Below are 72089 nucleotides of genomic sequence, written 5' to 3'. Positions count from 1 at the left end.
ATGAACACTTGACACAAGGAAAAGCCATTGCAAATATTTTTCGCGACAAATGACAAAAATTTTATTCCAAAATAAGCTTTTTCTTCGTTCGCCCTAGGAATTTATTTTTAAAGCTTTATGTTTAAAAAGGTGTCGACGTCGACACCTTTTTACGTGAACACCTTTTTTTTTAACGCTAACACCTACTTTCTAAACAGTTTGTATTTTTTTGTCTTCAACACCTATTACGTTAACATAAACACCAATATAGGTGTTCGTGTTCGTATTATCAACACCCTTTTACGCTAACACCTTTTTTTTCAGACACGGACACCTTTTTCCGTAACAGTGAGGTGCGCTAGTTCACTATCGTCGTGGGCGAACAGGACTGGTGGAGGACCAACATTTGGGGTGCCAATGGTGTGGCGTGAACCCAAAAATTATTGTTCAGATTGCTATTTCTGTTCTGTTAACATATCAGGTCGCAATTCTAAAGGTAAGAAAGCTATAGTGTACCCAAATCTACCTTCAGCTATTCGTCCTGTTTCTCATTCGGCTGAACTCCCTGTTCCTGAACCTCCATCGGAAATCCCAAACACGGACAGTTCTGATTCAGACGAGGATACTGATGACGATGATAGTTACGAGTTGCCAGAAGACACAGAGAGTAAACCCCACTTCATAACAGGATCTGACCTGAGAGATCTCGTTCGAGATTTGTATTTAACAAAGCAACAGAGTGAATTGCTGGCTTCACGTCTCCAGGAGTGGCATCTGTTGGCTGGTGATGCAAGAATGTCGTCATTTAGAAAGCGATCACGGGAACTGCAGCAATACTTCTCTATGGATGAAGAACTTTGCTTCTGTAATGACATCAGTGGATTGATTGATGATCAATGAATACAATACGAATCATCTATGTGGAATTTGTTTATTGACGCATCACTTTATAGGATTAAGGCAGTATTACTGCATACTGGAAATGTGCTGCCTTCCATTCCCATAGCACATTCGGTAACCCTGAGGGAAAGCTATGTGAATATATCACTTATTCTGGACAGAATTAAATACAGAGATCACAGATGGTCCATATGTGTAAATTTGAAAGTTGTTGCTATACTAAATGGATTGCAGGCTGGTTTTACTAAGTACATGTGTTTCCTCTGCAAATGGGATAGCAGGATGAAATCAGAACATTATATGAGGAAATGTTGGCCACAACGAGAAACATTTGAGGTTGGTTCCCATAACGTCATTCATGAACCTCTTGTGGATAAAGAGAAGATCATTTTGCCTAATCTTCACATCAAGCTTGGAATCATCAAACAGTTTGTAAAGGCGTTAGATCACGACGAACCAGCATTTCAGTATTTGCAGACCAAATTTCCTAAAATCAGTGACGCCAAAATTAAAGAGGGCATTTTGGTGGGGCCCCAAATACGAGAACTGATCCTGGATGAAACGTTTTCGGGAACGATGGATCAATATGAACTGGCAGCATGGGATGCATTTAAACGGGTGTGCCAGGGATTTCTTGGAAAACATATTGCAACAAATTACGCTGATTTGGTAGACAGATTAATTGCATCCTATCAACAACTGAGTTGTAACATGTCGCTGAAGCTCCACTTTCTTCATTCTCATCTTTCCTTCTTCTCTGTTAATGGAGATGTATATGATGAAAATGGCGAGCGCTTTCATCAGAGTAATGGAAACCAGATACAAGGGAAAGTGGAGCCCCGCCATGCTTGCAGATTACTGCTGGAATTTGCACCGCGATGAACCCGATGCAGCATTCAAACGTCAGGCTAAATACAATTAAATACAAGTAAACAATTTGTGTTAAAAGTGATAATAAACATGTTCATACACTTATTCATATGTATAGAAAAATGCATCTTACGTTACTTCTTTAAATCGTTATTTCAAAAAATTGTGACGTGCTACAGCATAACTGATTACATATTTGGAATCAGCACGTCTGAATTAATAAAGATAACCTAATTTGGTTCTTGTTTTTTTCAAAAAGTTAAAAATTGTTGTACAGTGTAATTATACTAGTCTATAACAAAATAACAAAATAAAAAAAATATATATATAGTATAATACAAGACGTATATGTATACATAAATGTATCAAACTAACATAACATTTACCCTCCTCTTAAAAGTGTTCAGGTGTATTTACAAGTTAAGTTTTTCTGGTGCTTTAGAAATTTTAAAGATCTACGATAAGAATGTTAATTTGTTCTATAAGATTCATTTTGTTTTCTAGTTTTTTTTCGGAGATTAAAGGAGTTGCATTGCTACATGAGGGGTTGGGGGATAGTTATCAATGGTTGTTACTTCTAAATTGTTGTTTGATGTTTGTATTATAGGAGTTGTTCCAACGGAAGCCAGCTGTTTAGTAGACACTGCAGTCTCATGACCACTAGGAAATCTCACATAAACATAATGAGGATTTGATTTGATGAGCTGAACCTAATTTACTGAATATTCATATTTGCTTTGCATCACACACAACTTTGTAAATAATGATTTTAACACCATATCCTAGAAACTTGGGCACATCTGCAAAGACTAACAATATCTAAGTAGGAAAAAATCCTTTTAAAAAAACTTTATTGGTATGTATGTTCATGAGTATTTATTCTTATCACATACTAACAGTTATATATAATCAATTCTTTAATCATAATTAATAGAAAATCAAACTTTAAAATTATTTCATTACAAATAATCCAACATTCAAAACCAACAACAGTTGCACCAAAATAGAATTTGCAATTAACTCTTTTTTTACCAACTATATTTGACCACTTTACAGTATTTTTTAAGTGCACATGCTTGACTTTAAAATGCATAATATTTATTATATTTCAATCAAAGATAATGTTATATTTAGATCGAATTGATAGCCTTAAAATAAAATTTACATACACACATATATATTTTTATAAAATAAAAGAATATACATCCTATTTTTTTAATATGAACAAGATAAAATTTTTTTAAGTAAATTAATGAAAGATATTTGCTTAAATTTATGTAGATTGCAAAATCTGTTTGAAATGCCGAAGTCTTGACATAAATATTTTAGATCAATGCTGGCATACCATAATGGTTTGTCAGTACTAATCTTATATTTTATAATAAAATTATATGGCAACCAAATGTTGTTATCAATATCTAAAATAAGTGAAATTTTTAATTTAATGTTTATAGTTCCAAAATTGTGTGGCTTAGATAATACTACATTAAATGATTTCTTAAGTAATGGGAAATTTAAACTAAACATTTACAATTAGAAACTTTTAGAGTTCAAACTATGTTTGGCTATCTTTGTGTGTTTCTATCATTTGTCGTCATTTGTTAAACAATTATCTTTGTTCTATCTTTTGTAAAAGCAGCATAAGTTTTAGCTGGACAGTTATTTTTGGCTGATCTAAAATGACAACAACAGAAAAAATTTATTCAAAAACGCTCAAATGCTCTTGAATCTTCTAATTAATTCTTCTAACAATTACAGAATCTTCTAATAATTCCATGATCAAATAAAATTCAATGACATTTCCATGAATTCTATTACAAGTGACCACCTTGTTTTTACAAGAACATTGTAAAGTATTTTTTCATTGAAATATATTTAAAATATACGTAAGTTATAGTTAAGACTCCAACCATTTATGTAAGTGTAATATACCCTGAATTTCTTTTCCCTATTTCTTTGCTTGAATTGAATCCGCCATGTGTGCAAATTAAATTATAGTAAACGTATTTAAACATTTCAGGATAAGGTCTTTGGTCGAGCTTGGTCTTAGCAATAGCTGTTACAGTTAGCTTGCAACCATGTTTAACCATTGGTTGGAATGTTTCATTACAGTGTCTTTCAACTGGTCGAAAAAATTCATTCCAGGATAAGAAAGTGTCATGAACTTTTAGCGACATTATTTTGAACAAAAAAAATTATCGCCAAATAAAAGCAAATCACATCACAATTGTTCAAAACATCAACAAGATTTAGCGCATGCGTACAAAGTATTGCGCTCCGAGTAGCATATGGCTGCATAGAGTGGATTGCGCTTCAAGTAGCAACGGCCAACTTTTTATTATCGTTTTTACAATAAGAATGTGAATAAATTATTCACAATTTTAATTCCTTTTATCTTCAATTCACAACCTCGACATATTCCTAAGTACCTATAAATAGATCTTAATTGCAAAGGAATCTAGCCACATAATCTACCAAAAGACAACATTAAGTCGTTATTTTAAAAACACATGCTAATAGCTTTATAGTAGCTTGGAAAACGTCATTGATTATAGCTGAGGCTTGGACTTTAATCAGCTTCTTTCCAGGTTGTCTTCCATGAAGCATTTAAATTTTTCTTTAGTATCTAATTTTGCCAGTCTCGTCGCACTTTTTAAGCTATTCACTTTTGTTTAGATTTCCATGTTCTTATCCGACTCAAACTTTCCTTCTGCCTTGCAATTTATTTCTCTGTCAAATATTGAATGAACTTTAGAGGTTGTACCAATGGTTCTTTTTCCAGAAAACTGTTTAATGAAGGTGGTTTAGCTGCTTTTCGAAATGAACAATCATAAACAACTCGCATTTTTGTTGACTCATATTTATCTTCAAAATTAGCCTAATAAGTAATGTGAATATTTCTTCCGTATGTGTTTCTCTAGTATTGTTTCTAATATTCCCTCATTGATCTGTTCCATCTTTACATATTAAACAATAAACTATATACTTTAGTTTTTTATTTTTTTCAAATCAGTTTGTACCTTTTTATCTTCAAACAACCAGATCCTGGTTGTTCGGCAGTTTAACGAAATAATTTTTCTGAAACATTTGAGATTTCTCTTCGATATGACTGAAGCATTTAATGCTAAAAAGATGAGCTAGGTTGCACAGTGGGAGTCATTGGAAGGTTCGTTTTTTCCACCCCCATGTAGGAGACTTTAATTAGGAGATTAACAATGTTAAAAAAAAATTGTCAATTAAATAAAATATTCGCACGTTTCAGATTTTATTAAATATCAGTCATCATGACATATTCTGAATAGAAGAACTTATTTTGGATAGAAAATTGTTTTGGAAGAAGAGGGTTCTTCAATAATCATATCTTCTGAACAACGACCTTTTAATAATTGCAATAATGCCAGACAATCTAAAAAAAATGTTAATTTAGAGGAGATAGGGCACACTTTCTCAACTCAGTCTCAACCCAAATTGCAAGTAAATTTAGAAGCGTAAAGGCATTCAGAAACATGCGGTTTCAAATGCAAGATTTGAGCCCTAAGACCTAGGCACACATCTATTGGCTAATTCAAAATGCATTTCACTGACGAGAAGATTAAACATGTAATATATATCTTTTCTCTGTCCAGAAGTTGGAAGATCCAATTAAAACTTGTCCTGAAAAAATTAAGGTTTTTCCCTCCCAGTCCTTCTCCTCGTGTATGTTTTCAATTTCCTTTCCGAAAACTCCAACCCACTTTTAGATTCTTTTAGAACAATTTATACTAATACCATCTACTGACTAAAACAAAACGCAGCTTTCTTTTTTCTTGTGTGACAACTTCTTTACAAGTTTTAGGGCATGCACATAAAATTTGGAGTCAAATGGATGTGTATCCTTCCACAAAGCCTCACATGTGGTGCTCCTATGATGAAGCCGAAGAGCTAATGAATATAGGTTATGGAGCCTATGCACAGTGTGTCATTTTAACAATTTAGAAGGAAAAAAGTTCCAAACAAAAACACAGGCCATAATTTTGCTTATTTAAAGTAAAATTATAGATATAGTATTAATTAAAATGCAAAATAATAAAAATAAAAGCATAGATAATATTTTTTGAATTTTATAAGATAGAGCAAACTTAAAGAATTTAAGAACTTTAGATTTTAATTTCAATATTATGAGTTTTTATATAGTAGATATCTAAATTTATATTGTACAATTAAATAGCAAAACACATTTTGAAAGAGGAAAAAATAGATTCCTCAGTTATTTGGTATCACTGGCGATGACATATTTATCTAGTAAATCCTCAGAAGTTTCCACAGGATTGTCACTATCTAAAGTGGTCTCACTTGCTCACTTTCTAATAAATTTCGCAACTCAGGATTTATTTTAATATTCTTAGTTTTTGGGCTCTTAAACCTGCAATAACTGGAACTGAAGTAGTTAGCAGCCTGTTTAATATATCCGTATTTGCGGCCATTCGCTATATTTTCCTCGTAAAATATTCCCTAAACTATTTATTGTGTTTGTTTTTAGCCTCTTGGGCTTCTTCAGAATATTTTCCGATTGGAAATATCCACTTTTCCATAATGGCTCTGCCATGAAATGAAACTTTATGAAGGGTAACAGTCATAGAATATTGTTCAATGTATAGGTCTCTTGCGTAATTTACGAATATATCCCAATTGATTCTAGAATCTGAGTTAATGAATTCCAAAATAATTCCTAGGCGTTTTATTAACTTTAAGCAAACTCCTTTTATCTTAGCAGACTTCAGAGGACTTCTGAAAAGTTTATGGGCACAGTTTCCATCATTTGTATTATCAGTTTGTTGTTTGGGTGCATCAACTAATAAACCCAATTTAAGTCTAAACTTTTCGTGGACTTTTCTTTTTTTTTCGTGTCACCTTTTCTTTATTTTCATTTCTACTTGTTTGGGATGTTTTAATTTCTGAGCGGTATGAAATATGAAGAACGCATTCAAAAATTCTAATCCAAGCATGAGGTGATAATCCAAAGGAAAGATGTACTTTGTTTATTTCTTTTCTTGATAATATGTTTATATTATTCATTTCGGTACGCTGTATCTCACATATGTAACAACATTGTGTGGAAGAACAAGATGACACCGCATTGCTAACTTTTCCGTCTATCATACAAAGTATCATAGTTGGTATAATCAGATCTTCAAGATCTTCAAGAGATTCTTTGGTGGGTGTAAGCATTTTAATTTGTCGCCTTAAATAATTTTTTTAATTATTAAATCTGTAGAATCCATCGCGAAAACCATTTTAATGTAGCGACAATACTGAGTAGACGATGTGGCATGGTTTTTCCAAATAATGGTTTTAGTATCCCTTATCCCATAGAAAGTTTGTGTCGGCACCGTAGAAATACTTAATAGACTTTCATCGGTTAAAGTCTGCTCCGTAAACTTCTGGTTATATCGCATCTGCTCCAATCCGTCGCTTCCCCATTTAATGAAGAAGCCGTATCTATTATATTTATGTAGAAGTAATTTTTCTCTCACACCTTGAATTTGACAAAAGCGAAAGAGTGTATGAGCAATAAGAGCTTAAAGAGGTATTTCAGCAGATGTTTCCGTTATAATAACTCCTTGAGGATAGCATAACCGCTAAGCGTTTTTAACTTTGTGGTAAGAAGGATATGGATTGTAAATAAGGTATTCAGCTTGCTCACGAAACCGTACGTACTTTTTAGTGGAGAGATTAGCATTCTCTATTAGTGCGACCGCCTGTTACACCCACAATAATACTGGTTTCTTTAGCGATGACTCACGTGTCTTTTTTAAAATTGTACATTGATTCGGAGATACAACCAAAAGTTCTTAAAAAACGGAAACTGAATCTCTTTTTTCCTTCTTTTCTTCGGATCATTTCCGTGGCCATACTTAGCTCTTGGCTAATTGACTTTAAGAGATGTTGCAGGTTGTACTTTTTAGCCTTATGACCACAAAAACTAAATGACTTTGTTGGCCGGTCAGCTCCAATTCTTATGCTATTCTGCTGGGAATTACATCGTACATTCTAAAATACAGGATCAGTTAACAAAATTTTTTAATTTATCCAAGAAGGTGTCCAGGACGCGTTACTGATGTCTCCCTATTATTGTGCATTTCATCTAAAGTGTTTGATAAAATCTTCTTATTTTATTTTCTATATACTTTAAGGCAGCTTCAAAATTTCCAACATCTCCGATTTCTTCAAGAACATATCTCATCAACAAATCCAACTTGGAAATTTTTGGGGTAGTACTCATATATCAAAAAGAGCCATCTAGGAAATCGAAGGAGCCAATCTATGAAAATGAACAAATATAATTTATTCGCAGAATTTTTTTCAGCTTTAATTACTCAAAGGTAAGAAGAATCAATTAGGAATTACAAAAAAAATCTGGTTTGGGTTTTAATTACTATGGACTATCTGCTATCAAAATATAAAACAAAGAAACACTTTAAAATATGGTTACACACTGAGCTATGGTTAAAGGTCTACTGAAAGAATGATTGCAATAAAATGGTTTGATAACAATCATCCTTGCTTCTGAGTTATGCTTGTGAGATCATCCATCTTTTTACTACTAAACGATGGAACAAGGAGTTTAGTACTTAAATCAATATCCCATGCCCATCACTCATTCCAAATGACAATCAATACATGCGAGAAATCAATCTTTCTGACGTGTTGGTACACCTGTACACGACCTCCGCAATGTCTTGGAGATGGTATATTCCTCAATTTGGATACGTTTTTAACTTGTGGATTGCAATTTCCAAGCTGGTCTACAAGTAGAACTGTAGTTTTTAACAAAAGTCTTTGCCTAGCGGCCGTCCACAGCTTGTTGGGCGAAATGTTTAGAGGTTTAAACGAAATCCAGTTCTGAGTTCAACTAATCTACCAGAAATGCGGATTTTTTCCTTCAAAGATTTTATCTTGCCCCACCAAAAAAGCTTTATCAAAACTTCGAAACGAAAAAGGTAACTGTTAAATCTTCTCTGCACTTCTTCTTTCCTTTTTTTACGAAACTGAAAGAGAACATTTTACACAAGAGCTCTTAATTAAAAGTGGACTAAAAATTTTTCTGTTGGACTTTGTTGCAGATTCAGTCAATCTTAAAGCTTTTGATAGCAAAATGATACAGCTTTGTACTCTGATACCTTTTGTTGAAATGAAAAATAGCAAGATTTAGGGTCTTCTACTGCAAACTAAAATCAATCAATATCCTGGATATTTGTTAAGCAAGCTTATGTTTCTCTCTCTAACGCTTGCGTTTTTGTTTAAAACTTTGTTCTTTAGCCAATAAAAGACATTTTTACCGTTTGGTAAGGCCAATAGTTTTAAAAGTAGAGGGTTTTTGGAAAAAAAAAAGTTCTAATCATTAGCCACCTAACGGCACAGGAAATGCACAAATACAGTTTTTTCACTTGTTAAGGCAGTTAAAGGGTTAAATGCATTTGTCTCCCAAAAAGCTTCTATCCAAACAAAGACGTACCAACTTTTTCCGAGAACCACAGGATTAGAATGATGATTATCAGCAGGACGAGGTATTTTGAACAGGTTACAATTTGTCATTTTCTTCACCTTCGTTAAGTTTTATCTCCTCAGTTTTTAAAGATGCCTCTTAACATCCTAGTTGATCGAATTGCTTAAAAGTTTGGCATTTCCTTTTTTTCATTGGTGCATTTAATCTTGATGCAAAATTCAGATATTGTTTTTGATTTTAGTTAAACAAAATGCATTTCTAAACACTTTTCATATACCTGTTCAATGCTTTTATGTTCTTTACATATTGGTCTCAACTTCAGTTTTGTAAACAAGCTCATGCATTTATAAGAACTTCCAGCACTTATATCACATATTCCGGCCAATAACTTTCCAATAACTGTCTTGTAAATGTATGTACTTGTATAATTCACTGTACCTACGGCTTCTTTTTGGTGTCCGATTCACCATTCGTTGTTGCTTTCTCGTTTTTACAAACTGACGAGAGACGTTTTTTATTAAATATCCTGGATCCCCTTGATTGACGATTTCCAGAAGAGTCCATAACCAATAAAGTTGTAGCATAGTCATTTACTTGTTAAAATCTCCTTGTGTCTTGCAATGTTTAACACTTTTGTGCAACCTTCTCTCTTCTAATTTCGTAAGCCACAGTGGTTATATTCGCGTAAACCAACACTCGTCTTTTTTGCTATATCATAATTAGCTCCAATGTATTGCTTGAATGGAGTGCTTCAATATTCATTAGATTTTGACTGTATGTTTGCAATCTTTTTATGACTAAATCTTTCATGTTTGAATTGCAAGCCAAGTTTAATGGATTTCTTTCAACGTGCTTTTGCGACTTTTTAACAAGTTGCTCCATTCTCCATTCTTCCCATCCATCATCGCCTTGATTATTTCACCAACTGTTCTAATTTTATCCATTAGTGAAATAACAAATGATTAAGATGATTCCAAAGTTGCTAAATTTAACGAAGTTTGATATGTTTGAGTTGACAATTTCAACCGTGAATTGATTCCAAATTCAAAACCAATCCTGATTACTGAGTGGCTTCGTCTTTATTTTCAATCTATTTACGTAATGTCTATTTCATTTTTAGCTTTTTGGTAGAATTCTTCTTCACATTGTGGTTTCTGAGAATAAATCTAACTGCAGTTCATAACTGATTTTTATACTCAAAGTTTCTGACCCAGTTGATTTTATCGGCTGAGTAAATTTTTGATTGTCTTGCACTTTTACGATTTTTCATTTTAAACTATGAATATAAGTTTTTAAAATCAATCAGATTTCTTTAAAAGACTTAACACTTTTGTTGGTATAGTGAGGTGGTGTTGCTTGATGCGCAATATGGGAATACTGTATGAGATTGGGATGACTTCAGACTGAGCGTGTAAGGATTATTTATAAATGCTTTGTGTGTATGTAGGTTTGCCGTGCATCGATTAACTCACAAAATCTCCTCACTCAAGACATCAACCCTTAAAACGAAATTTTCTGAAACCCACCAAACAAAGTAAAAAAATATTTTACTGAAATGTTTTTTCGATTTGCATACAAAATGCAAATATTATTTTACGAACAAAAGCACGTTTTTTTCTCTGATATAACTTTTTTTTCTATGATTGAAATGTAAAAAATTAATGCATTATTTGAAAAGTTCAATCAGATTTTCGTATTTAGCATTATTTTTTTATGTTTGCCGTATGATTTATGACTTGATTCAAAGAAAAAGCCATAATTAAAAAAATATTTTGGCTCCCACTGACTTTATTCCCAGATTTAACTAATGAAATAGTTAAATTGGGATTGCAATGAGTTAAGTCTTTATTAACCACCCATCAACAACTTTAAAAGCTATAGACAAAAGCATATTCTGCTATTTAATGCATTTTATAAAATTGGGGACATTTTTGTGAATAAACAGAAATAAAAAGGAACTGAAGCAGCATCAAGTGATAATCATTTATCTTTTTTTTTCTATAAAGGCGTTTAATACATGTACCAGAAAAAATCTGCGCAGACATAAAGAATATTGGTTTAACTATTGTATTTCGATGTTGAATGTTATACATATTTTGAAAGTACATATACTAATATTATTAAATTTCACTTAAGAAAGTTTGTGAAGTTTTGTACTTCAGAACGTACGCATTTTGCGTTTTACACTCGATATCAGCTTTTGTTTAGACTTCAGCTGGACTTTCTTGGTAGCTCTAATCCATTTATTTTTGAAGTCTTTAATGTTTTTGGCTTCTTTTTGATTGAACTTAGTTTTCTTTTGACAAGAGCCCAATATCTTTCGATAGGACATAGTTCGGGACAATTTGGTGGATTGCAGTGTTTTTCAACGAAATCTACTTTATGTTCTCTAAGTCAGTTTAAAGTTGTGCCAGAGTAGTGACATGATGCTAAATCGGGCCAAAATAACGGGTAACCCATGTGTGTTCTTAAAAACGGTAAAAGACGTTTTTTGAGGCATTCTTTTATCTATATTTTGGTGTTAATTGTTCCCGTAGTCACAAAAAAAAAGCTTCTTTCACCACATTCACAAATTGCTTGCCAAACTAAGAGTTTTATAGCGAACTTTTGCATTCCAATGCATTTAGAATTGGAATTCAATATCTTGCAATTAATTGCTGAATAATTTAAGTGACCTGGAAGAGATCGGAAATATGTAGCACAATAAGAGTCATCGTCAATAATCAAACAAGATTTTTTAGCATATAATTTATTATAGAGTAGCTTAGAACATTGAATTGCGACATTTTCTTGCTTTTCTTCACGACGAGGAACTTTTTTCTTTTTATAAGATTTATAGCCACAAATTCTCTTTACTCTTTGTATAGTGGAAGCACTTGTTTTTAATTTGTTCGTTAAAGTTCGAACAGAAATCTCCAGATTTCTGTCTAAGGCATCTTTCACTTTTTTACCAAGATCTTGTCTGACTAAAATTTTTTTTCTTCCACTTCCTGATTTTCTTTTGATTGTACAAGTGTCCTTGAATTGTTTCACAACGCTCTGCACTGTTCTCAAAGCAATTTACAGCACTTTAGATATTGTTTTGTTTGATATACTAGGATTTTCAACGAGAAAATGCAAAATTTTTTCTCGCTTCTTATCTTGATTTGATGGCATTTCATTTAAAACTAATTGTTTTTATAACAGAGTTGTTAAATTTTGAATAACATTAACAAAATGACATTTTTAAAAAATTCGCTATTTCAAACGAGGTGACCTTTTGTATAAAGATTTTTCTAATATCCGTGGATCTGGAAATTACCAAATAGTGAAACAACTCCATGTAACTTTTTTAAAATGTTATATACAATGCGAACTCTCGCTCTTCATTGCAGATTCTGGCCCGAGGTGGCCAAAGGTAGGCTAAGTAAAGTGTTTAATCAAGTTAAACCAATTTTAAAGTTTTGCAATTATTGTTCTAGTTCTTTTAACAAAGACTTTTTAAAAATAGGGTTCTTTGATCCAGAAAGAAGGAAGCATTGGCCGAGCTTTGAAGCTGTTTCCACCATTAGAACGTTAGGATGTCACGTGACACCAAAAACTTCAACCATTGCCCTTGTCAAACTGTTTACAGGTAAAAGCGTTAAACGCGTGGTTTCTTGAATAAAACTCAACTAAAAACGACTGACATTTGTATAACACACCATGAGCTGACAGGTAGTTTAGAAATGAACATGTTTTTGTTTTTTAGAACAGCCTGAATACACCACTTACGGTCAAAGCCCTTCTTTAGAGTGGCGATATTCCTTTTCTCAGGCGGAAATTATTTTGTCAGACAATATTCCATCAAGCGCTCGCTCTGCTTTTCTAGCATTAAAAGCAGTCAACAAGCGCCATTTCAATCGCAAAGGAAAAGTAATACCGAGTTACGCTCTCAAATGTATATTACTCACTCTGGTGGAGAAAAAACCGAACTCATTTTGGGAGTGTTCAAATCCGAATCAAGTGGTAGAGAAGTTTTTCAGGTATTTTGATTTTATGTTTGATTGTATTATATTCAATTGTCATGGTCAAGGTGCTAATATTTTATTGCTTCTGTTTGAGTAATCGTTATAACAAAACTAAAAATTGCTTCATTTTAATCGTAAGTATATTATAACTATGCTTATCAACTCCTCAATCTGTATTTAGTCATTATAACTATGGTTTGAAAATATCAATCATAGCTATAATGCCAAAAACATTTACACGCTACCATTTTCATGCATAAAATGGTTGCGTGCAAATATTTATGAGCGGTTCTTTTTCAATTTACTCATTAGTTTTACAGTTATTTTTGTAAGTTTTTTTCTCAATTTAGTTAGATTTAATGGAAGAGTATTTCACTGCGCTTGAAGTTTTCTCATAGGTACTTTATTATGAGTTCAGAAGTTAGTTGCTTTAGATACAAAACAGTCGTGTAAACCATTTACAATAAATGAATATCGGAGCTTGATATTGGAGTAGCATAGAATCCCATAATCATTTTAAGGGAATCCAGTCTATTTATTGGTTTTTTTTTGTTTTTTGTTTTTGGCAGAACTTCATATTTCAACACGCATAACTTCTTCTGATCTGAATATTATATATCCAAAAGCGTTGACTGATCGCCTCAGATAAGTTTTTACTGCTACTGAAGGGTACCTAACGATGCATGTCTGAGCTTTTTCGATTTTTCGCTGATCGTTATAGACTTAACATTTACATAGCTCTTTCTGAGATAGACTATGGACAAACTGATGAGTTTTACGATATTTCTTGATTATGCTTTTGTTATACTTTTCTTGCATCGAGAGTTCTTTTCTTATATTCAGGAAACTGTGATGTTTGAGAAAAACAAGTTTCACTTGAAACTTATTGCTTAGGTTAGAGCAGCTTAATTAACCAACTTTTATGTTTGATCATTAATAGACAACAAAAAAATCAACAAGACAGCTCTATTTAGCTAGCTAAATCAGTTTTTATGCTGAGATTTCAGGGTGAACTTCATAAATAACAGAGTGCTTCTCGGGGAAAGTTGACAATATTTCTCATAATGCATTTTTGAAGTAAAGCTATTTTAAAGAAGATATACAAGTCTAAATTGCATAGTTTCCTGATCAATTAAACCTTCTTAAGGAGAAAAACATTTTACAAAACGACTGTACTTATTGTAGCATTATTGTACTTATTGTAATATTACATCTTAACTTGCTGTTCTTCTACTAATCCGTTTGTTGTAATTAGACAAAAAGAGAAAAAGGTTTTTTAAAAAAACATTGTTTTTAAAATTTAGCATACGGCTGTACTTTTTAATGAGTTATCTCCTTTTTTTCAGTGATATGCTCCAAGAGCTTCAACAAAGATTGCGTGAAAGAAACTGCCCGAATTACTGGATACCACAAATGAACCTTTTCAAGGATTTTACAGAGCTAGATTATCACTTAAAGGAAATGATTGTAGATATGGTTAAGACTCAACCCGTCGGTTTTGTTGCCGATGGTTATCTTGAATATGTCCGCTACTTCACTTTAAACTGTTGTTATTGCGGAAAGAAAGGATATATTGAAGATACCAATACTCAACATTTTGTAAATAATATAGATTTGGAGGAGCCATGCTGCATCTTACCAGTTTGTAAATGTGCCAATACAAGTTCTTCTTCTTTATGTGGTCCGTGCGGTTACGATCGAATCAATTTAGATGTTTACTAAAAGCTGGTCGTTATTTTTTTTGAGAGGTCTTTTGCTGAATTTTGAAAAAGTATTTTCTCTCTGGAACGTTATTTGCAATTTTTAAAGGCTTGTAATATTGTAGGATATTGCAAAACATATTGTTATTAATTGATTCGTTTTTCAAATGTAAAACAAACTACGTTTCATTATTAGATAAAGTAAAATATAATGGGAACTAGAGTTTTATACTTAACTATCAGAAGAAATATGCTACATAAAACTTTGTATGGGTTTCCGTTGCTTAATTTCGAATAAAACTTAGAATTTTAAAAGTATTCACGATTGAAAGAGGTTACAGTTTACAATATTTTTAACCATTAAAGGACGACGGGGTATTTTCTACCCCAGAAGGTTGTACTTTTAAATGCCGCAGATAAAAATAGCGTCTATTTGATCTTCTACAGAACATCTTTTAGTATTATACATGGGCTGCTTTAGTGACAGTTCGAGTAAACGTAAGGTGTCGTACAAATTTACTTCCCCCATAAACTTATTTCCGCGGCGCAAGTTTCAGTTACTAAGGAATCAAAATTATGCGGCTTGTCCATAATATTGTTTCCCGATATAAATTTAAATCCGTAGCGGAAAAAAATTTCCAGAAAAAAAAGAATACCAATACTGCCAAAAGGGGCCCTATTGGAATTACTTAGTCCGAGCGTCTGAGGACTTTTAACCGTGCCTTTGAAATATTCTCATAATATTAACTTTACCTGCTGTGAGTAACCCTTAACACGGATTATTAGTAAATAAATCAATGACAATTTAATTTATCTGAAATGTATTATCATATGACCAGATCGATAAAAAGGCTAGTATCACAACCTAGCCAGCTCGTGAACGTACAAAAAACGTGTAATTAATGTTTTGGACGCATTCTTAACGCATGCAAGTAAAGATGCACAACGATGTCCTCTTTGGGGGATTAAGTTCCATAAGCGTATAAAGTTGATCCTGATATCCCAACTGACATATGGTCCGAATTTCTTTTAAACGTTCTAATGATGTTTGTTATGCTTTGAGCGTAACTTAGTAATCACAAATATTTTTGAGCTTTTTGTGACTTTAACGTTCAAAAAACATAACAGTGACGTAAATAAATGCACAATTATAGTACAAGAGCTTTTTTCCAAAAAATTTAAAGTAACAAAACATATTTTACATTACAAAATCTACAAAACTGACAGTACGGATTTCTTTTTTACGACCACTTTTCTATCGGCCTAAAAAAATAGAACAAAAAGTATTAAACAAGCTTCACATTAAAATTTTCTTGGCCTGATGCCTGATTCATGAAATATGAATCAAGTAATTCACTTCGTTGACCTAGCATAAATGTAAATCAAAGTTCATATATTAACTTTGAAAAAAGAAAAAATTGTCTAGTTCTTTTACGTATTACAAGATATACACCCTATCAAACATATTTCTTGACTCTAATTGTCATCGAATATGCTAATCCAGCAGGTAACTGAAAAAGTTTTAGTACAAAAGGTAAATTGGAGTTTTTCACTAAAATTTTTCACTAATATTTTTTTTCCCATAGCTTAATAATGTTTTTAACAGAATTGTGGCTATGAAAAAAGCCTTTTTCGTGATGAGTGCGACTACTATAAAATGCGGGTTCTGGCTCATTTTTATTTTTGATCTCTGTTCTGAGATTTTTGTATTATCGCGGGTTGAAAATGTTTTCCATCTCCGTTCTGGTTTTTTTTTTGATAATCGCGGGGGTGAAAATTTTCTGGTTTAAAATAAGAAAAAAATCGGTCAAAAAAAAACATTTTTTTCATGACGTGATAAACACGCGTAATGAAAAAAAAGCTTTAATTTTTGCAAAGGTGTTTAAATCTTGCGCGAAAAATTTCTTTTTTTATTTGTTCTTGTTTTTGTTCTTGTTTTTGTTCTAGTTCTTGTTCGAGAATTGATTTGTACCTTTCAATTTCGCGCCATCCTACTCCTTTGCTTCTTAAATATTCAATGGGGTCAAGTGTTTTTATGCTTTTAATTTTTCCGTCCTCATTTCGCAAGATCCTAGTTTTTCCGTTCATTTTATTATGCCAAGAAAATTATTTAACTCAAAAAATTTTTTTTAAAAAGGATTCTTGAGAATGGGGAGTTTTGTCCCAAAAGCAATCAAGATAGGATGGGTACATATTTTCTGTCTCTTTTGAAGTATAATCCATCTTTGAGTGAGCTTCCTGTGGCCCAGGGTGTTAAAAACAGTCCGTCTCCTTTGTATGTGGCAATTTTCATCCCTTTTCCATTGCTTTTGAGGTAAGCAATACCATTTCCAACAATTTTTGATCAAAGTGGGCGCAAGAGCTCCCAATAAAGGTAAAAGAAAAGGAAGAAACCCTCCTTCTGATTTTATTCCATTTCCTAAAATTTTGTCGATCATATTGGATCCAAGAGAAGAGGCAACCCCGCCCAAAGCGGCCTTACCAAAAACTGGGACGGCTTTAGCTGCAACCCTTCCCAATAAAGGTAAAAGAGCACCAAGAAATCCTCCTTCTATTTTTGCGTTGTGTTCCAATTGAGTTTTGCTCATTTTTATGGTGACTCCAACTCCTCGATTGAGAGCGTCCACAATTTTTCGATGTTGGCTTTCTGTTAAAAGTAAAACGTCGTTTCCTTGTAGATTATCTTTTGAAATACGGATGCTCGCTGGTTTTCCTTCAATGATTGATTTTTTTATTTTATCGATCTGTCCCTGAGACACATTTAATTTGAAACGAATGTAATTGCTCATTTTTTAAATGCCGGAAAAAATATTTATTTCACTTCTCGAATGTGATAACGGATCGTGATGTCCTCGCCGCGAAAGTCGATTAGATTACCGTTTTGATCGACAACGCGTGTGACCATCGTGGAAATTTCTGGTACTTTGACAGGGAGGTAAACCAAATGGGTGGGTCTTTCGATGATTTTAAAGCCAGGACCCACAGAGGGGTAAAAGGAGTAGATGCAGTTTAATTGTGATCCGTTGATGTATGCCGATCCGATAACGTTGTTGACGATTCTGGTCGTTTTGACGTTTGTTAATCTGACAATGTCGTCGGACTCGTATTCGGAATTGGAGTCTAATTGTCTTTTTGTGAAGCCCAAAAGGGAGGCGATGCTGTTTTCAACGTTCAGGTCCATCATATAGTTCAATCCAAGTTTGATGGTTGATTTTAAAGTGTTTGAATTGGATCCAATCTTGATATTTTCTGGTGAGTAGCTGATTTTATTTGCGGTAACGTAGCTTGCGCTTTGAGACGCATAATTTTTGATTGTGTTTGAGACGGTTTTTTGCAAATAATTGTTGATGTCGATAATGTCGTAGCTTCCTTCTGGAATGGCGACGTTTTCCCAATTGGCACCGTTGGTCATGCTGTACCGGAAAGAATTGTTTTTGCTGGTGATGTTTGGAAAGCTGTTGTACGTCTCAAGACCGAGAAAAGCCATCTCATATTTTTTTCCTTTTTCAAAAACGATTTTGTCCAAAAATTCTGTTATTAGTATGTTGGATGTTCCATCCACATCGATGATTATGCCTGACATTTTTTTAATGGGTAAAAAAATTTTTTAAATGGCTTCTTTTGGAAAATAAAAATTGTTAAATCCGCTTCGATATTTTCCATCGTATTTTTTTGACGACAAATCGATAACGGCAAATCCGTGAGGTTCAGACCAGCAATGTCTGCAAAATTTTATGAACTCTTCTTTTTTCATGTCGCTCGAATCGTGGTCTCGGTAGATGTGGTCAATATTTTTTGAGTCTTGAGGAAACAGGCAAATAAAATTGGTGTTTTCTCGGATGGTTTGACGGGGTAGCATAAAATAATTTTGAGCGAGGTAAAAGCAGTCAACGTTGGAGTGTCTTCCTCGGATGTAATATTTTTCGCACTTGTTTTGTTTGGTCAATTGCAAATCGTCAAAGATCATTAAATTGTTTTTTGTTGAATCGAGATCTTCAGGTTCAGGCACATCGTCAGCCGTTTCAAAAAATTGACGCTCCATGTCATCGGTTTCTGAATAATTTTTTGAAAGGTCGTTGATGACGCATTCAGGGTTTAAATTTAATTTTTCCATTTCGTTTTGTACCTTGAACAAATCGAGGATAACCTTTTTTGGTAAATTTTTCTCGAACGAACTTTTCAGTATTTTGTACTCTGGTTGGAAAAGAGATTTGCCAAAAACCTGCAAGTGGTTATAATCCAACCATCTAGGCTTGAGCAGTAAATTGAGAAGCAAGGTTGTTTTTCCACAACCTGATTTTCCAACGATGATTCCTCGAATGCTTCTTGGTAAAAGATCGTTGTTGTTCCTTTTGTTTTTTCCATTATTCCATGACAAATCGGTTACGTCCATTTTTTTAATTTAAAAATAATTATTTAAAATAAAAAAAATGTACTGTGTCAAATGCAAAAGGAAAACAGAAATGATACATCTGAGAAACGAAATCTCAAAAAACAACAGAAAAATGATAAAAGGGACTTGCGACTCTTGTGGAACGACCAAATGCAAGTTTGTTTCTACGCATGCTCTCAATGGATCATCTTCAACAAAAGGGGGAGACTTGGTCGAATCGATCAACAATTTTTCAAAAAAAATAAAGCTTCCGTGGGCAAAATTTCCAGGAGAAATGCATATTCCAGGAATGAATTTTGCAGGACCTGGCACAAACCTGGACAAAAGGCTCACATCCACCGACATGTACCAAGAGTGGAGCAAACCAGTGGACCGAGTGGACAATGCAGCGTACCACCACGATTTGGCCTATAAATATTTAAACGACGTAAAAAGCAGAAATTTGGCAGATCAAATGATGCTTGAAGAAATGAACTTCATTCCAAACCCCACTCAAAAAGAAATAAACGAAAGAAAGCTTATCGAGCCCATCATCAAAGCCATAGCCAAATTCGGATTGGGTGTTTCTGCAAAAAAAAAAATTTTTTTTCAAGTTTAAAATAGACGGATCAGCTTGCAGAGGAGCTTCACAAACCGGTCATTCGCCATTTTAAAAAAAGAAAAGTGTTTGTGAACGACATCGATGAAATATGGGCTGTCGATTTGGTTGACATGCAATCGTTTTCAAAATTCAACAAGGGTGTAAAATATTTGCTCATGGTGATCGACGTGTTTTCAAAGTATGGGTGGATCGTTCCGTTGAAAAGCAAAACGGGACTTGAAGTGGCTGAAGCGTTGAAAAAAACTTTTGGTGAAAGAAAATGTGAAAAAATGTGGGTGGACAAAGGAAAAGAGTTTTACAGCAAGCACGTGAAAGCGCTGGGTGTTCAATTATATTCCACTGAAAACGAGGAAAAAAGTTGTGTCGTTGAGTGATGGAACAGAACGATGAAAGAGAGAATGTTTAAATATTTTTCAGCCAACAGCACCAATAAATACATTGACGTTTTGGATGAAATGGTAAAAAATTACAACAGCACAAAACACTCGTCCATAAAAATGACTCCAATTGAGGCCAGCGAGGAAAAGAATAAAAATATGGTATGGATGAACCTGAATGGAAAGATGCAAAAAGAAAGACCAGAGCCGAAATTTTTAATGGGTGACAAAGTGAGGATCACAAAAAAGAAGACCAATTTTGAAAAAGGATACACGCCGAGATGGACCGAGGAGGTTTTTACCGTGTCAAAAATTCAGCGAACGGATCCACCCACGTACAAGGTTACCGACGTCAAAGGTGAAGACATTCAAGGAACTTTTTCGAGCAGGAGATGAAAAAGACGGATCAGAGCATATTCAGGATTGAAAAAATAATTCGCAGAACAAAAAGCAAATCATTGGTCAAATGGAAAGGATATCCAGACTCGTTCAACTCATGGGTGGACAATAAAGAATTGATCCGTTTGAAAAAATGATATAAAAAAATTTTCTTTTCTTTTTAAAAAGATGAATTTCGTAACGATTGAAAATTTTGATGAGAGCAAATTATCGGTTGGAGAGATTTATTCCGCAACCAAACCAATTCGGTACCAAAAGATTCCGCTTTTTTATGAGTACCCCTCTGGAAAAGGTCCTTTTATTCTAAGAACCCCCGTTTTCTTTTCTCTGGGTGTGTTTGAGAACTGCAGTTTTAGAACAAACGAGCTGGAGGGATATTCCATGTCCTTTCTCGGTTTCAACGAAAAAAACGGAATGAGCGAAAAAGAAAAAAAGTTTATCGAGACGACTAAAAAATATCAAAATTTCTTCGCGAAAAAGTCAAGGAAATGATTCCCACTTTGAAAAAAGGAGGAAGAGCGAAAAAAATAACGACAGAGGATCTGTCCATTTTTAAAAACAAATCTGAGATGCCACACGCAGCGCCCATTTTTTTCGGAAAATTGTTTACAAAGAAAATCGAAAAAAACATTGAGGTTTCTTCTTTGTTTTTCAAAAAGAAAACGAAAGAGCTTGTGAAAATGAAGCCTTTGGAATATGTTCGACAAAAGTGCTATGCCGTCGCCTCTTTGAAAACTGAAGGTGTTTTTGTCGGAGCGCAGATCGAGTCCATTCAGGTTAGGATTCCCGAAGTGGTCATTGCAAAAAATGCACCTTCAGTTCAAAGCATCATGGGTGAAGATTTGGATTTGGGGGAAATGGAATCTGACGAAGTAATGTGAAAAACACGAAGAAAAAAAATGAAAATAAAATGAGTTAAAACATTTTCTTTTCATATAAAAAATGCATGCCCCTCACAAGTTTTATAAAAACGTTTCCTCTGCAGAAAAACATGTCGATTCGAGTTTGGAGATCTCGAAAATGTATTTGGGACACATGGGTGAGAGGATAAAAGAGTTGGAGTGATTCAAAGAGTCGGATCGAACCAAAAATTTAGAAAATTTGGTGGAAAGAATCAAAGAGCTGGAAAATTTGGTGGAGATAATCAAAAACCTGCAAAAAAAAACATCCCAAAATATTATTGTTACGAAAAAAAATTGGATCACCCAAACTGTTTTAACATAAATGCGCAACACGAGATTTTTGCTCAAAAAGACATAAAATTTGCTGCTCTTTCTAATACAACAATATCGTTGTCCGTTGGACTTTATCTATTCAGAGGCATTGCAGTCGTCACTTTGATGCAATCGATCAGCGAAAAATTCAACTTTAACAAAAACGATGCCATTTTTTCTGAGCCTGTGGAAGACATCGTTTTGGATATAACCAACAACAGTGGTGATGACGTCATTGTCAAAAAAGGCGAAATGCTTTACAAAATAAATCACATCGATTCGAATTAAAAAAATCTGTCTTTGTTAAAAAGATGGAGATAATAAAAAACACTGAAAAAATTTATCCAGTTCTTCCAACGGCATCAACCTATCCAGTTCTTCCAACCTATCCAGTTCTTCCAACAGCACCATCCGATAGAGGACACGTTTACCGCCTTCAAAAAATAGGTGAGATCCAAAAAGAAATGTAGGATGAAAAAGTGAAAAGAATGGCTTTGAGCAAAAAGTACCATCGAGTGGCAAAAATTATTCGGTTTGCAGACGACGGGTTACAAACGTTGTGCATTGGTTTGGGGATTACAGGCATTAAACTTTTGTCAACCGTCGTTGCCACTCCAGTTTCTAATGCGTGCGAGGGGATTGCGGTTGGAATGGGTGCTTTGTCCAATTTCGGAAACCATCAAAACAAAAAAATGTTGTTGAAGACTGAGAAGCACGAAAAAATAAAAGTTCTTTCCGAGTCAAAATCGAACACGATTAGCGATCACATTTCAAAATCGCTCATGGACGGGTTTATGAGCGATTCCGAATACGAACTAATCCTCAGCGAGCTTCAAAAATTTAAAACCATGACCGAAGAAATCCGAACAAAAACAAAAAGCAGCATTGACGAATTGACCAAAGAGTCGTTGATTCAAAAAGGAAGAGAAGAAGCCATTCAAGCATTTAACAACCTTTACAAAAAAGGAAAATGAACGCAAACGCAAACGAGTTTTCGTTTTTTGTTTAAGTTTTTTTTCTCCGTATTTTAAAAAATGGAGTTCTTTAAAATACAAGAACCGAAAAAGAGAGATGAGATTGTAAAAAATTACATGGCAAACAGGGAGAAGCTTTACAATGAGAGCCTCAACTGAAACGTTTCCAATGCAAATTATCAGACTGATCTGTCAAAGTTTTTTCAACCGTTGATCGAGAGCAACGAAAAAGTGAAAAACGAGATAAAGAGCATCGCATACAAAGAGGATGGAAACATTCCACTGGCTTTGACTTACCCAAAAAGCGAGACGTCTTTTGAAAAAATGAATTTTGGAAATACTGCTTTTGATTATTTGTCAAAATACGCAGCCAAAGCAGCTGTTGCAGACAGAGTGTTTGGAATCCACGCAAAAGAACGCGGAAAAATGTTTATTGGAGACAAAGAAATTTTTATTGAAAATAACAACATTATTATTGATGGAGAAAAGTATGAGGGTACTTTAGGTTTTTGGGAGCTGATCACAAGATCCAGACATGATATGACAAAGGTAACAAACGAGGACTTGAAAAATTATGAAAAAATAATGGTCGAAACCATGCAATGGAGAGAGAAGGGAAGCCAACCATACCAAAAGCTTCGAGAAGTAAAAAGTGGGAGAATATTGTTTCAAAATTTTGGGAAAAAAATTACACAAAAACGAGGGGAACAAAAGGTCGCGGAGTAATCATTCTCCAAATGCGCTTGTTCAAAGGCTTAGTTTGAACATCGCCGCTGGTCATGCTGGAAATATCGGATCGAGAAACGAAGCTGTTGCCATTTGTGACGAGCTTTTGAGGCAGGGTGAAATAAACAAAGAGGAATACCGATCGATTCAAAAATACATCGAGTCGTGAAACACGAATTAAAAAAAAATATTTTCTCATTTTAAAAAAATGCTCATTGTGAACAACAGAAGATATTTAAAAAAGAACGTCAGAGGAGGAGGAGGGATCGTTGACACGTTTAAAAATTTTTTGAGGAGAATGATAGCATCAAACGCATCAAAGTCATCTCTTCATTTATTGAGGAAAGCAGCAGCAAGCGAAATTGGAAGAGAAGCGATCACCGCCGCCAGATCTGCCGTAAAAGAATTGGCCTCTTCTGCCATATCAACCGCCAGAGACGTTGCCATCGACAAAGGGAAAAAAGCGATTGAAAAAGTTTACGCCAAGACGGGGACGGTCAATCCAAACCAATTGGTTAACACGATTGTAAACGAAGCAGCAAAGGTGGATCCATACGCGTATATTAATCCGATGGAAGAGCTGCATAAAAAAATGTTTGGCTCGTCCATCCAAGCAAAAGAGAAAATGACAAAAAAGAACGCTTCCAGAATCCAAGATCTGGTCAAAATGGGGAGCGGGCTTTTGATTGCGTGATTTTTTTGACGAATCAAAAATGACATAAAAATTTTTTTTCTCATTTTAAAAAATGATAAACAGCGACAGATTAATAATTGACGAAATGCCAGTCTACGACAAAGGCATTGAAAAAGTTGATTTTTTCGAGTACCTTCCAACAAACCTCGAATTAAATTCTTCAGGATCGATCGTTTTTGAGATTGATTGCCAGTCTGTGTAGACACTTCCGTCTGAGGCTTACATCCTCGTCGAAGATGTTCTGAAAAAAGCGGACGGAACTGCTTACGCGGCAGCAGACTAAATTGCCTTGGTGAACAACGCCATCATGTATTTGTTCAGTGATGTCACTTACGACTTATCAGGACAGCAAGTGGAAAGAGTCATGTATCCAGGACAGGGAACAACCATGCTTGGATTGCTAAAATATCCTTTCGGTTTTCAGCTTTTCGATGGTTTGAAGCAAATGTGGTATGAAGACACCTCAAACGCAACTGGAAACGCGGGGTTCATCGTCAAGCGAGACCACTTGTTTGCAGACACCACATCCATTGGTGCATTTTCTTTTAGGGTGCCTTTAAAACACATTTTTGGTTTTTGCGAAACATACGACAAAGCCGTTTACGGATTCAGACACACGATCACCTTTACAAAAAAAGAATACGACGACGCCATTTACAGAGCGGGGACTGTTAGTACAGGAATGATCGACATCAAAAAATTGCCTCGAATTGAGCTGGATGTTTTGAAAAAATCCGAATTTTTGAATCTAATGGCAAAGAAAATCTCCGTTCCAGTGGCTTACAAAGCAATCAAAGTCGAAAGGCAAGCCCTTCCCGCTGGTCTAACAGAATTCACTTGGACCCTTGGAAGAATCACTGACAAAAGCGTTCCGAGATATATCGTGTTCGGTCTTCAGACAAACAGAGGTTCCAGTCAAACCGCAAATCCAGCCGTATTCGATCATTTCGATGTCGACAATTTTTTGTGACCGTTAATGGGATTAAATATCCAAACTACAATTACGACTTGAATTTTGGAGAAAAGAAAGTGGTTATGGCCCATTCCGACGCGTTCACTTTTGACGAAAAATATTATGGCACAAACGAGCTTGTTTGTCAATCAGGTTTGTCTCTGCTTGAATATAAAAATTTGTATCCGTTGTTTTTTGTCGACATCAGCAAGCAAAAGGAAAGAGTTGTTTCCGAAACAGCCGAATTGGTTGTCAACCTAAAGTTCCGAACGGCAGTACCCGAAAGCACCGTTATTTTCGCAGTGATCATTGTCCACGTTTTTATACCAGAGAAATCTTAAAAAATCTTTATGCTCACTAGAAATTTCTACATTTAAGAAAGCTTGTTTGATATCTGCTAATATGGCAATATAATTTAATCGGAATCGCAGTAGTGCATCAAATATTTTGGATAATAGATTTCGCCCTGAATAAAGACAATCATTTAAGGACAATCCATTGTTAGAACAGGAAGTATCAAATACTGCTCTTATCTTAGTAGTTTCCTTATCTTTCTTACAACTGGCCTATGTGCTAGGTAGTGTGCTTTTCCTGGTTCCTTAGCGATTTCATTTTCCGGAACTCTTTCAATAATTTTATTCGTTTCGTATTCTTTAAAAATGGCGTCATAATTACTTAACAAATTCTTATCACTCAATCGCTTCTTTAACCTATTTAGTCTAATCTCACAAATTTTATAGTTATCTGGTAAAAAATTGTGATCTGGTTTAAAAGGAAGCTTAGTTACGTATCTTTCACCGTTATGCATAATATCATTTTCGAATTTATGTATTACACACTCATCAGTGGATTCCACTTTCTCCACACTCCAAAATTTTTGTAAATCACTTCTTAGTTTATCAATCTCACTGCGCACATCTTCCACACTCCCTATTAAATTAGCATCAATGCGTAATTTCATGATTACTTTCTTATTAACATTATTTATAGAAGGCATTGGGCCACTTAACACCCATCCTAGAACAGAGGAATAAGCTACAAGACAGCCCTCAACCCCACTAATAACCTTACCTGTCATAAATTTATGGTACAAATCACACCCTACCAATAAGTCAATAGGAAAATCTTTGGAACCATCATCATAATCAGCTAGAATTAATTTTGAAATATGCGGGTAATTTTTACACGCTTGAGATATCTCTTGCCTCTGCAAAGGGCTACAAACAACTGGCACACACAGAGCCTCGACATACACATACAAATTAGCATTTTCTATGTTTTACCTTAAGTTGAACAACATCGAGCTTTTTAACCCTGGAATTATAAAATTAACAGAATGTTGTTATTATTATAGCTTCTTTCCATATAGTTTTTAATTTCAATCTTTCACATGCATCTTTGGTAATATAAGACCTCTGGCTACCGCTATCAAATAATATTCTGAATACTCCACATTCACTCTCTGAATTAAAAAAACTTAGCCTTTGCTGTCTGTAGCAAAATGCTATCAGACACACCTACAAGAGTTGCACTTGTTTCGGTTTGCTTCTTATTGCAAATAGAGATGTGGTGTTTTCCATTGCATTGAAAACATGAATAGTTAGAATGACATAATTTTGATATATGACCTAATTTTAAACAGATCAAACATCTCTTTTGCTTTTTTAGAATTTCAATTCTTGAATCTAAATTCGTTACTTTTAAACAGTGAGAAGGCTTATGGTTTTCTGAACAATATGCACATTGTAAAATTCTTTGTTCTGGTGCTCTTCTATTTTGTGTATGAAAACCTGATGTTGTAAAGTTATTTTTGTTTCTATAATTATGAGAAGAATTTTGCTGTGCATTTTTGTTTAAAGAATCGTATATCAAATTTTTATGTTCAATTTTATCATAATTTGATTTTAAAAGATATTTGGCACAACACTCTTTAGCTTGTAATTCTTCATCGTAAGTCCACAACTCTCCGGAAAATTTCCTAGAAATTAAAATTAAAAGTTCATTAGGCAGTTTCTCCTTAAGCATAGGAATTAATAAACAGCAATAAGTTGTTGTTTCTATTTTTAGAGATCTAAGATTACGTACGCAGCTCTCTATATCATTATAAAGTTTTCTTAATTCTTCTGGATCATTTAAATCTTTAATTTTCTTTATTTTTAACAAAGAATCCATATGTGCTGAAACTAAAACTTGTGTATTCCCGTATCTGTTAGTCAAGATTTCAATTGCCTCTTTATAATTTTCTGAACTAAGTGAAAGTCCTGAAATAGTAGCCAATGCTTGGCCAGACAAATATTTTTTTAAATCGATCTATATCATTTAAACCTTCATCCCTATGAATTGATAAATTAAATTGATCCCAAAAACCCTGCCAATCTAAGGGATTCTCATTAAAAACTGGCAATTCTAACTTAGGTAAAATACACTTTGATTTATTTAAACTTTTAACAGAATCTTTATCTGATTCATTTATTTTTATACTTTTTAATTTTAGTGTCACTCCAGCCATTAACTCTTGATAACACTCAACTACTTCCGCACTCTCCAAAACGTCATTTTCAATATCCTCTTGATCTAAATTGTTTAATATTTCCTCATCAATATTGTTTAATCTCTCATAACTCTCGCTTAAATTATTTTTTAAACCTATTAATTTTGAATAGTTTAACTCCTAACTCTCTAATTCCTCTCTTATTTCGCTCAACAAATTTACAAAACTTACTCGTAACGCTTTCCTTCTCGCTACTTTCCTTCCTAACGCGGCTGCCATTTTTAAATAAATATGCACAACAACTCAGAATAAAATCAAATTTTCGTCACAATCAACACCTTCAACAATTAAATTCTAACTCTATCAAATCTTCCCAAACAAAGTCACAAATAACAAACTCCACTTACTTCAATGTTCAACAATTCAAACTTTACTTAACTCTTGATAAACTTCTTTCTTCAATCATTTAATTCGGTAACTCTTCATAGTTTTTCATTGGGCGCCATGTAAAATCTCGAGGATATAAAAGAGCTGAACGTTTGGAGAGACAGTATATATTTAAACTGGTATAAATGCAAGAGTGTCTATGCTGCTCCACCAACAGAATATATAATAAAAAAGAGGTCTGTGGAGAGCACGCACCAATAAATTTACCATTAACAATAATAGCAATAATTAAGTTACAAATACCACATTTAACAACACCCACGTACAATAATTAAATAATAAATATCACTTTCAACATGCTTCTTAACAATTAATTTTTTACTGTCACTTTTAACAGTTGGAACAATAACGCCTACCAAGCCATCACCCTCCACTTCATCAATGAAGAACTCAACCTGCGGATATTTATTATTGGTGTGTCACCCTTTTCTGGACGCCATACTGCAGAAGCTATTGCAAACAGACTAGATCAGAAAGTAAATTTTTATAGAAGTTCTTATAACTCAGTATAGTAGTACTTATACTAATACTTTAACTTACTTTTACTAAGTAAGCTAATTACGTGGTACTTGTCGATTTGTTGTAGTATAAATTTTATACTATTTAAAATGTTAGTGATATTACCCGCTACATATAATATTTTTATACCTTGCAATTAAAAAAGCCAAGTCATTTGAAGTTTTGGATCTCGAGTCAACCATTCAAAAAACCACAGAACAGCCATCTCTATGCCACAAGTCCTCTTTGTCAGAGGAGCGAATTAAGAAGGAGATTCAAAACATGTTGGACAGCGACACAGTTGACAAGGAGGATTTAAAGTATATCAAAATCATCTCACCTGTCAAAAACTCCACATTAATGATGATTGATAATATTGTAAGAATGAGAAGACCTTTGAGCTCAATCAGGGACAATCCAGGTTCTGACCCTAACAAAATTGCACCCGCTATTCTCAGTGAGGATGAGTATGACCTCTTTGAGGAAATTTTGCCAATTCTAAGGAAAATCTCGGATATTACGGAAAGCTTCTGTGCTGACAAGAATGTGTCCAATTAACAGAGTTATCTCTCATCTGTATGGGCTCAAATACCGACTTCTGTAAGCTATTTGTTGTGGCCTGTCTCCTACAGCAGAGATGTTTTACCGAAAACTAGTCAAAGTCATTGATTTCTGGTTTCCAAAATCTGGAGTAACCAACTTACATTATTCAGTCGCCAACTTGATGAATCCTCTGTTCAAGGGTCAGGCTTTAAAAAAGATTGGTGGACTTGATGAGGCCAATGACCCTCTTATTACACAATCTCAGAATCATCAAGAATTTATCCAGGCAACACAAGAGATTGAAGACAGGCAACTAGAAGAGATGAAATCTCAAGATTCTTAACCTGATGACGATCCTTTCTTTGATTTGGCTTGTGACATCCTAGTTAGCTACCTCCGATTCAGCTTCTTAGTCTTCCATTACTACTGAATGGGAAGTGTACCATAAGGTACCTGCAGTCACTGGATTGGATGTCAACACAAGTTTCCATTGTTGGCAGAATCTGCAAGAAAATGGCTTTGTGTGCCTGCATCTAGTGCTTCATCAGAAAGAACTTTTAGTAATTGAGGTGCTATTGTCTCCTACAAACAAAGCAAGTTGTAACCAGTACCAGTGGAAAAACTCCTGTACATCCAGCAAAACAATGGAAAAGTAAAGATCAAGAAATGGTTGCTCTCTTTAGTTGAAGAACAAGCCAATGAAGCTGCTGCCCTTGAAGGACCTGCCTCTCCGTCTGCTACCTCTCGTGCTAGTACTCCAAATGTGATTGATCTGGCAGCTGAAGACAATGATTGGTTTGGAATTTTAGACAAGCAAACAGTGGCGGATTAAGACTTTTTGGGGCCCGGGGCTATCTAAAAGTAGGAGGCCCCGTTCCACTAACAACGACAAAAATGAGTAAAACTAAGACTTTCTTGAAAGCGCTATCACGGATATTTATTTATATACAAATTTTTTATTCATTTTATTGAACTAAGTTGAGTGATTTTTTTCTGCTTTTCTTCCCCGCAAAATCTGCAATCACATCGCTGAAATCCAAAGTTTTTAATAATTTTGACTCAAAAGTTAATCTTGCTATATTACTTAAACGACTATGGACCATTGTTGATCGGTGCATGTTCTTAACTCTTTTAAGAGTAGAGAATGATCTCTCAGCCTCGCAATTTGTTATGGGAATAGTTAGAAACAAGCAATATGCTATATAAACATTTGGAAATACATCAATAATATCGGTTTCAACAATCCAACTTAAAACATGCAGAGGAATCAATGTGTTTTCAGTCTCAGATTTATCTTTTTTATGCGAAAAAAAACCCCGGAGGCTGCAACTTTAATAATGTTACAAATTGTTCTATTTCAAATATGAAACTATCTTCTAAATCATTTGAGTAGACGTCTACAACTTTTTTCGCGCTAATTTGCAATTCCATGGTACTAATAGTTAACAGCTTCGATAGAAATCCAAATAACTTATTTACATGGTTGTAACCATCACTTCTTATAGTTAATTGTGTCACAGGTTTGTCAATAATGACAAAAAATGTATTCACTCGAAACTTGTCAGATACGCTTAAAGAATCAACTTGGTTTTCTCCGTTGCTCAATTTTTTAATTACCGTCCTTTTGTTCTTATCCGAATAGTCTTTTTCAATAAACCAGCTAAGTTTTTTTTGTAGAAGTAGTTGCGCTCCTTCGTTGTCAAAGACCGGAAAAAAATATATAATGCAGCGTTTTTGTTGACAGTTATTTTATTTTTGTGCTTTTGTTTTCAGACAATTTAGTAAATTTAACTTTGGCTCTTTTAAGTTAGTAAAAGATTTAATTTTCAGAGTTAATAAAAAATTATTTACTTTGAATCGGGGCCCCTAAAATTGTGGGGCCCGGGGCTATAGTCCCCCCTAGCCCCCCCCCCCCTTGATCCGCCACTGCAAGCAAAAATTCAAAATTTTTTTATAAATTTATATTTACTTAAGTTGAATAAATTATGAAATGTATCCTTCCATATAGTTTAATAACGGTATTTATCGGTTTTTCTCGTTTGAAAAAGTTAGTAATGATATGTTTTTTTTTAAGTTGAAAAATCATACGATATTATCGGTTTATAACAATATTTTATCGTTATGTTATCTTTTGCATTTCCAAAGACCTTATTGTACTGTCAAAGTTATCGGTATTTTTTTCAAAACCCAGTTATTGTATCGTTATCGTATCGTTTCCAAATAATAACGATACGCAGACCCTTAATTTAAAGAACGTTCAAAACCGAAACTTGTGGTAGAGGAGTTTTTTAGGTAATTATGGTTATTGTTTGTTTTATAGATAAAGTTTCATGGTCAAGTTGCCAATGTTTTTGCTGCGTGAGTAAGATTTTTGGTTTAGAAATTGTTTTAAATGTTACCGTAAAGTTAAATATGTAACACTCTAATCGTTGTTAGTTTATTTAAGCTATGCTTATTAATCTTTATCCTTTATTTAATTCTTGTTATTATGATTACAATATTATTGCCTGGAAATGGAAGTGTGCAAATCTTTGGGAACGATTTATTTTTCAATTTAATATTTACCTTTTCACAAAATTCTCTCATCAATCTCTAAAAAATTCTTCTCATAAAAAATTTCTCCAGGAGGAGAATTTCCGCAAAAATCTTTCTCATAAAATTCTCCTCATCAGGAGAACCCCTCAAGTTCTCCTCAAAAAAAAATTAAAAAAAATAAAAAAAATAAAAAAAACATTCTTTTTAAAACTCCTTAAGATTTTTTCAACCGTTTCTTTTCTATGTGTCCGCAGATGTTTCTTGAATTCTAGTATATGACAATGTAATTCTAGACAATGGGTTTTATCTTAAAGTTTGTTTAGCACTTTTGTTTAAACCACTAAGTCATGGTTCTCTAAAATAAGTTTAACTAGTTTTCTCTTGATTAGCGTTTGATTCAGAATGACCGCAGAGTTTTTGAGAATTTTACTGGCATCATCTCATAAAAGAAATTACAATTTTTTTCTGCTTGTTTTTTTGGAAAAACAGTATTAAAGATCTTCTAGTGTTACTGAACTACTTTCACGTAATTGCACATGTGTGTTCGCCTGGTAATTTGGTTGTCTCGCTTTTTTCTTGGATCTAATGTTATATGTTTGAATCGGAATGAAAACTTAAGGATGCTTATAATTTTTCTTTTTTTCCCTCCTCACACTATGGTAACCATATATATTTCCTTGCTTGGATATTTTTGGTGAATTTCTTAAATAACAAAACGCTTCAAGGTAAAGTTCTCTTTATTATTTTCCTAAAATACGTTTTAAAAGAAAACACATTTCAAACATTAGAAGTTTAAACCGAATGGAAATTATGCTGACATAAAAAATTCTTGTTAATTTAAACTTGTGTTTTATGACGCAAATAATTTACAGAGCGATTTCGTTGCTTGTACGGATTTGTACTTTTTCTTGCAAATTATTTCTTCCTTTCTTCTTACATTGTCATACTTCAGCAAATGCCTCTTTAAAAATAGACAGAGAAAAAAAACATTGTTTTTAAACTTTTGCACGCTGTTGTTCTATTTAATAACTAACTGCCTTTTCTCAGTGAAATGCTCCAAGAGCTTCAGCAAAGATCGCGTGAAACTGTCCGAATAACTGGATACCACAAATAAACCTTTTCCAGGACTTTACAGAAGTAGACTATTACTTAAAGGAAATGGTTGTAGATTTGATTTGGATAAAACCCGTCGGTTTCGTTGCCGACGGTTATCTGGAATATGTCCACTAACTAACATTAAACTGTTGTTGTTGTGCAAACAAAAGATATTTTGAAGATTTTGAAACTCAACATTTGGAAAATGATATAGATTTAAAAGAGCCATGCTTTACATTACGAGTTTGTAAGTGTACCAACAGTACTTCTTCTTGTTTATGTGGTCCATGTGGTTGCAATCGAGTCAGTTTAGATGTTTACTAAAAGCAGACGCCATAATTTTTTTAAGAGATCTTTTGCAGAACTTTGAAAATGTATTTTCTAATCTATTTTCTTTCGGTTTTTCAAAGCTTATAATTTTTTTTGCGAATTACAATTAATATTGACGATTGTTTTGATTAGTTTTTCAAATGTAAAGCAAACGACATTTCATTATTAAGATCAAGAGAAAAAAAGTTGGGAACTGGCATTTTGTAGCTAGCTATCAGTAGAAACAAAAATGCCACATAAAACTTTGTATTGGTTTCAATTGGTTAGTTTTGCATAAATCTTAAGGACGATATTACTATTCATCATTGTTAGATATTTCAGTTTACAATCATGTTTACATTGCTACGGAACGAAAAACTAACAACATTGATATTTATCAACTTACTCAATGAAATAGTCATTTTCGATGACGAAAATTTTTTAGCCCACTGTTGTTAATGATAAAGATAGTTGATCTGAAAAAGCCATCTATATGGGGTGGAAGTAGACCCATTTCACTGTCCAGAAATGCAAGTTTTTAAAACCAACAATGACGTTTGCTGAAAGAAATGAAATGCATACTTGTAAGGCCAAGTGGCAGCATCCACATGAAAACTGGGTGTTGTGCAGCAAGTTCCTATCTTTAGAAGCACTAGTTTCATGCATGTATATCTTTTATGTTTGTTTATTTATTGATACTTTAATGATCATTTTTATATTAATTAAACGCATTTCGTCCAACACATCTACTGGCAGACTACTATCATGGCTATTGGCCCCAATAAAAATTTGCTTCCTTTTTGGTTTCTTTTGAACATATTTTATCTAACATTTTTCATCGAGACCAACCAACTGAAGCTAAAATGGCAAGACTTAATATATACAAATAATAGACTTTATATCTGAATTATTTGTTATGTTAATCCATTGACCATGTTTGCTCCTAAACTTGTTATCATCATCTGTGTTATTATTACCTTTTCAATCTTTTCAAAAGTTTTTTTCGATGTCTTTGTTTATTTGACCGCTCATCCATTAGTTGTTTAATCCATTACCTCCGCATTTTGTTCCTACATAAAGCGTATCTTGTCTACTTTGAAGTTCATCATCACCAAGACTTAGCTAGCTGGTGACTCGTTTAAGTAAGAGAAGATTTTAAAACATGTTTTTTGAAGCTGATAGAAGGAAGAATTGACCGAGAAATATCTTGTAGATTTTTCAGTTTGAACAGCTTTTTTTTTTTCAACTTGCATTTTTGCAGACTTATAATTTTTTCTTTCTTTTTGCATTCCTCCACAGAAGAGATTACCCTCTACAACCAGATTGTGATCCGGTGGGGGCTAAAGAATAATGCCAATTATGCTTTTCTTAAACATTTCTTAGTCTTTTACTGTTTTTTTATTTCCACAGTCAATTTAACGCATCTCAATTTGAAGACGTGTTTTTAATTTTATATTTTTCAAGTTATTTATTCTGGAAGGAAGAAGAACAAGAGCAACAAAAAGAACATGAAGAACAAGAAGAAAGAGAAGAAGAATTCCCCCTCATTGATCGCTCGAAGAAACAGGAAAAATTTTTTTTGTTTGTTATTGATATCTCTTACAATAATGACAGATTTTTTCCTACTAAGATTGAAGAATTGTGCAACTTTTTTCCATCTGCATATAAAATCTCATATGAACTAACACTTTTCGCAGAGCCATTTGAATAAGCTTGTAATGTCTAATCTCAGTGCTCACTTGTCAATATAAGAGTGAAAACTATTCGATAATATATACAGTTTTTCCATTAAAACAAGTATGGGTTGAATTAGCTCAAGTTCTGAGTAAAAAATCAACTTTTTAGGTTTTCTATGTTAAGGTCTTGTGGAGAATTACAATTGGTATTCAAGAGACACAAGTCAGTTCACTTTTTTTACTAATTTGTTAATATTGTATTACCATCTGGTTTTGAATGAGCTATTTACTATCTTAATGTCTTTTATCTACAATTCACAACCGGGACATATTTCTAAGAATCTTTCAATAGATCGTAAGTGCAAATGCACATATTTACATTATGCACTCAGTGATCGCATAAAATTTTAATTTTTTAAAAAAAAAACAACTTTATGAGGTCTTTGAGTGGATAATATGAATATGTGCATTAACAACACACTTCATTAACAACTGACTCTTTGATTAAAGCTGAGGTTTCGGGTTTAATCAGTTTCTGTAAGGAATTCCACGTTTTCTTCCCACTTAAACTCACCTTCTGTCTCACAGTCTTTTTCTAAGTAACACACTGAATGAACTAAGGGGTTATACCAAAGGTCTTTCTTTCAGAAAATCGTTCAATGAAGGATTCATAGTTGTTGTCTAATAATTCAAGTACTTCTAAACTACACGCTCACTCAAAATTCATTACAAACCATATACAATAACATACCTTTCTCAATACCAACCAAACTGTTGACCACTCTTTGTGTCACTAAACTTCAGACATGGAACTGCATAACCAAAGTCAAGCTCTTTGAGCCTTCTCTAACATCTGTTTGAAGTATTTAATGCATAAAAGATCCACAAGATTGCTCATCGGGAGTCAACGGTAGGTTTATTTTTCCCGTCTCCAAGCAGGAAGTTTAAATCAAGAACTTCAAGCAACCCATCATGACTTAATTTGTGCAAAATCTAAAAGATACAAATAAAACCTCAAGTTATATGTTTAACATGTTTTTTGAAATCTGCTGGACCGAATGGTTTAGCTGTCAGTTCATGGTATAAGAACCAGTTTTCAATTAACAATTTTTTTTTTCAAGCCAGCAAATATTGTTAAAAATAATAACTTGGAGTAAAATCAGGTTAATCAAACAATCTTTGTTCGTGTATGTGAATATGATGAATTGAGTGCTAATAAGCGATAAATATGCCGAAGGAATATGCTTCATTTGTTACAATAGAATTGAATCTAAGTGACTTAGATTAAAGTGCTGAATAATGTAGAACCCACAGTAAGTTATATAGTTTTAAAAACTAAAATTAAACTACCTGGTGTACTTCTATTATTACTATTATTAGTTCTGATAAAATTTGGAATTCATAATTTTTTTATATATATACACATCTACAGCTATAACCTTTACTATTAAACAACAAACTAAAATCTTTTGTAAGTGGTGAGCAATAAAGTTTTTTTTTTATCATCATTATTTTAAAAACAATTCGAGTTACAACAATGCTTTCTAAATAAAGCAACAAAGCAAAGAGAAAATTACTTAAAAATTCTGTTTAACTTGATTTAATTTAAACTACGTTTAAGGTCAGCACGAAGAAAATTTTTTTAGCTGCTACTCGCCGAATTATTCCGAGGTTGAGTGCAATTAACTAAAAGAATTATTTGTAATCATGATTTATACAACATTTTGCTAATCAATTTTATTTCGTTACTGCCATTAGCTTTTTGTCTTTATTTTAACTTTCGCGCAATTTTTTTCTAGTTCGTAATAAATAGTTTTAAACCAATAAAACCTTAAATCGAGTGTTATTTAAAAACTAAAAGATAAAATTGTTCAAGCTATTAATATATTGTCCATTAACAAAAAGTTCATCAGAAATGAATATTTAGATTTATTTACGTTCAAACTTTCTATTTGGCACCCAGCAGTATGTGTAAAATTGAGTCTTGGAAGTGAGTGGAACAACATAGAAAGATTTTAGACTCCTAGATTGAAAAACAACTTTTGCCTGCACATTTATATACACTTTTGTAAGTTCCTTTCATTAAACAGAGCATCAACAAATTTACTGATCTCAGTGAAAATTTGAGGATAGGTAGTAAATAGAAGTAAAAATATAAAACTTGTTGTGCTATAAAAATCAGTTTGCATGTCTATAAGTTTAAAACGACCTTTCGAATAATCTTAAATTTTATTTGATTTGTTTATGTAATTGAATTTTAAAAAAATACAAACTTTATGATGCAGGTCATTTATTAAACATTTACAATTATTTATGTTTAGTTAAAGTGTCATTTAGATAACTATAAACTGAAGCTGATTCTGGTAATAGGAAACTTCAAAATGCCATTTTTCCGAATGAGAATTCCAATAGCCCCTAGTTGGTTGAAGTTATATAAACTTTTGTCTTTCACCAAATTTATTTAAATCTAAAATAGTGATTTTTCATAGAAGATTGAGCTTCTGTATCAATTTATTTTGGCAATCAATTACTTACTTTTTCCTCATTCTTTTGCATTTTTTTGGATGGAAGACTCGCTAAACAAAAATTTTACGAATAATATTTGCTCTCTTTACAACTATTCATTTAACAAATAATAATGATGCAGCGAAGTCCCACGGCCAACTTTATAGCTAACTTAACAATGACCTAATTTTTATCGCTGTATTGTTAAAGTTAGAAGGATAGTGGTGACTAAATGTAACAAAGCTTCTAAACTTTTTTTTTTCTATTGTATGTGATTTTTTACTATAACTTTTTTTTCTTTTGTAAGTATTTTTTTTATAGCTTTTATTCATCACTATCCTCGTATCAAGTCAAGATAAAGTCAAGATTAGTCTTTTACGTTTTTCTTGATTTAGACCAATATTGAAATGTTGTCAATGCTGAGATTAGTTCTTTGTTCTTGTTGATTTTCAACTGTTGAAAAAACATGCTCTGAGGTGGCTAATGGAACTGGAATACAAAAGAGCTTCCTCAATAGTCTGCTTAGAAGCGAGAATTTCTTACAGTGGTCTTCCAATATTCAAGGACATCTATGTCCTCGGGGAAAACTCTTTCATGCCAATAAATAATAACTTTACACTTTACCTCATATAAGAAAACAACATTTTTCAATCGGTTTAGTTAAACTGTGGCAAATGAACTGTTTAAGTGTATTTGTTGAGGTATCTTTATCAGAAGAGTTATTAAAGGGATCCTTCGGTGGTAACGAACTAGCACTACAAGTTTGGCTTTTTGAAGTATTTTTTCAGCAAACTTCAAGGATAGCATGAGTAGCGGCTATCTTTACATCCTCGTATCTTGCCTCATCAATTGCAAACATGAGTACACTCTTATATCTGGTTCAAAAATATGTGACTGAATACTCAATAACTCTGTTGCCACAATCAGTGAATCATTTTCAAATCTCACAATAATTGCCTCAGCTACTTTAACGGCAACAGTAAGTGAAATTCTGTTTCCAATTTGATCTAAGTTTTTCAAAAAGCTGTACAGTTTTAAGATCACTAAGTTGACTGTAGGACTTTGCTCTGAATTTAGACTACTCGAAACTTTACCAATTGAATGAACACATTAAACAATACGTTTCATGATATGAACTTCATCACTCTATGGCATCAATTCTTCAATAACCCTTGAAGTCTCAGTAATTTTAACCAAGCATAATTCGAGGTCAAAAATAAATTCTAATTGCTCAAGATCTGTGAGTAAGTACTCACTGAACAAATGTTGCTTCCTTTTCCATTCATTCAATCACAAATTTCTTCAAGGTACTAGTTGACTTAGCAGAATGATTAAAGTAGAAGAGGTTCAGATATCAGTTATGAAAGCTTAACCAACGATGTTGAGCTTATCCTCATCAACAATTTTTTTCATATATTTCATATATTTCATATATTTCATATATTTCATATATTTCATATATTTCATATATTTCATATATTTCATATATTTCATATATTTCATATATTTCATATATTTCATATATTTCATATATTTCATATATTTCATATATTTCATATATTTCATATATTTCATATATTTCATATATTTCATATATTTCATATATTTCATATATTTCATATATTTCATATATTTCATATATTTCATATATTTCATATATTTCATATATTTCATATATTTCATATATTTCATATATTTCATATATTTCAAATATTTCATATATTTCATATATTTCATATATTTCATATATTTCATATATTTCAAATATTTCATATATTTCATATATTTCATATATTTCATATATTTCATATATTTCATATATTTCATATATTTCATATATTTCATATATTTCATATATTTCATTTATTTCATTTATTTCATATATTTCATTTATTTCACTGATAAACTAATATAATTGAGGAATTCAAGTTCGAAAACGTTATCTTGAAGATATTGCTTTGTACTTTTCCCTTCGTTGATTGATTTGCTATTAAAAGGAACGTTTTGCTATCTACCATGGCAAATGGTAAGTTGTCAGTGATGACCCTCTTTGTTGATTCAGTCACTAACTTAACATTTTCAATATTATACTTTAGCCGCGGCATTGCAAAACGAGGTTTATTTGGAGCTTCAGTGTTTTTAGAGATTTTGGAACTCGAGGATCAGCAGAGGCAGATTATGTAGAGGGCTGAGTTTATGACCCAGGAGTGGCAACATCTCGAGCTCTTTTTGGTCTACTAATGCATTCTTCATCTGGAGACTTCTTGTTGATCTTTAAGTCACTATGCTAAGTTAGGTATTCTCTTACGATGATTAAGAAGAAAAGAAGTGCTAACTGCTTTTAAAACTAGTTCTTTATCACACTCATTTGCATTTGCTATAAATAAAAATTCCTAAAAATTTGACTTCTTATTTTAGGTATACCCATCTAGTTTGTAATAAAAAAAACCTATGGCATTACAATTTCAAAACGATGACACAATATTGAGTTTTTTAAATCGTCAACCCGATTTAAAAATGTAGCCAGATATTAATAAAGCTTGTTTTAAAAAATTAGATGTCTGTAAAATAACAAGTTAGATCGGCCAGAATATTTTAAAATAGTGTTATGGGTTGATTGTGGTTCATAACGTTACATATATAGAATTTATAAAAAAAATACATATTTCTTACTTAAATAATTGTTTGTAGATTAACTGTTGTACAATTGTTAGTTGTAAGTTTTTGCTGATTATCTTTTGCTATCTAATGATTCAGATTCGAATTCCCTTGAAACAGTTAAAATTATTAATAATTCAACAGTTTCAAGGGAATTTAATTTCTTGTAATAAAAAATGATTACTTATTAAAAAATTTTATATCAGATAGTTTTTAATTCCGAGAAATAACTCCACTTGCACAGTTAAATAATTAATAATTTAACTGTTTCAAGTAAACTTATATCTAAGTTTTTAGATCCTATCGCCATTGCTGACATACTTTTGGATTGATAAATCAGGTAAGAAATGTTACTTACACCATTTAAACTTAAATGAATTTATTCCTGCAAGAAAATTTCTTCATTGAAACGAATATTTTTGACGAAATTTGACGAATGTTCATTTCAATAAGTAATTTTTTAAGTACTCTTCAACGAATATTGGTACGCCCGTATTCCTTGAACGAATACCAATATTCTTTCAAGGAATATAGACCTACCAATATTCTTTGCCTTGTTTGCCCTGCCCAGTTTGTGATAAATTACAAAAACAGAAAAAAGTTAAAGCTGATTTGGAATAAATCCAAATTTATTGCCAAAAACATTATTGTCAATTCTTTTAAAACTAAAACTATATTACCATTAAAAAAAGTTATGACAGGAATTACAGGCACAAACAATAAAATTTTCTAATGATCAGACTAATGAAAAAAGTTCTTAGCAAGAGTTTAAACAAACGGCAGAAATTTTTTAAAAGTTTAACAAAATAAGTAATGTAGTCTGAGATCAACGGTCTAGCATAAAACACTGTTTTGTTTTCACTGAGGCTTTTGCAAAACATTCTTTTACAAGATATTGATTTCAAAAACATTTCAGCTCGCAGCTTTTTATTTTACTGGAAATGTTCCAAACGTTAGTTTTTTCCCTTTTTTCATCAACCTTAAGCATAGCATGAAACAAGCTCACGTTGGAAATGAAGTACGCTATAACTGATGTTGATTTGTTATAGCGTATTTTTAAGTTTTTTGTAGTATCATTTATATAACTCTTCGTACTTTTACATTATTAATAGAATATAACTATTAATATTAATAATGATTAGTAACTAGAAATTATAAAACGTACTTAACTGTGATTATGAAGGTGTTCATGAGATTAATTTACTAATCATAAAATACACCACTATGTAGTATATCGTCAAAGTGATTCGGGGCAGTATTTTTACTTTTCTTTTGTAACCTGCTTTTTTTTATCTATTTTCTTTTGTAGGTTTGGTCGTTTATAATTTAAATAAAATCGAGTGAAGTTTTATGTTAACTTTTTGGCGGTTTTTCTTTTCTAAAGCTAGGTAAAATAAACATTTCGAAGTCGAAGTATCAAACTATTTTGTTCTGTTGAAATCAGTTGTTTGATTGCATTTGGGAGTTTCAATCAAGTTCAACAATGAGCAGGTTAGAGATCAAGAAAAAATTTTTTCAAAGTCTGTGTTTAATAATTTTTTTTAGTTAGTTGAAACGACCGTCCATTAAATTAAAATATCAAATTGAATTCAAATGTAAAATTTTACAAAAATTTAATCTTGTAAAACACAAGCTAGGTTTTTACAAGCACAAATCCACGTCAAACAACAGAAAATTTTAGCATAAGTTAAAAGTGGGGGAACTATCGATAGCTTGTCAAAAGTTAATATTTATATTTATTTTCATTAAATAAAAAACATATTTTTCGTTTGCACGTTTTTCTCGAGAAATGTTTTGCCTGACAGTATATCGATAATAAACCAGAATATGGCAGTTTGTGGATGATATTCGGAAACTTTATTAAAGCTGGAATTTTACAGTATAGCTATCAAATGAAAATAAAAGATAAGAAGTTATTTTCAGTTTATGTTGCACCTTTATTTAAAAGAATGCTTTTTTTTTATTATACGGAGTACTTTTAATATTTATAAAGAGTGCCTTGAATATCGCACCACAAGTTTTAATTTTTTAACAAATATTCTTAACACTCGTCTTTTACCTTGTTTATGGAGCCAATCTACTTTTGATTTCTTCAGTGGGTATTTTAACATTACGGTGCTTCGAATCATAAATATTGCTTTATTCATTATTTGTGCCCCCAGACTTTCTCAGACTTCATTGCTTTTAATAAATGGCCTTGCTCAAGTGTCCTTTCGACAAGTCTCGATGGCCTTGCACAAGTCTCGATGGACTGATAATTCAGTATGGAGCGTACTTGAGGCAAAATACTAATGACATTAAAACTGTTTTTGATTTAACAATTAGTTGCAAGGTAAAAAAGGTAATAGTGGTAAGGTGGCAAGATTGTGGAGAGATAGCATTAAACGGGATAAAAAAGATGGCCAAAGGCTGAATCCGAATGAGAAAGAGAAGGGTAGATAGACAATACCATCAACAGGTGACAGAACCAATAAATTGAAAAAGCTTCTGGTATATCCTCATTTTTCCTCAGTTCCTGTTCCTATCATTTCAAAGACATCATTGGTCGCGATAAAACCTCTTATATCAACACATGCTGCATTAAACTAGGTTGTTATTTTTAACCAAACAGTTTTCCAACCCTAAGTATAAAGATTAATTTAGCAAGTTTTATTTTCAGGGTAAAATTAAGAACAAAACCTAAGAATAATTTATTTTCAGAGCTACCTCGGCTCGTACTGAAAAACATTTCTCGGATACTTAGTAGTAACCAAAGTTATTATGAGAATAAATCTTTCTTTTAAAGTTGCACTAAAAGGTGGTCAACAGCCACGTGACCAACAATTTTCCCGAAGATCACTATAAAGTTTGTGCCCTTAAAGGCTATGATGAGATTTAACAAAAATTGTTGCCTTTCCGGCTCCTCCGAGTAATTGAAGAAGAAGATTGCTGAGCGTATTCAAAAACCATGTCACGCAATAAGAGAGAAGTTCCAAAAATTTGTAATGCTATCATATTTTAATCAAGAGGTTGAATTAGGTCTGCAGTTAAATAGGTTATGTTTGGAACTCTTTTAGGATAACCGGTACCATTCCCTAAAAGCGATTGAACTTCCTCCGCAACCCAAGTTAGATAACTAATATGAAGTTGTTGAATTAAATAAAAACGTTTTCTATAACCTGTCGCCTTTTATATTGTTTGATAAACATCTCCCATAGCTGGGTTGCCGCCACGCCATTTAATTTCAAAGTTTTCTTTAAAAAAATCTTTTAGAATCTGTTTGACCATTTCGAGATATAATTATTTGTGAGACCTAACAACCATAATGAAATCCCATATTTTTATTAAACGGACTAGGTAGACACTATAGAAGTTAGGCTATTTTGTACGAGCAAAAGCTAACAATTATTTTCTTCTAGTATCCGGCAATTAAGCTTTTACGGAAGTGAAAAACTTAATCGCCGAATACTTGAAGAAAATAATTTTATTATATTATGAAGATAGGAAACATTCAATAAACGTCAAAGTAAAAGACACTTTTTGAAATTATCTAAACTCTGAAATGGGTTAAAAAATTAACTTCGATTTTTTATCATTTATTCACTGTTTAATAAAGTTACTGTCTCGAGGAGAGGACTTTGGATGGGAATTTGAGCTGGGCCTCAAACTGATTGAAGTCATACCAATTTGAGTGATTACTCGAAGCTTCGCCCTATAGCAACGTATATATTTCCCGACAATGGTCCGGTTCTGGCTGCGGAACAGGGCCGGGTCTGGCTTGCCAGATCTGGTGCATTGTCGCCATGCACATTGGCTTAACTATAGCCCAGGGCTGGCTAGCCATTGGAAGCTCTGGCGTTTCAACGGGCTACCACTGGCAAATGCTAAAAGGTCCTATGCAAGCCTATAGATTCACCAGAGCCGAGTCGGTGACGGGCCAAAAACAGTAAATCGCTATTATTATAACGTTCCTCTTCATCAGTTTTATATATTGCATGTACATATCACTCTAATGTGAAAACAAAATTTTTGTAATATTAATTTATTTTATTTAAATTATTAAGGCCTTCCATTTAAATGTTCCTTATTAATGGAATAGAGAAAATACAATTAAGTTAAATCACTCTTTTCGATTTGTAAATTTAAAACAAAATGAATATAAATTGCTTCATCAAAATAAAACCAAATTCATCAAACAAATTCTATTTATAAATCTTATAAAGAAGAATTCGTTAACAAAAACAAATTATTTTTGACTTTATTATTATATTATATATGAAGTAAATTATTATTAATATATATGATATAAAATATGACAATATTATAATACATAATATAAACTATTACATAAAAATATTAAAAAAATGTGATTTATATACATTTACATTTCTTCAGAAATGTTTTATAAGGGGCTAGCTATTTTACAATTTTTTTTATTATCATTAATAAATTATTTGTGTCATCATCAAAATCCCTTTAAGAAACATTTAGAACTAAAATGTAAAATCAATCTGTGTACATAATTTATGCCAGGCTGCAAATATAGCAACCATACTGCAAACAATTGGTATTTAACAATATTTAAAGCTATTTATCTCAGCAGACTTTCTTATGGCTCTTTGTTTTCTGCCACCGTTATGATCAATAGCCCCTGCCAAATAGTGAACAACGGCTTTTTGGATGTCACTTTCGGATGTACCTTTGGTTAGACCATTTTTTCTTAATGCTCCTGTGAATATACATCATCCTTTGTAGTTGTATACAACACATTACTTGTTACTATACATAATATTAAGAATAAAATATACATCATGTATGTTATCAAAAAATGTATGATACATATAAGTTTAGATCTTTAAATGTTAATAATTACCCCTTAAAGTTTAAGAATAATCCCTTCTAGCTTAAGATATAAATGGATGTAAGAAGACCTTAAATTTTACTGTTGGAAGCTTATTTAGATTCATAATGTATTATATAATAAATTTTTGAATAAAGAAATATTTAAATCATCTACTAAACTTTTTTATTAATATTACATACTGTTATACTTACTACTATTTGAAATTTAAAATTTCTGCACAATCATATAATAAATTACTATGTTGGCAGCTTCCAACAGTAAGATGGTCATCAATTATCATTTTAAACCTATATAATAACTAGGTTTCTTTGGTCTAAATTTATAATTTTGACTTTTTCTTCACTGCTATTAAACAAAATAAATTAAAACAAAAGATAAATTAATAAAACAAAACAAAAAATAAATTAAGACTAAAGATAAAAATTATACTTAGTCTTACTGAGAACTTGTACCTTATTTTATCATATTTATTATAAAAAACGAAAAAAAGAAAAGGTAACATGCAACAAAATATTGTAAGAATGTTTTGATAATCAAAAAATATATATTTATATTTGAAATTTATGTAAATATTTTTAAAAAAAACGTTATGTTAAACAAAATAAACAGTTTTTTTTATTTGAAACTTTTATATTTATCAATATTTGAACTCAAGATGTAAAACTTCATTATAATCAGTTTTATAATTTTCACATAAGCGTTCGTTGATTCCGTCGCCATCTTGAGAGTCCAAATCTTGCTTCAAAAAAATTGCCGTAAAGCTATTCACTTATGATTTAGAGCAGTGGTCCAGTTGTGGCTAGCCAACTCTGGCGTGCCATCTGTGTATATGTATCGGCCCGTTATTGGATAACCAGGACTGGCATGCCGCAAAAGGACCACATGGCAGTTGCTATCTGGCAAGCCAGCTCTGGTGAATCTTTCACGGTACAACAATGGCTCATATCGGCTCCGACATGCCATTCATTGAACTTTAATGGCCCGTAAATGGATCGCCAGAACTGGCGTAGCCGGCACTAGCCCGAGCGCTGCTACTTGGGTCTTTTCAAGACTATTGTTGATTACTATTTGTTTTTAAGATTAAAAAGTAAAATTGCCATTTTTTAAATAAGAAAGAAAAACTTAATAAACATTTTCTTCACCACACGCAAAAACCAAAAAATAAATCAAAATAAACTCAAAAACAGTTCTTTTAGAGAGGTGGTAACCGTGAAACTACGCTCCTAACCCCCAATCCACTTTGCCGCATTACCTGGGCTGCGGAGACCCATCAGAGTAAATTGGCTCCAAGCCTCTCGACGGTCATAGGTTCAAAATTAAGTTTTTTAAAGTTACATCAAAACTAATAGATCACGTTTTCCACTGCTAAAAGCAGCCACTTTTAACACTTGGACCGCAGTTCGCTTTGGCCAACATGATTAATGCAACAGAACTAGGCTAAAGTGTTAAGAATTAAAGTACAATAAATTATATGTATTTTTCAAACAAGGAAAGCTTTTTTATTTAATGCAACTTTGACACATTAATTGGACATGAAATCCAACATACGATGTTATGCTTACAAGTGGCTTCTTTATTAGACCTTTATGAAAATCTAAGCTCGAATACTTTAAAATTATTTATCGCAGACCACCTATCTGAAATTTAAAAAAAAAAGTTTTAAAGTTTAATAGAACTAATAGATAATAAATAATATTTTCCTTATTTATTTTTAAAAAATAAAGAAAGAAAATTAAATTTGAGTATATTAATCATATTACTTGGTTTTTTTAAAAAATAGTCGATAGATTTTTTTTTTTTTTTTTTTATGTAAATGCTAAACAGAGGAGACATTAAATAAAATTTAAAAAAATTAAAATAAGATACAGCTTTGATTGCGAAACCTAAATCTTAAAATATTTTTGTTTGTTAATCTTTTCTGACTTTATATCTAATCATTAACTTTTACTAAATTTTCAAAGCGATGCTGAGCATGGTGGTGTTAAGTCTCCTGTAGTTTCACAACCATCAAATAGTTTTGGTCAAGTCAATCAAATCAAGGCTCCTGTAGTTTCACAACCATCAAATAGTTTTGGTCAGTTACCAAAAGATATGAAAAACAATAAAATTTATTACCCTGAATCTATGAAGCTCAAGGTCTCAGCATGGCCGATATGTGTTCCTTTGTTTTTCATCCCATATATATTGGCAGGCGGTGTGTTCTTACTTTTGTTAGGCAGTTGGTTCTTCGTTGATAATAAAGTACCAATAATTATTGGAGGTGTAATCTTAGGACTTATGATACTGCTTATTATCATTATTCTACTTTGCTACATTACATGCTCTTTTAACGGCAGACGAAGTTTTATGAAATGGTTAAACGGTATGTATGTTAACTGTTGCTGCCGAATCGATTTCACGTCAAAACTTAGTTTAGCTGATGCAATTAGGCGGTATGAGGAGCAACGCGTTTTATTAAGTAAAGTAAGCTTTTAGTAGACTTATTGTAAATTCGTCTTTTTCTTTTATATTTGAATAACGGCAGCCCATTTTCACTGTAAAGAGGGTTTTGTAATTACAAAATAACCTACAACTTTTATAGGAGATTACTGAGGTTGTTATCAATCATCCTTTCTTGGTGGCAATTATGGAAACATTATATAGTAAGATGCCGAATTTCTTCTTCTCTTATCTTATATCTGGGAGTTTGAGAGAAGGTTTTGGAAAAATTCTTCCATCAACATCAATCTTGGCAAGCGATTATGACATAATGCTCATTCCTGATGGTGTAAGTGTAGGTAAGATCTGTTTTAATGACTTTAGTTTAAAAACAAATGTTGCTTCCTCTTCGTTAAACATATGCAAGTCACATTATATTTAGGTTGTGCGAAATAGTATTGGTTGAAAATGGGCAGTCTTATAGTTTCTGATCTGATATTTGATCGTGCACTAGTAGAAGTTTCTTTGTGTTCTGTTTTACACACGCTTTATTACCTCCTAATACAACCCAAGAGTTCTTCATTTTATCTAAATTAGGCTTTTATCAACTTTTGAGTTGTGTTAACTCTCATGCATAATCTAAATTCTTCAATTTCGCGTAAAAGTTGCTTCAAACCCAAGAAAGTTCAACAACCTTACAAACTGTGGCAGTTTTGACCTGTTCTTAACATGTTTCAACTACTAATTTTTCTTTTCTTTTTTTTTTTTTTTTTTTTTTTAGCCGTAAATAGGCTCAATGAATGCAACTGGGTGCAGAACACCTCACCGGTGTTTACTGCTGTTGAAACAGAAAATTCGAAAGGACACGTATGGTTGAAACTTGAAGATAAATATTTAGAACAGTGGGAAAAGTTTTGTCTTCGAAGACACGTTGAAAATGAAGGATGCAGTTTCCTCTCTTCAAAGCTTTTTATCAATCATCTAAAAAATATAATTACTGAATCAAAAGAGATCCGTAATTTTGTTTCTAAACAATTTAATTCAAAGTTTGACAACGTTTGTATTACTGGAGTTCCGAAAGGGCCGGCCCTTAATACTGAGGTTAAAGTTGTAAAAAAAGGTGTAGTTTGTTCAGGCGATAAATGGCAAAAGCTGTTTGATGCAGACTTCACTCTCGCCCTTCATTGCAGATTCTGGCCTGAGGCGGCCAAAGGTGTGTTTAGTAAAATGTAAAATCAAACTAGTCTGGCTTGGTATTTTTAGAATTTTGGTTTTAGTACTTTTAACAAAATCTTTTCAAAAATAGGATTTTTTGACCCTGAAAGAAGGAAGCATTGGCCAAGCATTGAAGCTGTCAGCACCATTCGAAAACTAGGATGTCACGTAACACCAAAAGCTTCAACCACTGCTCTTGTCAAACTGTTTACAGGTAAAAGCGTTAAACACCTGCGTTCTTGTATAAAATTCAACTGCAGATGACTGACCTTATATATCGCACATGAGCCAACATGCAGTTTAAAAATGAACATGCTTTTGTTTTTCAGAACAACCAGAATACACCACTTATGGTCAAAGCACTTCGTTAGAGTGGCGATATTCATTTTCTCAAGCGGAAATTATTTTGTCAGATAATATTCCATCAAGCGCTCGCTCTGCTTTTTTAGCATTAAAAGCAGTCAACAAGCGCCATTTCCATCGCAAAGGAAAAGAAATACCGAGTTACGCTCTCAAATGCATATTACTCAGTCTGGTGGAGAAAAAACCGAACTCCTTTTGGGAGTGTTCAAATCCGAATGAAGTGGTAGAGGAGTTTTTCAGGTATTTTGATTTTTTGTTTTTTAGTATTATGTTTACTTGTCATGGTCAAGTTGCCACAGTTTTAGTGTTCAGCTCGAATGAAATTTTTCATCATGTTTTTTACTTTGCTTTAATCATTGCAACAAAATTGAAAATTGGAACGGTTTAATCAGTGGTAGTATATTATAACATGCTTTTTAATCCCTTATTCATTATTTAATCATTTTATTTTGATTGTAATATAATTTTCTGGAAATGGTAGTCGGCAAATATTTGGGAACGAGTGTTTTTTTTATTTATAACTTTTATTATTATTTTTTTTTCTTTCTTTTTTTATTGTTTTTAGTATAATTAAGTTTTTTACTGTTTGATTAATTATAACTTCCACCGAAAACGCAGCGCAGTGACTCAAAACAACAACAAAAATCGCAATAAACTCCTTACTGCGTATTTGTATATATAGGGTCCTTTTTTTGAATAATATTAAGTTTCAATGATTGTATATTTAAAAAGTAAAAAAATGCCTTTTCATAAAACCTATAGTTTATATTTTATGGTTAAAAGAAGTTAAAAGTTTTTTTAAAAACATTTTTTTCAATGAAATCTGAAAAATTAGAGATTTTTATTTAGTAAAATTGGCGACCTTTTAATCTAAATCAAAGTCGTTATTTACTTTTAAGATAATCTTTTAACTTTAAATATTTGAAATGTATTGAAAAAAAAAAAAATATTAATCTGATTTTTTTGTTCAAATTAGAAGGATTTTCTAAATAATTATAGAATATACTTTTTTTTGTTTTGAATGTCAGCTAAATAATTATAGAATATACTTTTTTTTGTTTTGAATGTCAGCTAAATAATTATAGAATATACTTTTTTTTGTTTTAAATGTCAGCTAAATAATTATAGAATATACTTTTTTTTGTTTTGAATGTCAGCTAAATAATTATAGAATATACTTTTTTTTGTTTTGAATGTCAGCTAAATAATTATAGAATATACTTTTTTTTGTTTTAAATGTCAGCTAAATAATTATAGAATATACTTTTTTTTGTTTTGAATGTCAGCTAAATAATTATAGAATATACTTTTTTTTGTTTTGAATGTCAGCTAAATAATTATAGAATATACTTTTTTTTGTTTTGAATGTCAGCTAAATAATTATAGAATATACTTTTTTTTGTTTTAAATGTCAGCTAAATAATTATAGAATATACTTTTTTTTGTTTTGAATGTCAGCTAAATAATTATAGAATATACTTTTTTTTGTTTTGAATGTCAGCTAAATAATTATAGAATATACTTTTTTTTGTTTTGAATGTCAGCTAAATAATTATAGAATATACTTTTTTCTGTTTTGAATGTCAGCTAAATAATTATAGAATATACTTTTTTTTGTTTTGAATGTCAGCTAAATAATTATAGAATATACTTTTTTTTGTTTTAAATGTCAGCTAAATAATTATAGAATATACTTTTTTTTGTTTTGAATGTCAGCTAAATAATTATAGAATATACTTTTTTTTGTTTTGAATGTCAGCTAAATAATTATAGAATATACTTTTTTTTGTTTTGAATGTCAGCTAAATAATTATAGAATATACTTTTTTTTGTTTTGAATGTCAGCTAAATAATTATAGAATATACTTTTTTTTGTTTTGAATGTCAGCTAAATAATTATAGAATATACTTTTTTTTGTTTTGAATGTCAGCTAAAAAAAAGATTCCACCAAGTTCCGAGAAGAAAATGTTTTTTTTTTTTTCAGTTAATTAACACTTACTTTTAGAATATAAAGGGATTGCTGCAATCACCTGCGATATAGGGAGTTATTAAAGAAATACAAATATCAATGAATCCATAAAAACCTTGTTTTGCACCATTTTTTAACAGTAGTTATATCAAAACAAATGAAAATGGCAGAAAGCAAGGTTTTTATGTACTCATTTGCATTTTTATTTCTTCAATTTGAGTTTTTTACTTGTATAACTTGCTTAATATATCAAATATAGTTTTAAGAAACTTAGTTTTGTCATCATAAGCTACTTTGAAGTTTGTTAAAACGTTTAATGTTAATTTTGAATAATGATTTATTATTCGATAAGTAAATCAGATTTAAAATAGATTTACTCAACAACTTCAGAATTTCGTGTAATATACAAGTAACATTTACTTAAACAATGAAAACATTATAGGAAACTTAATGTAATAATTGTCAAAATAACAATAACATAAAATTGTAAACAGTGTAAAGTAAAAAATGATATAAAGTACTCAAAAATCTTTCTCATATATATTAATGACTTTATTAACTCGGTGATTCTTAAAACCAATAACAACAAAAAGATTAGATCTTATCCCGAATATACGTTAATCAGGAGTGGATAAATTATGATAATGAAAGGATTTACTTTACGAAATAAAATAAAGCTAAAGAAATTAGCGAAAAGAACAAATAAAGTAAAGGCTACTTTAACTACATTTGTTTCAAAATTGAAGAAAAAACAAAAACAATGAAAGAATATCAGTGGCTTAAAGAAAATCTTATGACCAATAAAAGTAGCCATTTTGGTTCTGGAAACCCCTTGAACTATGGGTGGTCATTGGGAAGCAAATCAAAAGAAAAAAATAAAAGAACTAGGTGTTGAACATCATTAAAAATTTTTTGAAAAAAGTCAAATATTTTACAAATCAATAATGTTAAAGACACATTTGATAAAACCTGTTTTTTAAATATGAGTGAAAGCAGCTTCTTGCATTAGAAGTGAATACTGACCTCAGAGATAAGCAATAATAAATGATCAGAGAATAAGCCCTTGGATTCATATTTATCCCCTCTTGCAGGATATTTTAGTGTCTTTAGATATTTTTACATACGAGAAAAAGTTAAATACAAAAAGTTAAATACAAAATTATTTTTCCCACTTATTTCAGTTGTTACCATAAATATTGCTGAAACTGTGTTTATATAGGTGGTATAACAATATCAATAGTAGTAGCTGAAATAAATGTTGGTAAATCTGCCAGCACTTAAAAATTATGAAGTCTTTTCTGAAATTACTTTGATTGTGTTCATAAGATTGCTTAACATTCTTATAACCATATCTTGTGGATATCCTATTAATAACGATGAATTAGATTTATACTGCCACTGAAACAGCTATTCTTACTATGAGTTTGTATGCCTGGTACGTTATCCCCCTAACTGCGCACAAGCTCCTACTGCATAGTTTTTTTATATTACATAAGTTAATTTTGCTAATTGTGGTATGTTCTTAGGATGTGCTGGAGAGTTTGATAGAGAGCAAATTTTAAAATCATGAGAATTATTTAGGAAAACCATTACTAGATGAAGTTATTAAAAAAGATTGCAAGTTAAATAATGAAATAAATAACAAATCTGAAAAAAAAACTTCATTTTTATGTATCGACATCCTTTAAAGATAATTTTTATGAAAATGTCAGGAAGAGTAATGTACCGAGATCTTGTGAATTGGCTTGAAAATTCTAAAATTGTAATTGAAATTATTTTTTTACATATAGACAAACTTAACGCGCGCGTAAACGCGTATGCACGCAATATACGCGCTAAAGGTGCGTCTTAAAATAATTTTGTTGACAAATTTTAATTATTTGACTCGAGAAACTATTGTTTTCACATAAAAAAATGTTTATTTACAATTTTTATCAAATTTTATTGAGTTTTCGCCATTTTTTGATCATCCTGAGTCACTGTGCGCAGTATAAAATCCCATAATCATTCTAAATTTATCTACTTTTTCTGTTAGCTTCCTATTTCTTTGTTGGAAAATGATAATTAACACACCTAATTTCATGTGATCCGAAAAGTATTTATCAATCGGAATTTGTAAAAACGTATCCGAAAGCGTTGATTCATCTCATCAGAAAAGTTTTTTTCACTGCTGAGAATTACCTTAAGTTGCTTTTTCACAACTTTTTCATTTTTTTCGGAAATCGATTACTTTTAAATGTAACACTCTTTTAAACAGTTCAGTTTTGCACCACTTATTTTGGGATCAGTCATGGAAAAAGTTAATGAGTTTTACATTAGTTTCTGGTCTTTCCCAACATTGTTTGTTTGTTATACTTTTCTTGAATAGAAAGTTCTTTTTTTCTACTCAACAAACTGTGGGCTTTTACACATACGTATGTTACTTGTTTGTTTTTTCTCGCATCGAAGCTTTTTTTTTTTTCTATTCACGGAGAATGCTGTCTATTTGTTATTTTCCATACAATTTTTAAAGAAAAATTATTTCATGGAAAAAGTACACGTTTAAATTAACTGGAGGATATTCTTGCATAGTTTCCCGTTAACTTAAACTTGCAGTTTAGGAAACCATTAACTTTCAAACCGATTCCGACTGATTACACAGATAAATAATTTTTTTTTGCCGAATATTACTTCTTACATTGTTATTCTTCTGAAAATACCTTTTTTTCAATTAGATTAAGAGATAAAAATGCTTTCCCGGAAAAAAATATTGCTCTGAAACTTTATCACGCTTGCGTTTCCTGTTATAATTTATCTCCTTTTTTCAGAGAAATGCTCCAAGAGCTTCAGCGAAGATTGCTTGAAAAAAACTGCCCGAATTACTGGATACCACAAATAAACCTTTTCCAGGACTTTACAGACCTAGATTATTACTTAAAGGCAATGATTGTAGATTTGGTGGAGAAAAATCCCGTCGGTTTCGTTGCCGACGGTTATCTGGAATATGTCCGCTACCTAACATTAAATTGTTGTTATTGTGGAAAAAAAGGATATATTGAAGATGCCGAAGCTCAACCATATTTTGTAAATAATGTAGATTTAATAGAGCCATGCTGTATCTTACCAGTTTGTAAGTGTGCCAACAATACTTCTTCTGGTTTATGTGGCCCATGTGATTATGATCGAATCAGTTTAGATGTTTACTAAAAGCAGGTAGCTTCTTTTTTCCTCTGAAAGATCTTTTGAAGAACTTTTAAAATACATTTTCTTAATTTAGAAAGTTATGTTGAGTTTTTAAAGGCTTTCAACTTTTTTGCTAAATTATGAATATGATTGACAATTTTTTTAATAAATTTTTAAATGTAAAAAGAAAAAAAGATGCTTCATTATTAGTTTTTGTTTAATACGTTTTATTATTGATTTGTTATATTTGATTGCAGATGTAGAGAAATAAATTGAGAACTAGCACTCTGTATGTAACTATTAGAATAGATGAAAATACCAAATAAAACTTTTTATAAGATTCCGTTGTTTAGTTTAGTATAAAATGAGGCCCTAAAATACTTTTAGGAGCAATTTTCATTTAAAACAGTTTTCATCCAGATCAACCAGCCGAAAAAATTTAGTACATGCGAATGATAGGCTTTTATTCAGTCTAACTAACTTTGGTAAAACGGGCCAGTTTTACATGGTAAAAAAATCTACATTTATTAGTCATAGTCAAACAATCTTTATTTTCTAAGTTTATTCTATGCTCTTATTTTTTGATTACATTGAATTAGATAGATAGTGTTTTCAATTTTTTTTCTAATGATGCTTCCCATCGTAGTCTACTACACAGCTGACCAATCTTTATGCATATTCTAGATTTTTACCTTTTTATCCGATAATAGTTTAAGAATAATGGCAATAATATATTGTTTACATATTTACAATACTTTTGTAGCTTTTTCTTTTGTTAATGATTTAATCTCGATTTTCTGGTGATATGCACGCTATCATCAACGGCTGTTGCTGTTGAGTCGTTTGTAAAATCAGAAGGAAGGTGTTTTTAAGATAGAGGGCACTCACCACAAGTAAAACGCATGTTTTTGTTGAAATAAGTTCCGATCATGATAATCATGATGTGATTCCGATTCTCTTAACCTATGATGGATTCCAACCCTTAAGGTTATTGTATTTCAAACTTAAGTTGACTGCCTTGATATTGGTGGTACCTTCGCATCAATTCTTTTTTTTATGATTCTAACAACTCCATGTTATATCATCATACTTTTTCTTTATTCTTCCTATTAACCATTTTCTTCTGTGCGTATTTGGTGAAGTTATTATTACGATATCACCTTTTTTAAGCTTTGATTGTTTGCGATTGTATGTATACTGTCGTGGTAGCAAGGAAAGTGCTATTGCATCCACTATTTCCAAAACTGTCCAGCCAACTCATACGCTTGACGGCACCGTTTCTTGGGATGATAACCTTTAGTACCTTGATAAAAAGTTTTGGTGGAAACGTTTTGATAGGCTAGAAAACATTGGTAAATATATAATTGAGATTCCGCTTAGTACAGCTCTAAGTAAGTTAGATAATTGTTCTAAAATTAACAAAATATTTTAAAACCTTTTCTTTTACCTGACCTCCATTGAATTGTTTGATAAACATCTTCCTTTGCTGGGTTGTTGTCTGTTATACTAACATCATTGAAAAAGAAAACTTTGAAATTAAATGGTGTGAAAGACAACATAATTAAGATAGGAAACGTTAAATAAACCTTCAAGGTAAAAGATACCTATTGAAATTATCAAAACTCTGAAAGGAAAGGTTAAAAAAGCTATATTCAATTTTTTGCCTTTTGTTCCCTGTTTAATACAACGACTGCAAACATATGTATACAATAAATATACTTGCAACAAATATGAAACAACTGATTTAAAAAGTCGCTATAAAGTTGTAAACATCTTTGTCTTATGCATTCCATATTTTTTCCAATTTTCAAGGTAATCAGATAAAAAATGAAATTTTTGTATAACGGGAACAATTTTGAGGCATATACTAAATTCTGTTTAACCAACATTAAATTGCCTTGGACCATCTTGTAAATATAGTCATGTCGAAACCTCCAGCACCAACTTTTCACGTGCGAACAACTAATATTTTGCAAAGTATTTTTTATAAGGATTTTTTTGCATCAAATTTTGAAAAAGGGCTAAAGTCCACTATAACAACCCTAAGTGCAGAAAATTGAGAAGTAAGCCAGGCATGCATTTGTATTATCAACAAAATCGAATATTCATTGCAAGAAGCTGATGCAGTGCGGGTTTGATTAGTTCAAAGTGATCTACTATGAGCTACTCAAGCCAAACGAAACTCTCAACCTTGCCAATAACCATTGATGCAACTGAGCTAAGAATTAAAGCTGAAATCCCCCTAATATGCTAAAACACACTATAAAGTAAATTTCAGTACCTTGACGCTCGGAATAGTTCAGATTTAAAGATGCAACTTCAAACATAATTAAGTCCAAGTTTTATCTGAATTTCTTTACTTTTTCTTCAACTTTTCTTTTTTTTTTTCTCTCTCTTATATATATATATATATATATATATATATATATATATATATATATATATATATATATATATATATATATATATATATATATATATATATATATATATATATATATATATATATATATTGTAGGTGTTGCCTAAAAGCCTTAAGTTATGGGTTTTATGAAGTTATGGGGATCAAAGATTTGAGACTACTTGAGAGACACATTTAAATACATAGCTATTAACAAATAGGAAATAGTATTTTATTAAAGTTTAAAATTAGTTGGTACCGTTACAATTATCTTTTTGGCACCGGTATAAGTTTGGCACCGGTATAAGTTTGGCACCGGTAGGGAAGACCGGAGCTAGTTGACTACGGTTTTATTTTTTGAGCTCTGTGCAAATCTGGGTGAACTTTTTTATTGATATCAAACTGCAGTTCAAAAGAATATGAATTTGGCAAGTATTTTCAAATGTCAAACATTATAAAAAAATATTAGTGACCCAAAAAGGGCCTCTAAAAAAATTTCTGCTAACTTACCTCTCCCGGGGTAAGTCGCCTATACTCTCAGAGTAAGTTGGCACATCATATAAAAAGGGACAAGTTTAGCAACGTTAAGTGTCTTTTTCAAGTGCATCTTTTTTTATGAAAACTCTTAATAAATTTATCCAACAATGTTTTTTTGACCTTAACTTCTATTGCCCTTAAATTGATTGAATAGACTTTTCTTCTATAAAAATAGCATCAACAACATTTTTTGTAACACTTTTAGAATTTATAGGTCTGTCTACTTTTCTTTTATAATTTCACATATCTGTAGATCTGCAAGGTTATACAACTTTGTTGAATTTACGGCCAATTCAAAAAGTTGTAAACTGGCACATGTTGCCAACTTGTCCCACAATCAATGTGCCACATAACCCCAGTAATTAATTAATAACCAGTAATTTTGCTTTCTCGGGGATTTATAGGCCATTTTGTGAGCTTTTTACTCACAAAATGGCCTATAAATCCCCGAGAAAGCAAAATTACTGGTTAGAGTGAACCATACAACACTTATATCTATTTGAGTTTACTTGTGGCTAATGCTATTGCTTTTTAAAATTGAAAAAGCAATATTGCTGCAAAAGTTACAAAGTATGCAAAAAAACACAAAAATCACTAAAACTTCTATGCACATGCGCTTATAGCCCTGATACTACACTGAAAAATGAATAAGATAAGTAGGAAGGTTCCTTGTGAATTTAGGTAATTTCTGGCGGAAAATTGCAAACTTACCCCTGAAGCCAACTAGCCCCGGTCTCCAGTACTATTATCAAAGTGGAAGAAATGCCAATATATCATAAATTTTATTTAAAAAAAGGTATAATAAAATATGTAAATATCTCTAAACTCATCATTATGACCACAGGTTGTTATATGTGCTTTATTATTTTGTATTGACAAATTAAACTTATTTTTATATTGAAACTTGGAAAAAACCTGTATCCCTTTCACAACAGTTAAAAGACGTCTGCTAGAATCAAAATGTTTAGCCGAGTTACTTTCAGAAAACTAGTACTTTCACTTCTTCAAAAAAATAATAAACAAATAGAATGCTACTTTTGAAAAAAAGTACCATTCTATTTGTTTATTATTTTTTTGAAGAAGTACTTTTGTTTAAAAGAAAAGTTACTATCGCCGAAATCACAAAGATAAGACTTTACCAGTGTGTCTGGTGCCTAAAGTAAAATATATGGAAGCTTCATCATGGTTTGGGGTTATTTCTCCATCTTTGGAGTTGAACACTTAGTAAAATTGATGGTGCTATTAAAAAAAGCAAATCAAAACAATAGTATGCTGATCTCAGCATTATTCATTAATTACTTCTTTAATGAGATTTCGAAGCAATTTTATGATTGGAGAACGAGATTTTGAACCCTTTTGGAAATAACTTTTTCGTACTTTAATTCCAACATCAGAGTCAAGATATAGATTTCTCTTTGCATTCAAATCGTCATTTCAACTTAGTTTCGTCTTCGAAGATATCTATCTTGTCATCGATGACGTTTGCATTCTTCAATAGGCTGCCATTCGCTACATTTACGGTTGGGCGTTTAAAAATGGAATAGCATTACATTTTTTTTAATGAAGATTTTTATTTTTCGAAAGTTTGAAAGAAAACACGTAATAAAAAATTTGAAAAAAAAAAAAACGTAATGCTTATTCCAATAAGAAATAACAACAATTAACAGTTGGTAACTATTTTATCCACTCAAAATCTATTATTAATTTTTAATACATTAATAAGCAAAAACGAAAAGACGCCAACCCCCCAAAACATAGAATTCAATGTTTTATCGTTAAAAGTTAGTGTCGAAAACAAAATTTTATGTTAATTGCTTCTTATCTGCCTTGTAGTTGCAACGAGTTAAGTGTCTGAATATTTATTGTTGGAGCATTTTCCAGTTTCTCCCTATAGCGATATTAACAAACAGTAATGGAATATAATCGTCTAAACGAAAGCCAAAGGTATACTAAAGAAATTTTTATAACTTATTTCATTTTGTTTTTTCATCTTTATGTAAATTTATCCTTTCGTTGATAACCCCCTCATTAGAAAATGGGACGTAATTAACAACACTCAAGAAATCGAGTTAAGTTCGCCTTTGTACTTGTCAAATACTCAAAATTCATTTTTTCAGGAGATAAAAAATCTTGTGATGATGTGAGGAGATAATCTTCATTCAAACTTTTTATTAGTAGAAATCGATAAATATCGATAAACCAAATCGATAAATAAATTTTTGTAATTTTAACTGGATGGCTAGTTTTCAGTTATTGTCTATTTTCAAGTCTGGCTAGTTTTCCTTTAAAACTATATTTATGTTTAAAATGAACATTTATAGGTGTTTATTTCTCATTCATACTACACCTTTGTCTAATTAGCATTAAGTAAACATTGAAGAGTTAAAAAGTTTCAAGATATTTTTTGACGAATTAAAGCTTGATATTAGTTATATTATTCTGGTTTCTTGAAAGGCTTGGTTGTTTTTTTCTTGTTAGGTTCAAAAAGAACCGTCTATAGGAGAGGGTTTTGATAAGGAATTTGCCCCTGGGCTTCACATTGAGTTTAGTCCCACCAACTTAAGTGATAACAAAAAGCATATTTTCAAGACAATTCTTGATTATCATTTGTTTTTTTTTTGTTTTGTTTTTTTCTTTGAAATTACTAAAATTGCAATATAAATAAGAAAGAAAATTTTGGGCAGACAGTTTCTTAACCACACCTAAAAACTAAAAAATAAAACAAAGTAAACCCAAAAAAAACTTTCAATGAAGGATGGCGTTCATATAGCTACATTGAAACCCCCGGCCCACTTTGCAGCAGTTCCTCGGCTCCAGAGCCCCACCAGAGCAAACTGGCCACGGAACTCACTCATTCTTTTGACGGCCTTGGGTTCAAAAGTTAAATTTTTACAATTACATTAAACTTTTGTTCCGCGTTTTATTAAACTGTTCTGGTTTTCATTAACTATTCCTGCCAACTTCTGGCTCTTTACGTACTTTATTCGTCATATGTAGAAATACAAAACCTAGAGCACCCAAACCGGTTAAATCTAGTTTTAGAATCTAAAAAATCGAAGCTATTATTTTTTTAAAAAGGTTCAGTTCTTATTCACAAGGTTGTTCAATTAGATTTAAAATTTATAGCAATATATATTTTTGTTATTATATATTTTTAAAAATGTTTTATATTTTTATATATTTTTTTAAAATGTAAACCAAAAAAAGTTATTTGAGAAAATTAAAAGTGCATTAAAGATAATACTTTTAAAAAAAAAACAACTAAGAAAACGCGTATTGAATTCCAAGAGGATTTAGCAATTCATAAAGGAAGTTACAAATTGAAAGAAAAAAAAAAAAAAAAAGCCAAATCTGATAATTGTAATTAATAGAAGTCTGTAAATGAAAATCAAAGTATGCATAAAGCTTGAAGTTGGCCGGAAGAAAATCTAATAAAAAACAAACACCAAAGCATGCAATACCGGTTAATACCGGTTAAATCTGTAAGCTATGATTAAAACGATAGTGTCATCATTTTTTTTTTTTTTTTTTTTTTTTGAAAGTTCAGTTTTTATTCGCTAGATTAATTAAAATCAAATTGTAGCTAAGCATTTTCATATATATTTAAAAAAGTACAGCGAAAAACGTATTTGAGAAAAAGTAAACGCACAACAAAGACTATCACTAAAAAAACAACTTGGAAATAGCGAATTGAATTCCAATTCCTCATATTTTCTCAAAAATATTAGCAATTAATGTGCAATTGATTGTATGCATTTTTTTAAACAAGGTATCTTACTTCATTTTAAAACGATTTCGACGCATCAACTGAGCATGCAACCCATCGTACGATGTTAAGACATGTACCAGAAAAAATCTGCGCGTGTTCTGATGTGGTGTTTACGGAAACCGTACATCATTTAAAATAGCTAATTGTTTTAAAATGTGATTGTATTAATGTTGTTCAAAATTTAACAACTCTGTTATAAAAACAATTAGTTTTAAATGAAATGCCATCAAATCAAGATAAGAAGCGAGAAAAAATTTTGCATTTTCTCGTTGAAAATCCTAGTATATCAAACAAAAAAATATCTAAAGTGCTGTAAATTGCTTTGAGAACAGTGCAGAGCGTTGTGAAACAATTCAAGGACACTTGTACAATCAAAAGAAAATCAGGAAGTGGAAGAAAAAAAATTTTAGTCAGACAAGATCTTGGTAAAAAAGTGAAAGATGCCTTAGACAGAAATCTGGAGATTTCTGTTCGAACTTTAACAAACAAATTAAAGACAAGTGCTTCCACTATACAAAGAGTAAAGAGAATTTGTGGCTATAAATCTTATAAAAAGAAAAAGTTCCTCGTCGTGAAGAAAAGCAAGAAAATGTCGCAATTCGATGTTCAAAGCTACTCTATAAAAAAATATGTGCTAAAAAATCTTGTTTGATTATTGACGATGAAACTTTTTGTGCTGCATATTTCCGATCTCTTCCAGGACACCAATATTATTCAGCAATTAATCGCAAGAAACTGAATTCCAAATATAAATGAATTGGAATGCAAAAATTCGCTAAAAAACTCTTAGTTTGGCAAGCAATATGTGAATGTAGTGAAAGAAGCTCTTGTTTTGTGACTACGCGAACAATTGACACCAAAATATACATAAAAGAATGCCTCAAGAAACGTCTTTTGCCGTTTTTAAGAACACACACGGGTAACCCGTTATTTTGGCCCGATTTAGCATCATGTCACTACTCTGGCACAACATTAAACTGGCTTAAAGAACAAAAAGTAGATTTCGTTGAAAAACACTGCAATCCACCAAATTATCCCGAACTACGTCCTATCGAAAGATATTGGGCTCTTTTCAAAAGAAAACTAAGGTTCAATGTAAAAGAAGCTAAAAACATTAAAGACTTCAAAAATAAATGGATGAGAGCTACCAAGAAAGTCCAGCCGAAGACTGTGCAAAAGCTAATGTCGAGTGTAAAACGCAAAGTGCGTGCGTTCTCACGTACAAAACTTCACAAACTTTCTTAAGTGAAATTTAAAAATATTAATATATGTACTTTCAAAATATACATAACATTCGATATCGAAATACAATAGTTAGATAAATATCCTTTATAATGTCCGCGCAGATTTTTTCGGGTACATGTCTTATGCTTATAAATGGCTTCTTTATTGAACCTTCGTGAGAAACTTTACTCGAACACTTAAAATAAGTATTACACATCATAAGTCATGATGCTTTTACCTTAAAATGTTTGTTGTTTACTTAATTTTACTTAATATCTAAGCGAAGTCGAGTTAGACGGCATACCAAAATCTCCAATTGTTTTACAACCTTCGAGTGGATTTGGTAGATTCCCGAGAGATATGAAAAACAATAGAATTTATTATCCAAAACCAACCAACAGGAATGTTTCAGCAAGGCCTATATGTATAATTTTAGTTATGATACCGTTGTTATTGGTATGCGCTGTACGCTTGTTTTTTATCGGTAAACCATTGGCTGGTGTGGTAATTCTTTGTTCAATCTTTTTGGCTATTATTTTTCTACTCTGGTATGTAACATGCAATTTAAATGGTAGACAAATGTTTATGAGATGGTTAAATAATATGTATGTTAACTGTTGCTGTCGAATCGATTTCACGTCAAAACTTAGTTTAGCTGATGCAATTGGACGGTATGAGGAGCAACCCGTTTTAACAAGTAAAGTAAGCTTTTATTAGATTGATTGAAAAAGCGTTTTTTTTTTGTTTAAAAGGAAATCCTATTTTTTACGGTAAAGAAACAGCGGGTTTTGTAATTACTGTAAGGGGCGACGTTTTTAATAATGAAATGATTAAATGTTTTAATGTTTGTAAATTGGTTTAACTGTTTGTTTATTTGTAGTATGTAGCTGTAGTAAGATTTACAATTTAGGGAGGTATGGGTCTAGTGGTATGTGTAAAACGGTTAAGGTTGTGTTTACCGTCCTCAGTATATTCTAAACAATAAGACTCAATAAACGTTCTATTAGTGTATAATGGTTAGCACTCTGTAGTTTTCTCGCAAGCAGCGCAACGTTACAATTTTAAAATCTTTCTTTTTAATCATTTTGCAAAAAACTGTCTCTACAAAAATTTTGTGTTCAATTTATACTTTACAAATCACCTCAAATATGCGCATAAAAAAAACCCTTATATCATATTTATATTATATTTACGCTGATATTTTATTTAACTATATTTATATTTTTTCAAGGAAACTACGTTAGTCAAACCCGCCGTACATAGTTTCTCCCACGCAATTCAATTACACACTCTTTTATTCATTAGCTTTATATAAATACAAATAACACTCTCTTACTCTACTAGTGGTGTTCGATACTGTTTTTATCCTCTTCCTGTTCTTCTTAATTATGCGAATATCTTTTCTTTATTTGAAACGGAATCTTCTGGTTATTCCTCTTTGGTTAGTTTTTCCTCTGTTTAGTTCCTCACTTCTTTTTCTCTTTTATTCACTCATAAAACTTCATGTTTATATAATTTTTTTTTCAATCACAAAGCTCTCTTTAAATTCTTCTTAGAAACTTTCTTAAAACTCTCTTTTGCTTTTCTTTAAAACTCCGTCTTCTTCCTTCTATCCGTCTCCTTCTGTAAAACTCGATTTTTTTTTTTGAGCTTTTATACCTTAGGTTGTTTTCCTGTTGCGATACATAATCACCTTTTTTTTTATATGGCCAGTTGATGAATCTTTGTGTTTGTCTTTCCCCAGTTGTTTTTTTAACTTCTTTCCGTTTTATCGTTTATGAGTTTCGGGTTTATGACTTTTCCCAGTAGTTTTTTTTAAGTAACTTTTCTTCTTTCCATATTATCATTTCCTAACTTGACCGGTTGATGAACCATCGTGTGTACGTCTTCTTTTTCATTGTTTTTACTTTTTATCATTTATTTATATGTAGGGTTGACGAGTCATCTTGTGTACGTCTTTTCTGATCGTTGTTTTTTTTTAATTTAATTCTCCCACCTTACATTACAAAGTAACATGCAACTTTTATAGGAGATTACTGAGGTTGTTATCAATCATCCTTTCTTGGTGGCAATTATGGAAACATTATGCAACAAGATGCCGAATTTCTTCTTCTCTTATCTTATGTCCGGGAGTTTGAGAGAAGGGTTCGGAAAAATTCTTCCATCAACATCAATCTTGGCAAGTGACTATGATATAATGCTCATTCCTGATGGTGTGAGTGTAGGTAAGATCTGTTTTTATGTCTTTAACTTGGATTTTTCGTTTTAACTGAAACTTAAAAACACATGTTGCTTCCTCGTCATTTAGCATATACTAATCACATTATAGTTAGGCTGTGCAAAATAGTATTGGGTGAAAATGACCGAAGCTTTATAGTTTCTGATCTGATATTTGACCGTGCGCTAGTAGTTTCTTTGTATTCTGTTTTACACACGTTTTATTATCTCCTTATACAACCCAAGATTTTTACATCTTTACTAAATAAAAATTTTATCAACTTTCGGGTGTTGTTACAATTCTTGCATAATCTAAATGCCTAATTTCGCGTGAAAGTTTCTTCAAATCTAAAAAAGGTCAACATATTCTTAAACTCTGTTAGTTTTTTGTTCTTAACACATTTCAAATTCTGTTTTTTTTTTTGTGTTTTGTTTTTGTTTTTTTTTTTTTGTTGTTGTTCTTTTTTTTATTTTAGCCGTAAATTTTGGCCTCAATGGATGTAACGGGGTGCAGGACACCTCACCGGTGTTTACTGCTGTTGAAACAGAAAATTCGAAAGGACACGTATGGTTGAAACTTGAAGATAAATATTTGGAACAGTGGGAAAAGTTTTGTCTTCGAAGACACGCTGAAAATGAAGGATGCAGTTTCCTCTCTTCAAAGCTCTTTATTAGTCATTTAAAAGATATAATAACTGAATCAACAGACATCCTTCATTTTGTTTCTAAACAATTTAATTCAAAGTTGGACAACGTTTGCATTACTGGAGTTCCGAAAGGGCCGGCCCTAAATATTGAGGTTAAAGTTGTAAAACAAGGTGTAGTTTGTTCAGGCGATAAATGGCAAAAGCTGTTTGATGCAGACTTTACTCTCGCCCTTCATTGCAGATTCTGGCCTGAGGCGGCCAAAGGTGTGTTTAGTAAAATGTTAAATCAAACTTGTCTTGTCATTTTTATTATTTTTGTTTCAGTTCTTTTACTAAAAGCTTTTGAAAATCAGGTTTTTTTGAGGTCGAAAGAAGGAAGAATTGGCCAGACATTGAAGTAGTCAACACCATTCGAAAGCTAGGATGTCACGTAACACCAAAAGCTTCAACCACTGCTCTTTTCAAACTGCTTACAGGTAAAAGCGTTAAACACCTGCGTTCTTGTATAAAACTCAACTGCAGATGACTGACCTTATATACCACACATGAGCCAACATGCAGTTTAAAAATGAACATGCTTTTGTTTTTTAGAACAACCAGAATACACCACTTACGGTCAAAGCACTTCGTTAGAGTGGCGATATTCATTTTCTCAAGCGGAAATTATTTTGTCAGACAATATTCCATCAAGCGCTCGCTCTGCTTTTTTAGCATTAAAAGCAGTCAACAAGCGCCATTTCCATCGCAAAGGAAAAGAAATACCGAGTTACGCTCTCAAATGCATATTACTCACTCTGGTGGAAAAAAAACCCGAATCGTTTTGGGAGTGTTCAAATTCGAATAAAGTGGTTGAAGAGTTTTTCAGGTTATTTGATTTTTTGTTTGTTAGTATCATGTTCAATTGTCATGGTCAAGTTGCCACAGTTTTAGTGTTCAGATTGAGTAAGGTTGTTTTAGCATGGTTTTTAAGTTGCTTTAATCGTTACAACAAAGTTAATGACTGCAACTTGTCGTATTTCTTAAATAAGACATAATGAAATTTTTATTTTACTTATAACTACGCGTAACTACTACATAATAAAAAAGGAAGCGTGAGAGACTTGTATATACGTATATATTATTTATTTTCATGGGTGGGATTTTATTCTTCGACACCTACCCAGCAAGCACACAAGGTTGAAAGAACGTTGAAATAACGTTGATCGACGTTGATCGACGTTGATCGACGTTATTTCAACGTTGTTTCAACCTTGTGTAGTTGCTGGGTACATAAAACCATTTGTTGCGTTTTTCGGACGAAGTTTTTCAAAAACTGTACGTTTTTGAAAATATATTTTTTTCCGCGATAAAATGTCACGTGACAAAACTCCCTACCGAAATTGTTAATTCATCGCTTCAGAAAAACTTTATCGCTATAATTGTCTGGTGCTACTTTTCATAACTATTTCATTTTTGTTTTTTTTAGAAATTAATTACTTTTTATTAAAAATTTCAATTTGTATTACTTAGAGATTGATGATTTTTGCGTTAGTTGTTGGTCTTCCCCTACGTTACTTGTTTGTTATACTTTGCTCGCATCGTTAGTTCTTTTTTTCTACTCGGAAAACTTTGGACTTTAACACGTAAAAATAATAGGGGGACTACGCAAGAACAGCTCGAATACACTAGCTTTTTTATCTTTTTATTTTTTGTGCAGGAGAAGAAGTCCTTCTCTGCTCTCATATCAACTTACTCGCTAAGAGATAACTTTTGATGATTTTCTCAAATTGTTAAATGCTTCGCGGGGAAAGTCATTATTTCCCATAATGTATTTTTAAAGAAGCGTTGTTTCAAAGAAAATACAAGTATTATATAATAAGAAGATATGCTTGCATAGTTTTCAGTTAACTTAAACCTGTGGTTTAGGAAACTAGTATTTTTCAAAATGATTTCGATTTATTGCGCGTGTTAATAATTTTTTATGCAAAATATTACTTCTGATATTCTTATTCTTCTGCAAATGCATTTTTTGATATTAGATAGAAAGAGATAAAGCTTTGCCAAAAAAATAAGCATTGTTTTTAAACTTTTACATACAGCTGTTCTCTGTAATAACTTACTGCTTTTTTTCAGTGAAATGCTGCAAGAGCTTCAGCAAAGATTGCGTGAGAGAAACTGTCCGAATTACTGGATACCACAAATAAACCTTTTCCAGGACTTTACAGATCCAGACTATTACTTAAAGGAAATGATTGTAGATGTGGTTAGGAGAAAACCTGTCAGTTTTGTAGCCGACGGTTATCTTGAATATGTACGCTACAGCACATTAAGCTGTTGTTATTGTGGAGAGAAAGGATATATTGAAGATACCGATACACATCATATTTTAAATAATGTAGATTTAAGAGAACCTTGCTTCATAACACAAGTTTATACGTGTTCCAACACAAATTCTTCTGGTTTATTTGGTCCATGTAGTTACGATCGAGTCAGTTTAGATGTTTACTAGCAGGTAGCTTCTTCTTTCCTCTGAAAGATCTTTTTCAGAACTTTTAAAATACATTTTCTTCTCTAAAAAGTTATGTTGATTTTTTAAAGGCTTTCAACCTTTTTTGCAAAACTACAAATATAATTGACGATTGTTTTGATTAATCTTTTAATTGTAAAAAGAGAAAAGCGATGTTTCATTGTTAGTTTTTGTTTATAACGCTTAATCATAGGTTTATAGATTGTTATGTATATTCTTGTTTCATTACAGATGTAGAGAATTAAATTGAGAATTAGCGTTCTGTAACTATTAGAATATGTAAAAATACAAAGTAAAATTTTTTATTGGATTCCGTTAATTTGTTTGGCATAAAAGGAGCGTCAAATATAAGTTTCCTAACTCTTTGGTCTCCTAGGAACAATTTTTACTTAGAACACTTTTCATACAGACCATCTAGCCGACAAAAAGTAGTATATACAAATGCTAGGCTTTTATTCATTCTTGCTATCTTAGTAAAATGGGATAGTTTTTGATTGCAATAAGACCCACATATGATAGTTATTATTACATCATATAATAAACGCATGGTTTTAAGCCTTTGCATTGGCAGACAATGGAGAAAGTTTTTCCAAGTCAGATTTTTAGATACAATTGTAGTTTTTATGTACATTATATAAAGGATCCAAAGCAAAATAATGAAACTGTTATTTTTAAAGCTTCTCTATATTGGTAGGAGTGAACGATTAGCTTTATTCTTACCAGAAAATTAAAATTAGGTGTTGCCTAAATAATTAATTGAAAATTACGTAAGTAACAAATTGTTTATTACTTTTGCGAATGTTCATTTCAAACCTGTTCGCTTCATCACTTTAAAAGTTAATTTTCTATAAAACTTTCTTGGAATAAGTATAAAGTATTATACATTTTTGAAAAGCTCATGTTATGGAGATTTTAAGAAAATTTTACATTTTTACTTATATGGTTCAGTTTAGGAGTAATTATTTGAACAATAAAATATATGAAAAAAAAATATATTCTTCAAGTTCACTGAGACTTTTGGTAGTTACCCACGCTTCCCCACGCTTTACACTTAATGTAGTATTGTAGCCTAGGTGTTTTTTAAAAACTTGTATAAGAATGAGTTGCAGAAACATGCGGTTTCCGAAATTATCGAGAAAAGAGTGATAAAAGTAAAAAAACAGAAAACCGCTTTTTATCGTGGTTTCAAATTTTGTTTATTTATAACAATAGCTTGGTGTATGTTTTTTAACGTATCAATTTTTTATTAATACCATGGCATTCTTTTATTTTTGCACTCATTTCGTGGTGAATGTACACTGCCAATATATAAAGAGTTGAAACATTTATATCAGTATAACAAATTCACAGTGGAAATTAAACCGACTCGTTTAACTATTGAATATTACTTAAGTTACTTTTGTAACTTGTTAAAATGATAACTTTTAAGTGTTTGAAATGTATATTATTGCTTTCCTATATTGATGGAGGAAAGACAGTTGAGGCACTGTCAACAATTTTAAAAGAAAATTATCAACTTTCTGGGGACAACTTGTGTTTATCATTAGTGATATTTAAAGGCACATTATTCCGTCTTTTAATAAACAATTGATTCTGGCGTCACGGAAAAAGGAAGCTTTTTTATCTAAGAACAGTGATTGGTTGGATATTGTGTATCTTTACCTAACTCAGAAGAGGCAATTACCGACTCCACGCCATCTACTTCTTTTGAAAAACGCGGAAGGCCGTGCGTGTCTTATGGAGATTCGTCAGAATCCAGCAAAAAAAGAAAAAATTCCATGTTACTTAAGGAATATGGATTCGAGCATATCTTTAATACATATCTTCAGGCGTTGCATTCAATAGGAGAAGAAGCAGAAGCAAAACTTGTGGAATCATTAAGGATTGCTGATAAAGACAAAAAAAAATTAATATCGAGTTTTATGGAAAACGCAAGCCAGAAAAATATGCTAAAGAATGAAGAAGCACTCAGCATGTTTATTAATTTAGATTTAACAAAAGCACAATATTTGTACATGAGGAAGGTGACAAATGAACGAAACTGTTCCATATTCCCACCATATTGTAAAATTCAAGAAATTAAACAGACCTGCTATCCACCATCTTCTGCAATAGAAATTACGAACACACATCCGAAAATTCTGGAACTGCAAGATTTATTGGATCACACTGTAGCTAGAATTTTGACCATAGATTCCGTGTACAGTATTGAATTCAAGCATTTACTTTCATATAGTGAATGGGGCTGTGATGGTTCCTCTGGCCGAAGCCAATAAAAGTAGAAACTTCCAGAGGAATCTGAACTTATTTCTGATGCAAATTTGTTTACTAGTTCTTTGGCGCCTATCAAACTAATTGATAAAGTAACTGGCGCAGTTGTTTGGCAAAATCCGGCACCTTCATATGTTCGTTTTTGTCGACCTATATGATAGAATTTTGCAAAGAGACTTCCAAGAAAACTAAAGCCATTGTAGATGAAGTAAAGAGCCAAATAAATTCTTTGCGTGAAATGTGCAAGAACTTGATGAAGATACTCTGCAGCTTTTGAAAGTCAACGAACAGATTTCAGGAACTGAAAGTCCCTATGTAGTTATGATATAGTACCTTTAAGGTGGTACCAGGGTAAAAAACGGCTATTTTTGATAAAATTTTGAAAAATGCCAAAATTAATGTTTTGAATTCTTAAATCTACCTATTTCAATATGCGTTTTGCAAAAATGCATATTGAACAACGACCTTAAAAACGCTTTTTTTCTCGCTAAATCTCAATTTTTCAGAAAAAATAAGTTTTCATAGAAAATAGATAATGGGCTGAAATTTTGCAGGTTTAAAGATGAACATACTACAAATGTTGTCTATGAAGCAAATTTTTGTTATTTTTTATTTAAAACTCATTTTTATCATGCTTTGGTCCCAAACTTCCCTTATATTTATATCTTAAAGTTCGAATGTCAACCTGGTAAAATTAAAAATGTTTTAAAAAATTCTGTTTCATAGAAAACATTCTTAATACATTAAAGAATTCATGTTCAAATTTTCAAGCAGTTTTGACTCTTTTTGAGTTAGTTATATTAAATGAAAGAATAAGCAGTTTTGGGGGTAAAATAACACTAATTATGCGCAAAATTAATGACGTCATCACTATTTTTTTTTTTTGGCTACTGTTTTATATTTTTTTTTGTTCATTAATAGAAAAGAGCTAAAGTCTATTAATAGTTTTCAATTTCTTGTTAAAAAGTTACCTTTACCCTGGTACCACCTTAATATACCTATACATTATTTCATAAAAACAACTATTTAAAAATTGTTATTAAGAAACTGTTTTAAATATTTCTATAATTAGTAGGTAAGCACTTTATGTATTTTTCGTCGTTTTTAATAATTTTAAGGTATTTTCATACATTTGTAAAGCATTGTGTTAAAGTGTAAATTAACAAACTGCCAATTTTGAAGTTTTTGATTTTTATTTATTTATTTTTAATATTGTATTACAAAAAATTCTTATAAAAAGTATTTCATTAGAAGCATTATATACTACTTTACATTTGTGCAAAATTTCAAATCTCTATTTTTAGTAACAAAAAAGTTATCGATTTTTGGTCCGAAACACACCTTTATTTTCCACTGTGCTACGTAACAACAAAACAAACAATGGCAATTTCAAAAAAATTTTGTTTTCTAAAGTCAACTTTTTGTTTTCTAAAGTTTCTAAAATACCTGCCATTTAATCTTTGTACCACTTCTGTGGAACATCAATTATGTTAATAGTTGCTATCTTAAACGCACGAGTTGCCTACTGAAATACTAAAAATCAAACTTCGTAATGTTTTTACACTGAAGACAAAGCTTTTTTAGCGTAAAATTTATACAAGTTAGAATTGAGCAGCGGTTCGTTACTACTTGTGATAGAATGGCTCAATCCTCCCCAGCCTGTGATATAGAATTAAAATATGGTACGTGGTTTATGTGTTAAAAAACACTTTTTCCTAGTTAGAATATTGTTTGTTAGTTACTTTTCAAGCACTGTGTAATGTCTCAAAATAGCCAGCATGTTCAATTAAAAAAAAAAAAATGGAAATTCAAATGTCTTTAAAAATTTTTTAAAATGAACGCAATATCATCGAAGAGTAAGGTGCCGAATAGTCATTTTCAAGCACATTATAGCATATTATGATTGTTTTCAATAGCATATGATAATCATTTTCTAGTTTTTGCTCCTTTACTAATGGAAAAAGAGTTTATGCGAAATGAAACGGAGGTAGGAGAGAGTAGATTTGGTTGAAAACATAACTTTTTAGTAAATCGAAAGTAAAAAGGGTCCACAGAAAATAACTAAGAAATGTTCAATGATTTAATAAGAGAATTGTATTTTTAAAAGGATGAAGTGGAACTACTTGGTTCTGGGTTGAAGCATAAACACGATATAGGATAACATGTTAGAATTACTTCAGAGCAATTATGACACTCACGACTGAAAATCTGTGGAGATTTAGTGGTTGGCTGTTAATGGTTATGCAAGAAGGATTTACAAAGCACTATTGCTTCCTATCTTTCGGACAGTTGTGCTGATGACGATAGTTTTGAGTTGTAAGTTGCCTTTAAAAACGGTCAATGAACTCGAACGAGCTAACGTAATTTTTGTCGATTGGTCAATGCAGCTGAGATTTACTTCCAACTTTTTTCATCAAGTTTGGTTGTATAAAAACTTTCTGAAAATAATAGAACCAACTCAAAAGACAAGGAAATCTCTATCAAAATTGAAGAATGATGAAAAAGTAGTCTATTTAATACACTTGAGGTGATTCT

The 72089-nt window shown here is 31.8% G+C and overlaps 4 protein-coding genes and 1 pseudogene across 8 annotated transcripts; 4 read left to right on the top strand and 1 right to left on the bottom strand.

Annotated features, from left to right (window-relative positions):
• Positions 1–153, bottom strand: part of LOC149883225 (uncharacterized) — a 2785-nt pseudogene extending 2632 nt beyond the window's left edge.
• A 12430-nt stretch (positions 154–12583) lies between these two features.
• On the top strand, positions 12584–14946 carry LOC145181624 (uncharacterized). The gene is made up of 3 exons (XM_090101030.1): positions 12584–12848; positions 12966–13239; positions 14571–14946. The coding sequence occupies exons 1-3, from the start codon at positions 12584–12586 to the stop codon at positions 14944–14946; spliced, it is 915 nt and encodes a 304-aa protein (XP_089957156.1).
• A 9663-nt stretch (positions 14947–24609) lies between these two features.
• Positions 24610–25272, top strand: LOC149883224 (uncharacterized). Its single transcript, XM_090101029.1, has one exon. It carries the CDS (start codon positions 24610–24612, stop codon positions 25270–25272), a length of 663 nt encoding a protein of 220 aa, XP_089957155.1.
• A 14167-nt stretch (positions 25273–39439) lies between these two features.
• LOC149883223 (uncharacterized) lies at positions 39440–54320 on the top strand. The gene is made up of 8 exons (XM_090101243.1): positions 39440–40351; positions 41396–41502; positions 46816–47317; positions 47436–47631; positions 48054–48485; positions 48579–48701; positions 48817–49090; positions 53628–54320. Exons 2-8 carry the CDS (start codon positions 41495–41497, stop codon positions 54004–54006), a joined length of 1914 nt encoding a protein of 637 aa, XP_089957369.1. The 5' UTR covers positions 39440–40351; positions 41396–41494; the 3' UTR covers positions 54007–54320.
• Positions 54321–58691: 4371 nt separating this feature from the next.
• Positions 58692–67588, top strand: LOC149883222 (cyclic GMP-AMP synthase-like receptor). 5 transcript variants are annotated; one of them, XM_090101244.1, is made up of 7 exons: positions 58692–58864; positions 62195–62615; positions 63943–64138; positions 64607–65041; positions 65131–65253; positions 65369–65642; positions 66890–67588. In XM_090101244.1, the coding sequence occupies exons 1-7, from the start codon at positions 58833–58835 to the stop codon at positions 67263–67265; spliced, it is 1857 nt and encodes a 618-aa protein (XP_089957370.1). In that variant the 5' UTR covers positions 58692–58832; the 3' UTR covers positions 67266–67588. The 5 variants fall into 5 exon arrangements, 4 of the variants coding, with proteins under 4 accessions (XP_089957370.1, XP_089957373.1, XP_089957374.1 ...); XR_016456655.1 differs by having other exon boundaries at positions 58701–58864; positions 65142–65253; XM_090101247.1 differs by having other exon boundaries at positions 58726–58864; positions 62350–62615.
• Positions 67589–72089: the final 4501 nt, after the last annotated feature.

Source organism: Hydra viridissima, unplaced genomic scaffold (assembly GCF_058129835.1).
Source record: "Hydra viridissima isolate aposymbiotic clone 2 unplaced genomic scaffold, HvirCarnegie_v1 scaffold_10, whole genome shotgun sequence".
NCBI lineage: Eukaryota > Metazoa > Cnidaria > Hydrozoa > Anthoathecata > Hydridae > Hydra > Hydra viridissima.
The sequence above is the reverse complement of the archived record's forward strand: the minus strand, read 5'-3'. Positions and strand labels throughout refer to the sequence as shown.

What these genes read in the sequence shown, in the direction of transcription:
- LOC145181624 (XM_090101030.1), top strand. Translation starts at nt 12,584, where the DNA reads ATGCGAACTCTCGCTCTTCATTGCAGATTCTGGCCCGAGGTGGCCAAA. An exon ending in CCTTGTCAAACTGTTTACAG is followed by an intron (nt 12,849 to 12,965) that starts GTAAAAGCGTTA and finishes TTTGTTTTTTAG; the next exon opens with AACAGCCTGAATACACCACT. An exon ending in GTGGTAGAGAAGTTTTTCAG is followed by an intron (nt 13,240 to 14,570) that starts GTATTTTGATTT and finishes CCTTTTTTTCAG; the next exon opens with TGATATGCTCCAAGAGCTTC.
- LOC149883224 (XM_090101029.1), top strand. Translation starts at nt 24,610, where the DNA reads ATGTATTTGTTCAGTGATGTCACTTACGACTTATCAGGACAGCAAGTG.
- LOC149883223 (XM_090101243.1), top strand. An exon ending in AACGCGTTTTATTAAGTAAA is followed by an intron (nt 47,318 to 47,435) that starts GTAAGCTTTTAG and finishes CAACTTTTATAG; the next exon opens with GAGATTACTGAGGTTGTTAT. An exon ending in TCTTGTCAAACTGTTTACAG is followed by an intron (nt 48,702 to 48,816) that starts GTAAAAGCGTTA and finishes TTTGTTTTTCAG; the next exon opens with AACAACCAGAATACACCACT.
- LOC149883222 (XM_090101244.1), top strand. Translation starts at nt 58,833, where the DNA reads ATGGAATATAATCGTCTAAACGAAAGCCAAAG. An exon ending in TCCTGATGGTGTGAGTGTAG is followed by an intron (nt 64,139 to 64,606) that starts GTAAGATCTGTT and finishes TTTTTATTTTAG; the next exon opens with CCGTAAATTTTGGCCTCAAT. An exon ending in GTGGTTGAAGAGTTTTTCAG is followed by an intron (nt 65,643 to 66,889) that starts GTTATTTGATTT and finishes GCTTTTTTTCAG; the next exon opens with TGAAATGCTGCAAGAGCTTC.